Raw genomic sequence first — 72,089 nt, 5'->3', positions numbered from 1 at the left:
TCGACCTGTTCATTGGCCTCAGAGCTACACCGCTCCACTGCAGGGCAATCAGGCACCACACCACCTGAACCTCCAGCAGGGACTGTGCCATCTGTCAGCCGTGACTTCAACTCCACTTTCGCATACTTCACCTGACACACAGGGGCAGCGCACAAGCCATATCTGGTAGAGGTCGACTTTCCCTCATTTTTATCTCTTAATGCGGGACAATCCTGTTTCCAGTGTCCCATCTCCATGCAATATCTGCATTGATTGACATTAAATCGTTTTGGATCCTGTTTACCCTCATACCGAGCATTTGCATTAGAGCAGTGTGATCGAGGTTCTTCTCGAGTACGGTTACGAAAATAGTCACTGACTCTACTTTTATGCGTTAATTCAAACTCATCAGCGAGCACTGCAGCCTCAGAAACTGTTGAAACGGTGTGCTCAGTGATAAACGTAGTCAGCCGCTCAGGGATGATATTCTTAAATTGTTCCAGTGTGATTAATTCGCACAATCCCTCAAAAGTAGTCACATTGACTGAGTGAAGCCAGCGCGTAAAAAACGCAACAAGATCCCTACCAAGTTCAGCATAAGTTTGCCGTTCACCTCTCTTCCAGTTTCTGAACCGCTGTCTGTAATACTCTGGCACTTGTTCATATGTTCTCAGAACCGCCTCTTTGACGCGACTATACTGTTTGCGCTCTGTAGATGACAACGCCACAAATGCATCTTGGGCTCTCCCCGTAAAGACAGTTTGCAGTAATAACGTGCGCTGAGTGTCATTCCAACTGTGCTCATCAGCAATACCCTCAAAAAGCGAAAAGAAGATATCGGGGTCACGTTCATTAAATTTAGGTAGAAATCTAATCATCCTCGACAGATCGCCGTGCGTGTCCGACGACACAGGAGAATCCTCCCCACCCCGCATCTTTCCTTCATCTATCAATCTCAGCCTCTCTGTTTGGATATGTTGTTGTATTCTTATTTTTTCCAGCTCGAATAGGCGCTCTTTCTCTCTTTCTTCCCTTTCATCCACTCGCTTATTTTCCTCGGCCTCTAACCGTTTTAGGTCTATTTCTCGCCGATTTTCTCTTTCCGAGGCTTCACGCTCCCTCTCATACTCTCGCTTCTTTTGTTCCGCTTCCAAGCGTTTGAGTTCAAACTCACGCTGAAACGCCCGACCCTTCTCTTGCTCCGTGGCTTCTAAGCGCTTGTACTCAAGCTGAAGCTTTAAGACCTCGGCCGAGTTTCCCAGACTAACCATCTTTTCGCCTGCATTTGGCGTTGACGTCGCTGTCGGTGGACCAGATGAATCGACGGTACCTATAGATATTATCGACAGATCTACCAATTTTGATTTTATACTTTCTTTGAGTTTTTGTTTATTAAAACCCTTTGGAAGATTTATATCCAATTGGTAGTGTGCAGCTACCTGACACAACTGATCTTTCGTTAACCTGTCGAATAAAGGTTCGGATGGAAACTCAAAAAAGTCATCCAACTCAACGTTAGGCATTTCTTATTTTGTCGGATACTACCACTCAGGCCTAGACACTGCAAAACGAATCAACTTCTCTGTACGCAGCAGTCGCCTACCACGTCAGCAAACCAGGCACAGGCGAACCAACCCCTTTTCCCACACAAGAAAAGAGCTTCCCCGTATCTAACTTTCACCAACAAAAAAAACCCTAAATAATTCTAAACTCACGTCTTCAGTGCATCCACATGCAATTGAGTTGCTTTAACCGCAACCCCAGCGCGTTCGATGCACCAAAAACAAAAAAAAAATACAATAAGCAGGAAAACAATAAACAACGGTAAGCGGTCTACTAGCACGGGGTTCAATTAGCTCAGATAGGCTCTAACCTATCGTCACCCTCCCACTTACTATCTACACCTGTGCCCAATTTGCCAACCTACCCAAGGTATAGCTCCTGAAACCAGATAATGCTGGCTGCAGGATCGCAAATGCAACTCCCTCCTCCACGGCAAATCAAAAAAATTACACGAAACCAAACAAAACCAAACTCTTAACCAAATTACTATCCAAATATACCATCTATTCGTGGTACTCCCCCAATCTGAAGTTTACTGCAACAGGTGCTTTACACCTGTGCAAAACTATATTCCAACAATTTTACGGCTTTCCTGCCACCAGGCTACAAGTGGCAATATCCATTTACTCACCAGAATACAGGCTTAAATCCCGGACGAGCCCCCACATGTAACGTACTGGCTCTAGGTACGCCACATAATAAGGGGAGACCACGCAAACTTCAATCATAATAAGGACATTTATTAAACAACTAGACAACAACGGCTGCCAACGGCTGCCAGATCATTAACCCTATATAAGTGTGGTGTAAGTCAGTGTAATGGAAGAACTCAAGATGTGGTGTGGATCAGTATAGGAGCATTCTATTAAGCACAACGGAAGCCAAAACCCGCCAGGAGGAGAGAGAGACCCCCCATGTTGTATCCGTATCGCCTTTTATCCTCCAGCCAATCAAACGCACCTGAGCAGAGACAAGGAGAACACCAATAATCCAATCTGCCGGGCAGAAACAGACATCCTTTGTGAGAAGCTTAGGCTGATAATTTGCTGTTGGACCATGGGGATGCAGAAACTCCACTTTCACATCGTGATGCTCAGTATCCACAGCAATGGTCTTGGCTAGCCACCAGTGGCCATCATATACTACTGCTAGCCAGTCTCCATTATTAAGGCTGCTAACAGTCGTAACTGTCACAGTACCCTCGGGACCTTTCAGAAGCTCCTCATCCAACTCCTCCATCACATCTTCTATTTCCAGATCCTCTTCCATCTCCCCTTCCATCTCTTTTTCCATTTCCTCCAACAACATGGCCAAAGGTCTTTTCTTCGCTGCCCTCCTTGTATCACTGTGCTGTTTCTCTGGGTAGCCATGGAAATAGAAGGTAGCTGGGCAGAAGCACTGGCAAACCAACGTCTTGCTGCAAAAGCAGGATAGTTGTCTGTGGTGGATCCTGTTATCATGTGGGATGACCTGATGTATTTGTCTTGTTGAGGGAACCTGTTTGAGAGGATGCATGAGAAGTGTATCGTATCTTTGCATGTCTTCTTCTGCAACGTGGTACAGCTGAACGCTCTTCAGACTGTTTGAGACCTTTTCAAAGAATGTGTGTCCATCTGTCATATCATTTCCTCTCAGGACCAGGTTGTCAGCTGTTCTTTTCACTGTACCGCCAATGCCGTCTGGTGCCCCCTTACCATGGGAAGTGGGGAAGAAGTTCCATGTTGCTCTTTCAAACCCCAGTGTAGGGGGGATACAAGACAGAAGGAAAAAATTCTTCTTGTTCTTATACTGTTTACTTGGACCATCAGACCAAAAGTGCACGGTGGTAACCTGCGGATATCTCGTTTTGATATCTTTTAGGACTGGATCCATGTGTGTCCAGATTGCTGCAGCATCCTGTCTCTTTGACTCTGAAAGTGTGCAAAACCCTGCCTTTCCACCCTTAATGTAATACATTCCGGTATGTAGCGTTATCTGTGGCAGATTTTGTCCAAAATGGCAGGCCTGTACTTCAGATTGATACTTGCATCTCCAGGATTCTGAAAAGTCAACGTGAACAATTGCTGTACTTTCTTCACAAGTCTCAATTGTGTTTCTGTATGCTTTTGACTGGTTTTGCACTAAACACACATGTGTTGTGGTTTCATTTCTGAGTATTTGCTCATAGAGTTTGATGAGCTCTGAAAGACTGCCACTGTGTTGGACGAGTTTAGTGTTGATGTGGATTCCATTGACTGTGTCTTCTTGAACTCTCTCCCACTGCTTCCACTGAACATGGATTTTGTCTTGCTCTTGGGTTGTAACTGTACCTTTGTTTAGACATCGTGAGCAGGTGCGAAGAAGGCAGGCCTCACTTGCTGGAGAGCAACAAACTAATTGAAAACTGTCATCCAGTTTGTTTGACTTCACAACACCAGACATTCTAAGGACCTCGAGCATTAAGTATGCATTTTCATGCTTTTGACACAGACATGTCTTTCGATCAGATGCTTTTGGTGCTGTAATATAGAATGGCTTCAGAGTACAGAAAGAAGAATAGCTCAGCTTCACAGTGGGGTTCCTAATGAGGAAATCAGTGTGGAGGTTGATCATGGAGTCTGTCAGGATCATTCTCTGCTGCTTCATCTTATTCCTAGTGATGGTGTCAGTCTTATCAGTGGTCACATGTGCAGAGTTCAGGAAGAAATCCTTAACAGTCTCTGTTATACCCTTTAGGAATGTTGGCTTTTTCTTTGTCTGTTTCTTTCCTCTCATTAACTTGTAGGTTATCCCAAACTGGTGGATTTGGTGAAGGAGACGATACTTTTTTAGAATCTTGCCTGATGACACACTTAGTGCTGGTTCCTGACGCCGTGGCCCAGGAGTTTGTTTGTTTTTCTTCAGCTCTCTTCTTAGGATGTTGTGGAATAGAAGGGCTTTCTTGATTTTTGGATTCCTAATTTTGCTTCCTGATAGCATCTTCTTTGTTTCTGTTCCTGGGGAGTCAAGTGGTGTTTTAATTGTAGCCTTTCTTCCTCGACATATTCTTTTTCTCAGTTTGTTTCGTTGCTTTGTTACCTTCTTAAGCTTCTCTTTCAAAGTTTTTATTTCTCTTGAATGCCTTTTTCTCGTTTTACTTCTCTCCCTTTCCTGTCTGAGAGACTGTCTGCTGTGTCTGGCATTGTATTCTTGAATATTCTGATCTTGCGGACTATCTGGAGGGGTGTGAGCCTCCAGCACTGCATCTTCATTGGATCTTTTCTGTCTGGACCTTTTCTGTGCCTCTCTCCAATACTTTCTCCAATTCCTCTTTGCCCTGTCTCCCATGTCGTCTATTTGTATTACTTTTTTGTCTGTAACTCTCTTCTTCCACCTTTGTCTTTCCTTCTCTTGCATAGCATGTTTGCTCTCTTGGTCACTGTTCAATTTTTCCCTTCTCTTTCGTTGGTACTCTCTATTTCTTCTCCTTTGCTCCTCAACTGACAATTTCTGTCTAGCCATGCTTTCCTACAATACAAATTTAAATAATAACAATTTTACTTAAATAAGACTATAGAATCAGATTTCTATTTACTTGACATGATTGATTGATGGATGGATGGATGTAAAATCCTCAAGGTGCGGGATGTAGTTTTCATAACCAGATATTATGAAAATCTACACACTGGCTTCTCATCTCTCTCTCTCTATCTCTGTCTCTACATATATATGTAGAGACAGAGATATATGTGCTGGGAAAGTTACACGTTATACAATAATAAGTAGACCACTGCCTGCCCATTCTCTACAAGTCAGATGCGTATGGTTAAATAATGTAATGCATGCTATGCTATGTATGTACATTTATGTGTAAATAAAACCCTGAAATAACATTTTAACCCTTTACTATATTCAAAAATGATATTATATTAGCACATTAAGAGGTTTTGGGGGATTTGTCAACTCTGTCAGCTTATAGGTCAACTCCGTCAGACATAAAACCTGACGGATTTGACGTCTGACGGAGTTGACGTAAGGGCATGTATTTTCCCGCCAAAACGTGTATTGTACACGGCAGCTAGCTAGTTTTTCCTCAGTTGCTAAGTGTCCCAATAACCACACTAAAATGCTTAAATTCAATCCTCTATGGTTTAAAAAAAGTATCTTAACAGAAAGATGGTATTGACATGGTCCAGCTGTGACCAAAGGAATATTGACATTGATTGTCTAAAATATCAAAAAATGTAAAACGTACCAGAGCATGTGTGGTAGTGTTGCATTCACCACAGGCAGGGAGATGAAAAGGGGTCCTCAGGGATATAGCTGACCATGCTATTTCCTGATTTATTGTGGCTTATGAGAAAATCTGACGGAGTTGACAGAAACTGAGGACACAACTTTGATAGGCAGATTTTTATGGAAAATATTGTTTGACGTTCACTTCATGCATTTTTTTTATATTTATACCCCTTTTTTATTTGATATATATGTTTTCACAATTGTAGAGCTTTTTTAAAAGTTTTTTGGGATGGTCAACATTTTGACCTCTTGCTGAGGACAAGTGCAATAACATTGACCTTCTAACCACAGACCATACATTTAAACAAATTTTCCCCAAAAAGATAAAAAAATATATTCTAAAAATCACATAGGTATATACAATTCCTTTAGATTTAAATTTGTAAGTATGTCAATCATGATGAATTTCTTCATTTTTGATATAAAGTAGACTTTTCTATGTAGGACATGTTTTGTCCCGACTCTCAAGAATCAGAGATTAAGTGAAGCTGAAAGGGTGGTACGGTGGCAGCAGAACAAAGCAATACTGCTTGAAGCTGGATCAAAAAGACAACATATACTGTAGGAATACACAAAACATTTAACTTCAACTTCTGTTGGGCATATCTGCTCCTCAAAGGCACACACGTTTAGCCTTGTTGACATTAAGTTCTAGTTATTGAGGGTTTCTTTCATCAGTCTATCTGTAGAAATCAAACTTTCTTTCTGGTGTTTACTACATCCTTTCTAAGATAAAAGCAGTTGTATTACATTTGAAGACTTCATGATTTTAAAAAGGCAAACCACATTTAATTTTTTAGCATTCATGAAACTACAGCTTCCATGGAGATTTACCACCACTGCCCTTCAAGTTAGATTCGGCTTGTCTAACTATTATTTAAAAAAATTAAGTTAATTTGCAGAAACATTTTTAGTAGTTTTAATTGAATATGTACTTTTTGCTGTAATGTAGTACTACTGCTTTTTACGTCTCAGCTTGATGCAATGACATATCAGAATCAGCTTTATTTGCCAGGTGTTAGTACATACAACAGAAATTTGGCTCCAAATATTTTGCTCTCATTGTACACCAAAAGTACTACAGAGTGCAACACCAAGGCTGCCATCCAAGGAGCCATCATGGCTTTTCTTGTGTAGAAATGTATGGTGTCAGTACACTGGGACATCTATGTTGGGTGTATAAGTGCAATGCTTCTAACCAGAGCTAACCACAACTGTTAGCTTCATAGTGCAGTAAGGTATTTTGTAAATTGAAGATTACATCTTGAAACATCAGCTCTATCAACACAGGTGAAGTCCTCCATTGGGCTGTGAGCTTTACCGTGTTCCCTATGAAAGAGACAAACTGATCTTGGAGCTTCAAGATGACCAGATTCAGTCTATTTCACTGGTAGCGAGAAGAACCCTGCTGCTACCTGACAAGTAAGGCAAGAAGGACACTGACTCACTGAGTTGAGCTACAGGCAGGGTTCTTTATAGACTATGGTTTTGTTGTCACTAAGGTTACATGGATGCAGCGCTGTATTCTGAAATTTGGCAAAATATTTAGCTCATTGTGATTCGCTGACAAAGTGTATACTGCGCAAATTCTGTGCAGTGCACGACAGAGGACAGAACCTATTGTAAATAGTCTTTTGGAGCCTGTGTATATCACAACTACAAAGCCAAATATGTTTAGAAAAGCAAAACTTCTAATAATTTGACTCAAATATGAAAAAAAAGACCTGTAAATTGACATACCAACATACTTTTTTAGATGAATATTATGCAGCGGATGGCGAAGGTGTCTTTGTGAAGCATGGATGGTTTGCCAGCAGCACATTTCCTAGACATTGGCTGTCAGTCTGTCAGGTGAACTATTCTTTTTTCGGGTCTGATTAGGTTGACAGTTCTCTCTGTACCGAATGGTCATTTCCTGGAACAATTGCATGGCTTCCTGCAGTGAAAACTTTTATCCCTTTCCTGCCTATCCTTTAAATTGATGTGGTGTGGACAGGAAATGTAGCCTTGGGGCATTGTGGATTATATATGTCAGGTTGAGGCCAATATTTCCTCCTTGCAATTACATGTCAGGTATGAGGTGCACATGAGAAAGAATTCAAGTGAGAAAATGAAAACGATTAAAATTAACTTAAGTGCACCACATGCAGACATTGGCTTCTATGATGCTGATGATGATGATGATGATGATGAATTTGACACTGAGTCTACCCAGTACAGCACTTTTGTGTGTGTGTGTGAGGGTGATATAGGGAGAAAGGTTAGAAGGAACAAGCCAGGCAGAGATAGCGAGTGCGGGTTGCAGATTTTTTCATTTTTGTCTCCATTTGGGAACAGACGATTGGAACCCTGAAGCGAGTCTTAACAAAGCAGACTGGTTTTGCTTTTCCCTCTGAGCTCTCAAAACAACATGAGGAGGAACAAAAGACCTGGGGACTGCTGCAGTCCTTTCAATTCTACAAACTATTTCCTGATAGATACATCAGACAGGCACGCAAACAGAGAGAGAGAGAGAGAGAGAGAGAGAGTCTGACAATAGATAGAAAAATAGATGGAGGGATGGAGAGCCAGAGAGGAAAATGGAGGAAGCCATCATCCCTTATTAGCTGTGTGGCACCATTCGCTTTTATTTAACCTCCTCTGGAGAAGAGAACACTCCAAAAGACATGGTTTTCAGTTATGAATAAAAGGTTTTTTTTTAATAAATGGTGTGAACTTAATGTTCTTTTAGCAACCAAACTAAGCTGCTTCTGTAACTTTATTGACCAAAATGATGTTTATTTGTGACCAAAATGCCTCTTTAGAACAGAAATAATAGAGAATCTCCGGCAGCAATTTTGACTGACCGTCTAGCGAGTAAACGTTTAAACTAGCACTGCGAATAATACATTACCAAGCTTCCGGACCTTTTTTTTCCATAAACGAGCAAATGTCATTGTGTGGTCTGACTGTTGTTTTATGGTAGTAAATAATAAAGTAAAGCTTGTCCCGTCAGATGCACTAATGTGATAACATTAGCTAGGTAGCAAAAGTGATCTGAGATCATTTAAGATGATATCCAATGCCTTCAGTTTCATCAGAATTTACTTATCAAATGTTAGTTTATATTATGGTATATCAGACATCTACATAGCATACACCTCTAAATATAATTCTACTTTTGAATTCAATGAGTGGAATAATAAAAATAAACTTTAGGCAAATCGCTTATCATCACTAAATGTGAGATGCTGGCCGGGCTTGGCCTGGATACATATAAAGATACAGATTTCAGTAATTTGTACTATTAGATAGAAATTAAGAACAATTTCTTATTTGGTCATATTTGGGGAGGATGACTGTTACTTATGAGTGATGGGGAAGTGGAGGTGTCAGTAAAAAATGAGTTCTCCAAACTCAAATATAAAAGTCAGATATTACCTCAATTGTGAACCATGCTGATTGTGCACATTTGTCATTCCTTTTGACAAAGCCTAAATAAAATATACCTAACCAGCTTTCAGACAAATTTGACCCAAAACCAAACTGACTAAGATTGTGTTTATATGTCAAAATATAGACTGATTCATTAAGGCTATACTCCCCCCTCCAAAGTCAAACACTGTGATGCAAAGATTCCTAAACTGCACTGCTCTCCGTGAGATTTTTAGCCGCATCCCTCAGAGCTCTGCCAGTGCGTGTCTGGAGGTTTGGCTGAGAAAAAGCTGTCTCCAGATGGATAGGGATGATATAGTCACTTCTCCTAGGCCCCCAGTACTCTAATCGGATTTGAGAAGAGAGACTGATAGAGGACATCATTGTCTGTTGCTTGGTGTTTCAGCCCTGAAGGCCTCCACTCCTGTGTACCAAGGCCAAGCATCTCACTGGCCTCACGCAATCCTGCCTTGTGTGAGGCGCGATCCGTTTTGTGCCCCAGGGAGCGAGCCACTGCTGGAGCTCACCGAAGTTTGTGAAGTCATCCCAGACTCACTTCTTTCATGTGTAGATGTGTCAGCATCTCTGCAGGATCCAAGTTTAGCCATCTGTTGAGGGAACCCTTCTTAAGGCAGTTGTCTTTGTTCACAACAAAAGGTTAGCATTTATTTTTTTTCTCTGACTTTACCTGTCTGTGCTAAGATGGAGCCATTGTATTAATGCACCATTCCTCCACCGTAGAAGGTCTGTTCTTTTTATTGAATCTTCCGAAATGCCCACGCTGCTCAAATTAAGTGTCTCATAAAGCTTCCACTTAAATTGTCCTCTAAAGTGTATGCAAAGGTATTGCAGATTCTGCCATTAAAATCTGTATCAACAATTCCCCCGGCTTATAAAATTTGCACTGGCTTTTAGAAATACACGATCCCACTATAATGAGGAAGTGAAATTACAAAGTCAAAGTCCCATTTCACCACCAGAAACAAAAGTCTGCATCCATTATTAATTTGCAATTTTACTGCATTTTGCTCACCATATTTTCTGTTATGTCACCTTGTATTTAGCATTACCACCCTAAATTGTTCCAATGTGATGTTTGCACTTTCCCCAGATTGTCTAAATGTGTGTTGTTATTTTAATAATGCATGCTTTGCCAGCTCAGCAATGCGTCATGCTAGGAGAAGTTATTTTCACTGATGATTTTTTATCATATCCAACCTTGCCTGTGAAGGACCCATAGCACTGTCTGATTATGAATAAGATGTAGTTGCATTAGTTTCACTTTGGCACCTGGGAGACTCGATAGATTCAACTCACCTCATGTTTTGGCCCAAAGTAATGGGAGGGATGCATTTGATCAATAATGCATCATCAAGATAAACGCAGAGCACTCCTGTTGTTTATTTCAATGAATAAAAAGGCTTCCACTTTAAATTGCAATATTAGGTTTGGTACAATTATCATTCTGAATCTGTATAAATTTCACCAAGGGCAACAAAAAAATAAAATCCCTTATTTAAATTACTTGAATAAAGATGGTCATGTTATCTATCAAACTTAAAGGTATTTTACAGGAGTCTGTAGTTAACAGAGACCTGACAAAGTGATTTTTATATTTATGTTGTCATATAAATATGCAGATGTTTGATGCTAAAGTAATACTTCACCCTTAAAAAGGATAATTTGTATATCAATTACTCAGTTAATTTTACTTCCTCAATAATTCGTTTTTTCTCACATGCCAACACGGTAAATGGAAATTCCCAAAACTGAGAAAATGCTTGATGAATAAAAGAAAATGGAAGCCAGGTTTAACAACAGAAAAACTATATCTATATATATAGGTGGTAGACCTAAACTCAGGAATAGCCTGGTGTTGTTCACAGAAGTAGGGTGTGCGAACACTACTTAAGTGTGAGGACAAGACTCCAGGGTCCAGAAGTATAAAACATTAGTATGTATGTATAGAAACCATGCATGCGCCTTTTCACCACAAATTAACTGTTATCTATAAAGGAAGAATGTGTGACAACACCTTACGCATATTTAGAGATAGCTGCAGATGATATGATAAGGTGGACATGGAATTTAATTTGTTTGCCAAATTTGCATATTATTTTGCATGATACCCAGCCTTCCGTTAAATGTCAAAGGCACATTTATAAACTTAATTTTAAGCTTTGAGTGAAGGAATTTCATCATTCTTTTTATTTACATTTAAGCGATGATTTCCCCTGATTGTTTTATTTTATCCTAAATTGCGAGGTCCTTTGTAAAGTCTGTTTCAACATGAGTGCTATGAATGAATCATTGATCATCTTTCTGATGTTTAATAAATATGATGATTGAGATTTTACCACAGTGATGGTTCGCAGAAACATGTAATAAATTAACAGTATGGCCTACAAATAGCCACAGCATTGCGTAATGCCAACTGCTCTGTCACGATTAGAGAACCATATCGTTGCGATACAGTCTGCAAAAAATGCAAATTTCCTTTGCTTTTTCTTTTCATTGACGGGGTAACAATATCCAAACAGATGTTTAAGGGTAATTCTACATCCATTTATGGCTACCTGTTGGAGTGGAGATGAGGCTCAGACGAAAAAAAGCAATTAGTCATGAATTTACACTGACTTTTATGCATCTGGCCCCTGAAGTGCCGTGGGTGTTTTTGTGGCTATGCTGCTACTTTGCATGGTGACTCAATTCCAAGGCTGTGGCTGAGCACAGGGCTGTCCTTGGCTGTCACTTCTCATCATTTGCCGGTCAGCGAGACAGCTGAGCAGAGGGCAGCATATGAGCAGTGAGGAGATGGAGGGAGTGCTGAGTGACAGACTCTAGCAGTGAGTGACTGCGCCCTGTTAGGACCCCCGTTGTCTTCATAGGGAGTCTGACCCTCAAGGGGTATATAAAGGATGAAGAATAATGCTGCAGGTCTACAGTGCGCTTCGACGCACCGACAATCACATATGCAGACAGACTTACGGGTCTGGTATTCCAAACCATACATTAAAATGGGTTTGCATACCTGCAGAGACTTACAAACCACACGTGCACAGGCATAGAAATAAATGACTGTAGCTCACTATGCAACAACCAATATGAGGACACACACACACACATACCTACAATTACACTCACACAGACAAACAATCACACTGTTGTAACCCCTGATATTGATATTCCTCACAGCTGTGGCCTTCATGCATTTAAAAGTCATCATAGGCTGCCTTCAACCACCACATATAATGAAACTCAGTAGCACTTCACTCCTTTCTTTTCTCTTTTTCCTCTTGGGAAGAAATGTGAATGCATGCAATAGTCCATATATATGCGCACATGCATGCACTTGCAAATTCAGTGATACAGGAACATATAGCTTCATTTTAAAAATGCAAAACAAATCCAAGAAATACAGACAGAAATACACGCCCATGCATTTAGCACCTCAGCAATACAATAAACCATCTTTAAACCGAGAGGACCTTCAGCCAGAGAGGTCTGTGATTAATGCAAAGCATACATAAAATGCACAGGGCGCTGTAATAAATGGTCCCTCCTTGGGATTATTAGACATAAGAAAAAATGGTTTTACCCTGTGTATCAGCAAGATTCCCATATAGCTCAAACTCTCTCCACAGCAAAACCATCAACACCATCAGTGAGCAAGATGTAATACACAGAGGACTGTGAACAGGAAAGGAAGCAGTGGCTGTCAAAGATTCATCTGTTAGTTGAGAAGACCGACAACAAAGTAACAGCAAGAACATTCAGGCTTTTCACATTCACTGCATGATCCAGTTTTGGATAGGTAAGCAAAATGTCAATGAGGCAAGGCGATGGATATTCCAGATATGTGAAAAAAGAGGTCAGTGAATATAGTACTACAAAAAAAGGATATCCACACTTTGCTTCAATATTTATTTTGCAGTAATCTCATAACACTGGAAGACAGGAGAGTGAAACATTCTGCACAGCCCTGAGCCCATCGTACCTACATACACATCAGAGGAAACTAATGCATCCACTGTGACAATGAGAGCACCCACTGAAAGGCAAGGTAATGCTGCAATGCACTCATGTGAAAAAGTGCGTATTGACTTGTGTGTGAGAAAGTGGCTATTGCCATACATTCTTTGTGTTGCAAGATTCAATTGTTGGAGGCTGTGACAGTGTTGGTGAGCTTTGCAAAAACATCTTAATAAGTAATTTAATTTTATACTCCGCTTTGAAATATGATTTATGATTAAGTAAGTCGTTGTCAGTGGGATGAGGTAATGTCACCTTCCCCAATGCCAGTTGCCTCGAGAGTTTTTCCAAGAAAATCTGCCTTTAAAATAAGTCAAGGCTACAAGATTAATTTCGAGCAGAACACCGATAAGGGTTTCTTGAGTGTTTTATAATGCTGTCATTGTGCAAGTGGCGTTGATTATTATTTTATTTTTTTCTGGCTGAAGTCTCTCCTTCCCTCATTTCTCTAAACCCTATCCCTATATCTTTGTGACAATCTCCGCTGTAGGCACAGATTAATCAAAATGTGATATATTTTACTCTATCGAAAAGACTTTACTTAAAGTCAAGACGAAATGAAAAATGCTTTTTTACCCTTTTAAATCGTATCCCTGGTCATATTGTGCACCTCTTTCAGAAAAACACATGCATAAAAAAATCTAAATCCAATCATCTTTTTATCGTGTAAAATAAACATGACCTGTGTGCTTATGTGTATCAACCAAATTTCAACCAATAATATAAGAGTGAGGAGTGTGTGGAGCCACAGTACACCATTGAAATATTATGTTTCACTGGTGTTTACTCACAATACAGACATTATGTCATCACTTTGCCCACCTCACAGCAGAAAAGTAGAGGCCTTTTGACTACAGGGTAACTAACTTTTACCACTTTACCAACCTTTTTAAGCAAAACTGAATTGAAAACATGTACAGAAATCTACGCAAAATTCAGATATTCCCTGCTCTGGCATGCTCGTTGCAAATTACTTGACAATGTTTAAGGGTTTGGCGGTGGTTCCACATTTGCTTGTCATTAAAAAAGATATAGTTCTGGATCAGTTTTGGGCGATAAAGCCCGGAGTGGCTGCTTGACTACAGATTCAGGAGCTAATAAAACTCATTAAATATGTGTCTAGAATTAGGATAAGTAAATCCAATGTTTCTTGAAAAGTCTCTAATCTACTTCTGGCTTAACCAGCGCCATTCTTTGGCATGAAGAGTGCCGTTCAGCAGATTTTCCGCAGCCACAAGCTCCAATGTCCTATGCTCTTTTTCACCGTCCATGTTATTCGCGCTCTCATTAGCACTGTGGATCGAGGCATTAATGTCTGTCTCATGCATTTAGACTTTTTACATCTCAAATCCCAAAAGACAACACACAGTGGGTACTAATGTTTTTGTCGTTTTTTCGCTCCGGTTACCTGCTGAGATGTTGTGTGGGAGCTTTGTATGTGTGTGACAGCGAGAGAGAGACGTTGCATCAGAGTAAGCGGGTAGCGCATGGCGTGAGAGCTCTTTGTTTTCCAAAACTGCCAGCTGCGAGTTTCCCCAACATGAGTTAAGTATTAAAGATAAGTACTTTCGGCTCAGATTTAACCTGCTGCTGAGTTAGATAAATGTCCAAATCTGAGGTATCGCTGTTGCCTCATTGTACCTGGAATAACCTCATAAAGTTAAGTCTGTTTTGTATTCATAGCTTGTAAAAAATAATCTATTATGCAGTAATAACAGTAAATATTGTTGGTGTAGATATACAAAGATATACTATACAATACATGTATACACACATATATGTTATACATGTATATATATATATATATATATATATATATATATATATATATATATATATATATATATATAGTCACTGAAGGCACTTGTGCCCATGTGTACTTCTATAAGCTTGGTGCGTCTGTTCTTTTATATTAAAGAAGCCCAACATCATGGCAGCATGTGGCTCAGGATGACAAATCTCCTCTCACTATCTACAGCCACGCAGCTCTCCACCGCGTGGCCGGGGCCATGTTTCCCTGCCTCTCTGACACACAGGCAAGCGGCCTGCTTGCTAAACTACCCCGGCTCCTCAAATGGAGTTCTCATTTTCAAGGGGAACGGCTGCATGGCATAACGCACTTTGTCTTGGGAATTACTTTTTCTCTGCCTGTGTGGCTCTCCGGGATGGACATGGCTGGCTGGCTCTTCGGGGGAGACAGATGGAGGCCGCTGGCTAGCCTGACACGTGTTGAGAGGCTGTGATGAGTCAGTGACGAGGGGTGGGCGGGATAGGGGGGGCACAGCACTCTGTCTGTGTGATGTGTTGATGAGAGCGGGGAGAATCAGAGGGCGGAGGCCTCGCTTGGCCTGAAATCTGCTGTACCAGAGCTCTACATTGGAGTTGCACTAACCTGTATAGTGAACGTGATTTGGATAAGAACAAGGAAATGTTTCATCACTATTTGGGAGATTAACGGCACAAATAACATGAATTTATATTAAAGTGTTGATAATATGTAAATAACAGTTGTATTTTGTTTTTTTATATAGCCTATTTTCTGTCCAAAATTCTAAATCATAAAGCACACCAAAAATATCTGTAATTGTCTTTTTATTTGTACGTAAATAAAAGTCCACAGGCATGCTAGCGGCTGTGAGGCTGTTCTTTGGTACAGCAATGAGTGAACTAACTATTTGCCATGTTCACTATTTTGGTTTGGAGTTATTTATGCTAATATTAGCTACTCAGCGCCAAACAAGATAGTATGAAGTATATATATATAATATATATATATATATATATATATATATATATATAAGAAGTATTGAACAATTTGAAATTATAGTTAAAGTCTGACAATCACGAATGTCTGTCCCAAATCTATTGGCAATCCATCAAATATATGTTGAAACATTTTAACTCAAACCCAGAAATGTGAACCTCATGGGGGCATTACAGGAAAAGCAAAGTTTGTATTGCAGACCAATTCATAATTATTCAGAAGTGGACAGTTTGCATCATCTTCAGTAAATTTGATTAAACAGATCTTTCAATGGGCGGCAAGGCAGAGCATTTACTTTGATGAAGTGAGTTTGAGATCACAGCGAACAGTTTCATTGCTGTATTTGTAGCTGCCTGCATCCTTACACAAGATCTTGACTGCTACTCTACAAACGCTTACACAAGGATAGCTATCTTCCTCTAGTGTCTTCTGCTAGATTCCAGACCATGGCAATGACAGAGGAACTTGGTCTGCCTTAGGCAATGAAACAAGAGTGGCAGTAGGCATCAGGGTCGAGCTGAATAATTCAGCCCCTGGATCACAGTACATTTTCATATTCATATTTTCACTGGCACATTTATCTTAGCAATCCTCGCCTCCTCTGCCTGAATGCATCTTCCTCTTCAGACCCCATAAATACCCAAATCAACTAATGACTCCTCTTGAGGAATTAAAAAGGCATCATTAGAGAGCACCTGAAGGTTGGGTCTGATGTACTGTGAGGACTTTGTCGATGCTGATTAGGAAAACAGTCTCAAGAGTTTATCTGTATTACAGTAAAGTCATATGTAATGAGGAACGAGGCGTACATTAAATGTGCAGTATTTCCCTTTTCATTATTGTCAACACAAGGATTAAAGATGAATTACAGTATTTCTTGCAAAGTTATGGTGGAATACGATTTAGAACGCTTCACAATGCACAGCAGTTTTTGGCGTCAAGACCAAATAATACATGGCAGAGGCCCACTTATTTCCATGTCTTTTTTTATAGAGTGACAGCTTTTATACTCTCGGCACAGAAAAAGTCCATCAGCTGACCAGTGACTGACATTTATATTACAGGAGCTGTATGGCCACTCTACAAAGGTATAAATAATAATACATTTTATAAGACCATTAAATGAAATAACCTAATCAATTAGAAAAAATGACACATAGTAAATATATATTTCTTTCTTTTTTTCCATGTCAGCTATTTTGATGTCACAACAGTAGTGCATTTTCTTTCTAGAGGTAATATCTGAATCCCCAGAGGACACAGAAGATTCAGAATGTTGCACAACAAATCAAACAGTTTTCACTCAAGAAAAATGCTTTCTTTTGAAATTTTCCCCCCAGAATCTCATACTTTGAGTGCTCTCTTTTAATTAAGCTCTTTCTTGTACAGGTGACAAGCCCATTAGAGATGATTTTACTTTCCCTTTGAGTGCGGTAGACTTGCAGGAGAGTACATTTTAAACACTCTAGCACAGCTGAGACAAATAATGCTGGTCGAACGGGCAACAGGTGTGCATTAAAAAAAAAAAGTAGGGAGAAGAGGAGAAGGAGGAGCAGCGAGGAAAACGTGGAGGCAGAAGAGATGACCCACATTGGTGTTACTCGTTATGAATTCGCAATGATGCTGCTGGGCTTGTTAGCACACGGGGGAGCTAGGGGTGATGGGAGATGCACAGTCGGCTATCTCGGCTAACCCCTCTGCAATTCTATTACACTTGTTTATAGCTCTTGGCAAACAGCACACCAAAGATACTTTAGCTTCTGAGGAAAGGGCAGGGTTAAAGGGGGATGACTACTTAGCATTTCACAAGGAGACAAAGAGGGCATCCTGAGCAAAGTGAGCATGCAGGGTAAGTGTGGAAAGAACAGATTGAAAGATACAGATACAACTAGGCTGGCTGTTAGTGATGCATAGTAATAGGACCAAACAGGACAAAAACACTATGGGATTAAATGTTATTATGGATTATGTTTTTTTTTTGTCTAATCTTTCTGTGAATTTGAACTTGTATGGCCTATCCCTAGCACAATTTGAGGGGATTTATAAAAATCTCTGTGATCTGCATGAATATTGAGATCATTTCGGAGTGACTTTCCCTCAGCCAGTTTCAAGTGTTGTGCCAGTTTAAGAGGTGCCAACTGTCACAGCTAATGTAAATGCAGAGTCGGCTACACTATGCTTTTTGTTGAGCAGAGTGATGATGATAGTTGCAACTGCAAATTAGCAACTCTTTTCACACACACAAACAACCAGGAAAATGGCCCTATTTCACTCTCTTATCCACATGGCTACTGACCGAGAGGAGCTTACAAGGTTTCCATAAGATATAAGTGATGATATTGTCTGTAAATTATCTAAACTTCATGTGCAAAATGGTGAACAAATACTCAATTGAACCAAGTAATCACTTTACCACAGTATAAATATAGTGCTTCCATGAACCATTTACAAAGGTTGAACATGTACTTTTGAACTCAACTGCTAAATAATTTCAACACTTAGAGGTAGCTTAACCTTATATTGAAGATGTTTTGTTTAAACTGCAGCTCTGAATTTCTCTGCTATTCATTCCCCTTTATCTATCTGATCAAAGGCTGGCTTTTGCTTTGACATGATGCACATCTTATGATGTACATTTTCTACAACCTTCCATAGGGCAAGAAAAAGCCGTTTTCTACTCTTGCTTTGAATCACAAATTTCTTATCAGCTCTTGCAGAAGAAGGGGGGGCATATTTGGGTAAATGTAACGGCAACATGGATTTCCAGTACAACAATAAATAAATTAACAACCGATACATCAACCAGTGGCAGTTATTGATGGAGCAAGGTTGATGCATTCAGGTTTCTCACTGCATATTGCTTTCTGTCCTTAAGGCAATGGAAGCATATATTATAACGGAAGCAGCAGCATGTCTAAAGCTTGCTGTTAAATTGGTGTTAATGTGTAAAGTGTAAAATGGTGAGAAACTTCAACCTGTTATTAATTAACCTCTTGTCTACATCTTGTTTGGGTCATTTCTTTCAGTGGTATATAGGTTTTGATATTAAGGAATGAATGGTGGAAAAGATAAACATCAAGGCAAAATGAAGAGATGAAATCAAGAGGTCGTCTGAGTGACCCTTAAAGGGGAAGTCCATGAATTGTACACATCAGAGTATGTTTACAGGTCTTGGGGAGTATTACTGCATATGTAAAGGAAGTTACATCACAAATATACAAGCGAACAATTGGCAGTCTTGTTGTATGATGGGTAATATAGGTGCCTGGTTATGACTAGGAATAAGAAAAAATATCTGTAATTCTGATGCATCGTGGTCAAAACATGGTTATAGGTGCAATTCTAAATCAGTAGAGTACTCTTTTTAATGCTAACCTTGTACTCTACCACTATCACCAAGTAGTGGCCTGGAAAATAGAGGTATGTTCAAGATGCAAAATTGTTACCAATTGGTGGTGCATCATAAACAATGGCTGCTCATAGTGATGATGGGCTTGTTGCTAAATATTTTAATGGGTCCATCCTTGCCTTGACATATACAGGGTTTAATTTGATAACCCTGGTTACCAAGTCACATCAACCCAACGAACAACTTCACATTTTAGACATTCATATAAATTGCCTCTACTTCAGACCCAATGCTGTATTGGTGCAGAATCATGAAATACTATCTGAAACTCAATATACTTTATAATATCTTTTTTATCTTTCACATGCTGTGATATCCTCTCAGAAGACAACATTGGTCAGCCAATTTAGACTGTCCTGAGCCCTGCTGTACGCAACACAAATCATTTTTGATTAGACTTGACTGAGCATTCTACTGCAGTAAATTTCCAGTTTTAGTGTTGGTTTTGCAAAGCCAACTGCACGAAAGCATCTCTAACTGAACAAAGTCCAGATCAACTTACTTGCTCACATGTATGCAGTTTCATTGGCTTCATGAATTGGGCTAAAACACCTTTGCCACAGTGACATGCAGCATTTATATTTTTCATCAGTTTTGATTTCCTTTATATAAGAACAAAACCGTAGCTTAAGCTGTGTTCCAACACATACAGGCTACCCCATCACATCATACTCTAATTTTAAGAGGCTAGCATTGATCCACACTAAGGAGACTGAGGACTGTTGAGTAATTTCCACTAAAAAATATGTCTTGAATATGACACAGGACCACTCTTGGCAATGAGCCCACAGGCCCTCTGTGACCAGCGGCTCCAGTACAGCCGTATGCACGGACCATATTTCCACCACTGGTGAGGAAAATAAATGAGAAATCTATCAAACACTTAAGCTTCATTTCATTGTGTAAGAGCACTGATCCATCACAGGGTGTTAATGTCTGAGACAGCCTTTGCTCCTCTGCATGACTGCTGAAAAAAAAAAAAAAAAAAAAAACCACACAGACAAATGCACGTACAGGACTGAAATATCAAAAGGTCAGCAGACAGGCAAGAGGAGAGACTGGTGTCGTTGTAAGACAGGCCGGGCCTCTGAGCTCTCTGTCCCTTAGTGTTTGTGTGATACCAAGCACAACTGGGAATCACAAACAGGTCAAGATGTAGGTTTGGCCATGCATATTCCAGATGCCAGATGCGCCTTCCAATTCCTTTGGTTCATAAATCATCATTCAGTCTAAGTCATCATAAAAAAAAATCCAACCACGGAATTATGATGGTAGAGATTATATGTAAAAAATAATTAAGCCTTTCAGTGAGAGTGCATTTTATCACTGGAAATGATTTCACAACACATACTTATAAATACGTGATGCCAGACATGCACTGACATGCCAAGGATCTCTTAATTTATTCATGAATATGTGCGGAATGTGCACTTAAAAAAACTGCAATTAATCTCTCTTTGGTTCTGCATCATGTTAAAGTTTGATTTCTTCACACGATAGTCTTGTCATCTAACAATTAATATTTCAGTGCATCATACGTATAAAAAAGAACATGCAACTTCTCTCTGTCTGTCCACCATTTTAGTCCTCAGTCATAGCAGAGAGGAAGCAACACGTCATAACTACACCACAGTGCCACACAATGGCCAGGAGAGGAGAAGCATAACTGTTGTAGATTAATTAAAGGGATCATTATCTAACTGTAATTTATCTCTTAACAAAGAGGGGGAAAATGTTGTGCTTCCTCCCTTGTCAGTTTGATCGCAAAATATCAAGAAAATATTACAAACACTTATTGCTGAAATTCACAGGAGAGACCATCCTTGGCCGGTGGATAAGATGATTAGATTTAGATCATTTCTACCATTAGGTAGTGTTTATGTGCTGCTGGGAAACTAAACCACATTGGGCACTAAACAACACAGCATTATGCTTGTTTGTTTGAAAATTAAACCCCTAAGCTTTGATTCTCAAACAAGTGTGATATTTCTTATTGCATTGGTGGACTTTTGCACTGTGATTTTTAGCTGCAAAAGCTGCATCTAGTGCATCCCATTATTCTCAAAATTTCGTTTCCATCTAAGTCACATTCAAATTAGGACAGTTATTTACCTTTTGTCTGTTGGGAAGGGACATTTATAGGTCAGAAAAGGATTTAGATAGATTTATATCAATTATGCAAATTAAGAGAATGTGTGTCATACATTTATGAAAATGAATTCCACCTTGAGTTTGAAGAGAAAGAGAAGGATTAGGAATGTTGGTCAGCTGATGAACATGGTTTTGTTTTGAGAGCAGAATCCCTCAGGAGAAACTGTGTGTTTGCAGCTTTTTGAGCAGTGAAGGGAATCGAGGGTATTGAGAGCTGAATGAGAGCTAATTAGTGGAGGGGTGAGGGTGATGTATTGCTGGTGGAGGGATGGTTTGTACTCTTCAGGGTGGAGGGAATATGGGCCTACACAGATTCTTCACAACGAAATGAAAACTTACTTTCAATGCTGTTATATCATTTTCAAAGTGAATACCTACAGTTTACCTGCAGGTGGAAATACAACTTCCAGCCAAACAACTGTTCAAATAGTTCCTGCTTCCAAACTTCAATATTGAAAACTACATTTTCTCCATAGATATTTCATTGTTATTAACATTAAGCCTCTACCAGTTATGTTAGCTCAAAGACTGTAAACACGGTAAAACAGCTAGCCTAGCTCCATCCTTCATAGGACAAACTTCAGGAGCTCTTAAAGTCTGTATTACTGAGCACAAAACAGCCTTCAGAATAGGACATCTGGACTGAGCAAAGGCCAGGCATTACATAAAGGCCAAACATGGCCCACCATCCGGTCTCAACAGTAAGTTTCACTAAAGGAGGTGATCTTCAAAGACGTCTTTCCCATTGAGAGATGATATGTCACCCTATTTCTACTCTTTGACTGATTTGTACTTTAAAGGTTGAATAAACAATTGGAAATGCATACTTGCTGCCTTTTTAAAAATGTTGCTGATTTTCTCTTTTGTATGAGACATAACGTATCTTATTTCAGCTAGTTATTTTCTATTATATATCCAATTGACTGAGTGTGACTGTTAATAAATAAGTCAGAATACTGCTATATATATTTTACCATTCGCGTTATCATACATGTGTTTGGTTTGAGGAAAGGGGAGGGTATTGAGAATCTGTATTAATTGCTGCTATTGGCTCACTTTATTATAGTAAAAAATGTATTGTGTGTGACGGTGAACCTGGAAACTGTGGGGAAGGTTGCCAAAATGATACAAATATTAATAAAGACTGTAGAGCCCTGCTGCTTCAAGTAAATATGAGTATGATGGCTTATTGTGAGGTAGGTACACAATGCAAGTCAAATAAAATCTCTCCTGGGCTTTATTCTTATGGTACCAAATTACCAATGTAGTTTCCTCTGGATAGGAATGTCCAGCCTGGTGTTTATGTGTGTGTATTTCATGTGTGCTTAAGTGTGTATTAGTTTGTTTATGCTCGTTTGTGAGCCTGTGCCCAACTAGAAAAATAAACATGTTCAATAAAACGTCTCTATAAAACAGCATGGCACAATAAATCCAAGGCAGAAATATTAAGTGGAACCAATATTTAGCTGGACCCACTCCAGATTCCTAGTAAAACTCACGAGTCGGGATGACCTTAGCATTAAAAATATATATATATTTGAGAGGGGGAAATAAACCAATTCCCTTCCAATGAAGGCATCACTGACAAGGAGCTATCTGTGCTGTGCACCTGGGCCTTTCCACTGAGAGGTCATTTAGTATACATTCCCTTTTTTAGGTACAACTCTATTAAAATACACCATGAATATCCAAGCAAAAAAGGTATTTTGCAATGTCAAGAAAAAAGAAAACAATGGCAAGAACAAAATGTGCTGGAAACTGTTGCTGTGTTCTAAGAAGGAAGCCTCCCATATGTGCAGAGAGACTAAGCAGTGGAGCTACAAAGGAAACTCTGCTCAAGGACACCTGTTTCTTGCAGGGAGCGGTTTGTGAGAAGCATCTAGTCTGTGCAAACTGCAGCAGCCACGTGTAAAGATTCCATTGCAGTCCGGCAAGTCCACATAGAGATGCGACGTGCTTATGAATCTGACAACATATTGAAAATTTGATGAAATCCTAAAATGACACAGTGACTGTGGAAAAGGATAACATTGAAAATGAAGCATTTATTTCAAATACTTATAAAGAGCCAAATGTTTATTTATCAATCAAACAAGACATGCATAGGAGAATTTAAAAAACTGCAGTATATTCACTCAAATAGCATCAGCAAAATGTCAGTGATGCTAGTAGTAGAAACCACAGAGGCCCCCAGAACAAATTAATCTGCATGGAGGATCCACATCACCCGAATCCACTCTGCATTTTTTGCTGCAATTAGGTTAAGGAATGCATTGAGCCTCTGGCTGTTTCGGTACAGTTATCTGCCGAAACCCTGCATTGCTCAGGAAGTTGCTATAATGAATTCACTTTACTGTTACATTATTTTCTTTGGAAAACTAATTTCATATTAGGGTAACTGCCTCTGGTTTGGGTTATGCAGGGCTTTTGTGTTGAAAAAAAAAAAAAATGCTGATGAAGAGGACTGAGAAAAGAAAAAGTCACGCTGGTCCTCCCTCCCTATTTTCTGTCTCTCAGTAAGATGAGGTCATCAAACACCAACCTGCCTTGTATATTAATGATATAACAGGCAGACTTTTTTTCTTTTTTGTTGGACACCTCGTCCCCTGAGACTGCTTGGCTGGAGGCAGAGGAAGACTTCATCTTGATTTAAGAGAGATATAACACCCTCGATAGAACTGTGACAAAGGCTAGATAGACAGCGTGAGAGCAGATAGTGGGGGGGGAGTGTAGACGAGCCAGCAGGAGCGGAGCGGTGCTGAGGAGAGCCGGGGGGAGGGGGAGGGGGGACGACGACGACTGGGTGATACACTGTGCCTTTAAAGCACCCAAGCTCCTCCTCCACAGAGCCGAGCAGAACAGCCGAGTGGTGCTGGCAGGAGCCTGAGCCCCACGATAAACTCTGGCATCAGCTTCCCTTCATCCGACAGTCAGCGAGGACACAGTGAGGGCGCAGGGGCAGAGAGACGGGGACGGAGAAAGGGAAAGAGTGACAGAAAGGTGGGGGAGACAGAGAGAGAGAGAGAGAGAGAGAGGAGAGAGAGAGAGAGAGGGAGAGAGAGAGAGAGAGAGAGAGAAAGAGAGAGAGACAAAAACAGCCAGATAGGCATAGAGGGAGAGGCTGTCATCACACAGCTCCTCTTTTTTCCACAGCAGCAGCTTCAGCCGTTCTGTCTGCTGCCTCCCGGTGCAGGCGAACGCTGACGGGGGATGACGGGTGGCGTGTTTTTTTCAGGCAGCAGTTGTTTGAGTGATGGTAGCGGCCGCGGCGGCATCACAAACGGAAGCAGGAGCTCTCCTCGCCGCTCTGTCTCTTAGTCATCTTCAGCCTCCTCTCCTCCTTCTCAGAGTGCTATCAGGGCCATTAATCGTTCCCATCTCATGCCTCCTGCCTCCTCCTCCTCCTCCTCCTCCTCCTCCACAGCTTCATCCTCCACTTCTACTCCTCCTCTGATGAGCCACAGCTTTAGAGTGAAATAACCCTGCTGATAGAAGCTTCTCTCTCTGTCAAGACAGTAAGTAGGAGAGAGAGAGAGAGAGGGAGAGAACTGTGTGTGAGTGTGTATGAGAGAGAGAGAGAGAGAGAGAGAGAGAGAGAGTGAGACAAAGAGAGAAAAAGAGGAAGAGAGAACAGCGAAGATGTTAGTATGTGCGACAGAGGGACTGCTAAAGAACCAGCAGGTTGTGTGTGGCTTGAATGATCCTGCTGTGCGTGGACAGTGAGCTCTGGGCATAGCAACAGCAAAGTGATGCACAGGAAAGGTGAGTAGGTGTGTGTTCTGGTGTGTGTGTGTGTGTGTGTGTGTGTGTGTGTGTGTGTGTGTGTGTGTGTGTGTGTGTGTGTGTGTGTGTGTGTGTGTGTGTGTGTGTGTGGAGGTGAGGCAAGTGCTGCTGAAGCAAGAGATGCATTTTGACAGCAGCTAAAAATCCTCAACGCAGTTTATTCCCTTCCATCTCTGAGTCTCCTTTATGCTGCTGTGACTTAGAGAAAGAGCAAGGAATAAAGAGAAAGGGAGGATGAGGCATGAGAGAATAAGTGATTGTTTTTCGTTTTTTTCTTCCCCCGTCTGTCCAGGTGCCATGTGTGATTGGCCAGCGCACCCCGTGGCAGTGGCATCGCCCTGGATTTGGCGAGGAGCTCTCCCCGCTGCTTGTTCTCCAGGGCTCCTCCGGGAAGCATTCATGGGATTTATCTCTTCCTGCTGGATGGCACTGAGCTCTCTGCCTCTCTGAGAAGAAGTCCACAGAGAAAAAAAAAAAAAAAAAATACACTACACGGATAAGAAGTAAAATAATTATCCAATCACAGCACAAGGAGGCAGACCGGGTTCCCTTAGCAACAACTGAAGGAGAGAAGAGAATCCTTTTCTGTTTCTGCTCCCTTGGTTTTTGGGCACACCCCTGTGGACTGCTGTGGGTCAGTGTTTTCTGAGAGGACTTGGAGAGCGCTGTTGCATAAGACAAGCTGCCACCCCAAAATTCCAGGGGAAGGTGCTTATTCGCATTCTGCCCCCCCACCCCAACCCCGTCTTGTAACTGTGTCTCATCGACACCATGATGTTTTTGTTATCCCTCCACAAATTCTCATCACAAGTCACGTTCCGGGGGCTTGGAAATCAATTCATTCTGATCCCAAGCCACCTGGAATAAGCCCTGCTTTGGGGGGAGATTGGACGCTCTGTGAAAAGAGACCCACACCTGCCTTCCTCCCTTTCATGGACTAGAAAAAAATCAAGGTCAACGTGATTAAGTCATCATCTGCAAAGAAAATGGATGTGAAGCAAAGTTTATGTTGATGTGAGTTTCTACTGAAATTCTTGTTATTTTTTTCTTGGAGGGGGAACCGCCACACAGCACAGAGGAATATCCCCTTTTTTTCAAAACAGGATCGGTCCTTTCTCTCTTAAAAGACCCTCACTGAAGGACTATATTTAGAAAGAAAATCTGGTCCCCGCTGGCCAACAATAATGTAGAACACGGTCATTTTGAAAATCGAGCCACTCCTTGGAGTTCTATTTTTCTATCTATGTTGGATAGCTTTCTCTATAAAAAAAAAAAGGGTTAATATGGACCCCTTTTTCTGCTTTCACTTTTGTATCTTAGCCTGCCATTATGTCACTGTGTTTCCCAAGTAAAAACCGTTGTATAGGACAAGTGGAAGAGGGCAAAAGTCTATTCCCTGTATAGACGGGCGTTTTAAATAGCATCTCCTCAGGAACAATTTCAAACGTACACACTGACACATGAGAGGAGTTGGCTCAACACGATTATGTAAGAGTTTCATACCAGCTTGAGCCCATGTATTTTGCTTCTTCCTTTTCCATGGATTTACAGTGTTTGACTTTTCCCATTTTCTCTCCGTTTCTGGAAGCATCTACCAGAGGGCATGGATGTCAGAGTGTGACCCTGTGCCGAGTGAGCGAGCGAGGCAAGGTGTTTTTGCTGCCCAGGTGCTTTTAAGATGTTGAGGTCTCCCTGCGTGGCCGGGGCCCCTGTTCGGATCAGTAGCACTGAGGCTCCTCGTAGCCAAAGACATGGACCCCGACTCGGCTCCCCCACGCCCTCAGCCTGTTGGCCACTGGCCCCACGTCGCCCTGTAAAGGATGTCCCTCAGCAGAGCTCCGGCCCGGGACACCTCTGAGACCCCCAGCCCGAGAGAACGCATCCGCAGCCACATGAAGATGGTGATCGACCAGCTGGACGGCATACTCAAAGAGCTCAAGGATGTGGCCAAGGAACTCCGGGAGGTGAGGTTGTCTAGAGCTTACACATATCAGGCTTCTGGGGGGGGGGGACTGAGACTGAGACTGAGGCGAGGAGAGAATGTGGGTGCCAGGTGGGTGTGCTTTTCAAGTAGGCTGCATTTAATGAGTGTAAAATATTTTTTTCGCAGCATGGAGATTTTGATTAAGATTTGAAAGTGATGAGATCTCACTTTCTTGTTTGGTAGCAGGAAAAAAAAAAATGTTTTTTGATTGCAACCACAGCAAGGCTGTCTTCCTTTTCAAATCGAACAATTGCTTATCGCCAATTACAAATGTGGTGTCTTGTGGGAGGTACGGCAGATGTGACGAGCTGTTGAAAAGCAGCAAAGCCGAGCTGAAAAGAAACACAGAGGCAGGCTTTGATAAGATACAAGACTTAGCGCCGCAATAGTTATATAACCATTTTGTTAAGGATCAGCTGGAATCCTACTGTATTTTTGCAACTGCCATGGTAACACAGGGAGATTTGTGTGCGTGTGTGTGTGTGTGTGTGTGTATGTGCATTGAACAAGGATCAGCATAGAGAGATACCATACGTGTGCATGTGCTCCATCATGCCTCTCAAACATATGGACTGAACAAAGTTGTGATGGCTGATGATCAGACTACATATGTTCATGTGTGTGAGGATATAAAATGGCCCTCATCATCTTTTTAGGATCTTTCCCCTGCAGTGTCCTCAACGCTGTGAGCTCTTCCTGCAAAGCTCCTCCAAAAGAGAGAGATAAAGGCAGATAGAGAGACAGCGACAAATTAAAACCTGAGCAAACAGTTGTGTCTGACCCATCCCACATCCTCCGAGCACATCCCATGATTAACCTCCCACCTGCAACCGATCAGGCATGCAGAGGGTGTGTATGTGTGTGCGTGTGTTTTCCCAAATGTGTTGAAGAAGCGAAAATGGTGGATGTTAGCCAGTGTAATGACCTGAAGGAGGAGGAAGAGGGTTTTGAACAGCCGTGGGTGAAGTTGCCATAACTCACTCCATCACCGCACAGATCCCCCTCCCCACAAGCTCGGTCCCACTCACCACGCTCTACTTTATGTACTCGCACAGTTGGAGGTGCAAGGGCACAGCTTACAGTGCACCTTCTCTCTGGTGAGTAGAATCCCGGCCCGCGCTCGAGAGTGATTGATGATTATGGGACAACAGCGAGTGGAATAATGCTGGCTGGAGCTATTTATAAACAAAAACACGGCCCGAGCCTCTGCCAGCATACTACCATTCTTATCCCAGACCCCATTAGGCAGGGCTGTGCACAGTGGCACAAATGCCATTTTTTATTATTATTATTATAGAGCACAATCCCACATATTGAAATGGCTAAGGAATCATATTAGCTGCAGTGGCAGTCATAATGCTAGTATCAATATCCTGCAATTAACTGACCTATGAGATTGCAGACGGAATCAAAGAGGGATGAATAAACAGAATCAGTGTAGCGCCATCAGATGCATGGAAGCCTAATGTTCCATAAAATCTCTCATTCTTGGCCACATGAAAGGGACACCATAATAGATGACAACTGTCATAATAAATAAATGATGAACTGCAGTGTGACTGTAGTGAAATAAATACCTCAGTGGAGGAGTAGTAATGACTGATTATCACCCACAAGGTCTTTGGGGAACTGGAGATACTGCAGTGCTCTGAGGAGTTAAAGCTGACACTCCAAAACATGGAGCTGCCCTCAATTCAGGAACTTACTGGTCTTTTATTTGACTTACTTCCCGGTACCCAGTTCATACCGCAGGATCACACACCTACTATTCAAAAAGTGGTAAAAACATCTAATTGCAACGTGTCATTAGTAACACTGCAGTAGCATCTGACTTGATTCAATTTTCTGATTATCCATTGCCTCAAATGTGCGTGCATCTTATATCGCATTCTTAATTTAGTCCATAGCTCCATATTTATTAAAATGACAAATTAAGGGAGGTTTTTAAAGTCAAGTTTCAGCCATATGGTCTTCATGGACTCATGAATTATCGATTTTTTTACTCTTTACAATTTGAATTGTTAACAAAGAATACCAGTTCATATTGAATAAATATTCAAGCCTTAAGGGAATTTGGACATGGCCTGAGGGGAATCTCTCATCCACAAAAGCAGGTAACACAGAAGATTGTTAACTTTTGTAAATTGATTTAAATAGCCTGGTTTGTCTGAAGTCCGGAGAAGGGCAACAAGAGTGTCGTTGCAAATTTTGATCTGTCAAACGTGAGATTGATCCATCCCAAATTACTTGTAGTTTCTTCAGCCCAATGTAGTATTGGATAACTGATATTAACAAGCAGCAATAACCAAAGTGATTAGATACTTAACACAGTAAACAGTATGGCATAAACTATGAAAAAAATACCCAGAAATGTTCTTTTAGAAAGACTTTCACCTTCACTGATTCTACCCCAAAGAGGTTTGCTTTCCTCAAAAAGCCACAGACGTCTTAAAAAAGGGTCACTAATTGGTCTTTCTTGTTGGCAAAAATGTATCATTCTGAGTTTGGATTACTTCAAGCAAAACTTTAAATGCAGTGTAATGAAACCCAGTGATGAACCTACCATAAAACCTTTCTGTGTGGCATTTTGAAATTTAGACAGTTTAATAGCAAAAACTTGCCTTGAATAATCTCATATTCTGCATGCTTATTTGTATTGAAATTGCTCAGCAAAAAGCCATTTTGAGGGAGCCTGAAAATGATAAATCATGAATGTTAAATTAAAAAGCAATACCAAGGAAATTTCGATTTAAGTACTGTTTGTGAGGTCTGTGCTTTTTTCCGTCAAATACTGCTGTACTATATGGAGTACAGCAGTTTTATCCCTCCTAGTACTTTGGTCCCTGAGCACATTATTGCTGTTTTTTTATTTTACCAGGTAAAGAGGTAACATCTGATACAACAGGATCAACATAGCAGCCAATTACCAAACAAAGTAGTCCCTGATTGGCTCTCAAAAAGACCAGTTTGAAAACCACAAATGTGCAATACAATATATTAATTTTAAATTAATTTTGTTAAGTGGCCCTTTGGCTGAAGGAGTTTTAAAATCTACAGACGTTTAGCGACCCATGTCATGTGGTTACCTATCCCTAAGCTATCAGATAAAAACATAAAAATATAGTCTGTCTCCACAACTATGCATTTACTGTATTACACTGCTCAAATTCATATGAAATGTGTATAAAGTCGTTTTATTAGAGATATCATTTAATTTAAACATGTAAAGCGCCACAGTTGCTTGCCGATGCTACAGTACAGCCTTAATTAATTTTAAAAATGATACGCAGTGCACACATAGTTTTCCAAGACTGCTCTCCTCAAAAAGCCTGTTAAAGTCAAATGCAGCCTGTCTTACTTGTGAATCCCATTACAGGCTTCATGACAGGTTAAATGACAAGGATCTACCGGAAAGACATAGGAAGATAATATACTGATAAACTACTCCACTTGTAATAATAAAACTGGCAGGAATGGCAAAGAATAATTCATTTAGGTATCATTTCAACCTTGGACTTTTAGGTCTGAGGATAAACAAGGGAAAAGATTGGCACAAAAGAGAATACAAAGTAACCTCTGAAATCTCAGATTTTGAGTTTTGCGTAAATTGAATTTCAATCAAAAAAGGGCAACTGAAGGAAATGTAGGAGTGCACTCATGTTGGTTATAAGAGCGATACAGACTGGTAAATTGAAAGAATTTAACGAAGCGCACAAAAAAAAAGGGGTGGAAAAAAGATTCAGTGGCGTCGACTGGGGGGGGGATTGGCAGTGAGCTTAACGTCTTTATATGCAACCATACAGGAATGATGGACTGTTATTATGTGGATGTAGATATTATGGAGAATCATACCACGAACAGACCTGCAGATGCTGCACGTCTGTGAACGGCTAAAGACAAATGAACACAGGAAGGCAATCAGGACTCGTTGAATTAAAGCTCCAAATGAGAGGAATGAATATAAGCTGGACAAAGAGCAATTATCAGTAGCAGAGTACAGCATGTCCGGGACACTGGCCTCTATCAGTCAGCCTTGCGGTAGTTGTCTGCACATGCTCATCACAATGCTGGACACTGGCTTACTGTTTTGACTCTGCTACAGACAGAGAAGCGAGGCTGCAGGAAAACCCTACTGTCAGGTGAAAACTGCGTCCTCCAAATGTCAGCTTTTTAGGAATGAAGTCCTGAGTAACAGCTTTATAATGCGACTGGCCACCATGCAGTTTTAGAACTATATAATGGATTTTTGAAAGTGTTTGATGAATGTGTCTGATCTACCGAAAATCACCTGTGAGTAGCAGCAGCTGCAGGACTATAAGCCTCTCAGGTTTTGCTCGTTTCTTGAGCAAACACTGAACTTTGTGCTCGACTAGCTGAGCCCACCACTAAATCTGCAAGAGCACATCTCATTTAAATTTGCATTCAGGAAATTAGTTGTTATATTCAATATCTATTCATCACCCAATGCCAGCCGCATGATCCTATAGGCCAGGCTTTCAAATTAAGGTGTTTTTTGCTAAAAACAGAGTGCGTCAAAAGAACTGCTATGTGAATTATTTGATCAGAAAGTGTACAGTGAGAAACTCTTTCATGTCAAAGGCATGCTTAAATGCTTGATTGTTAAAGCTTGGTGTGGTATCCAAACAGCTGGCCCCAGATCAGCCAGCCAGCCAGCCAGAGGTGTCTCATTATTGAGACTGAAACCGGTTATGACACGGTCCCCTCTCTGCAGAAGCTGCCGCGCTTAGCACTGAACTAAATCTGTTCCAAACCCAGAGGCAGCCCAAGGGAGACCGAAACCAAAATCAAAAGGACCATTTTTTTTCTGCGGGGGCCATATCCTCTCCTCACTCTGTGTTTCCCCCTGCTGATGCTGCTGCTGAGCGGGGCAGGGAGCAGAAAACTTCCTTGCAAGAATTCTTCAACATTTAAGCATGAGGGGGGGACTCCAGTAATCACTAGCACTTTCACCCAGGGAGTAGAACAATACAAAGGATGCTGTGAACACACTCTCTATTCCATGAAATAGTTGATCCTACTACTAGGGAATATTTGGGGGAATGTTTGGCAAAGATATTGAAAAGGATTTGGATGAGTCCCGTGGGGGAAATGGGTCACTGCAGAGGCTAGAAATACAATAGAAAACAATATTTCAAAAGTATCATAGCAAGAAATGAGTAAGTAAGTAAGTAAATATATTGTCTTTATAGCCACTGACTTGGGGGGAAAAAAATTGGTCACAAGTCAATTTCACTAAGAAGTGCTTCTACTCTGTCTGTGCATGCAAAAGTAATTATATTGTAAACAAAAACCCATTTTAATTCAACAATTATTGATGAGTCGATGTGGCTGAATATCACACAATCTTGGCAGGAGATTGTGGTTCATTCTGTTCGTCCAAATGGATGCCTTCAATCAGAATTTACAATCAGTCACAAAGCTGTGTCGTGGTGGATCATTTCCCACAAAGCAACCGTTTCAATTGGCCACCAGTGATGTGGGATTACTGCCCAGTTGACCACAGCCCAGAGAACACCATTAAGGATGGCCCAGTCTGTTCTCCACCAGAGGGTCCATTTGCTTCAGATTGAGGCAGGCTTTGGCCCGGTCTCCGACCTGTGAACATGTCGACCAGCAGGCCGACAACACTCGGTGGGCAATGCTAATAACTTTACCACTCACAGAGGAAAGTACTCTTCAACCTGACATACCTGGGCCAAAGGGTTTCTTTTCATTAAAAGCTATTTGGAAGAAATGACAAGTACCTGACTGCTGTGTCTATCAATTTGTTCCTCCTTGTCTGACCTCTTTTGTGTGTGGAAATTAATTTCCTAAATTAAACTTGGTGACGTGCCTCCAGCGGAGTTCTCTTTGCTCAGGAAAACAACAAGAACAAAATACCTCGAGCCCTATCTATTCTTCGCTGAACATGAAACACCCTGCCATCTGCACACCTGTGTTGCTGCCTTGAGCTGAGCTCCACATAAATTTGTCCATTCTTAGAATGAATCAGAGGCTCAATTATTCTCAGGACTGATGCAATACTGCTTCGGGATTTGAAGTGAAAATGTCAGATCATCTCTTTGTTCGAACTCATTTTAAATTGACCCGGACATGGGCGTGGGCATGTTTGCTAGTACGAAACCATCGTCGTGGTGACCCCCACTGATTTGCAGATAATCTCGTACAAATATAGCCCATTACTGCTTTAACGAAAGGAGTGTATTAAACATATTGTGCATTTAGCTGACGCTTTTACCAACACAAGCTTGCAATGGCAGCAATATCTGAATTTAATTCCTATAACCCATATTAAAAATAAGCAGAGTAGAGGACTGAAAGGTGAGTGAAATCAAAAGAAGGAAGGGGGGTAGAAGCAAACAATGAGTTAAGACTTTAGCGGCATCTAACCTTGAGAGCTGTGACGAGAATAAAGCTGCATCATGCAAAGCATTCCCCTGAGCCTCTTTTACCTGGCTCTGCTGTGGAGCTCCAGCTTCCTTAGGATGCAGGGCCAGCATATTGACTAGCCCATCATGCCTGTAAGACCCACTGGATTAGCTGGCCCTTTGAGCTCTGCCTCCCTGTGCGAACTCTGCACTCAGCATTGACTTTAATGAGGGCTTTAGGTTAGAACTCTGCTGAGGTAAACACTCGAAAATTGCGCTCATCTTGCCCATTGATTTTTATCAACTGACCTGCCTACAGTGGGCTAGCTACAGATAAAGCAGTATAAATGTTTGCCATGCATGTTTGTACTTTGAGGATTCAGCCACAAACCCTTTTACTTGTCCCAAGGCAAGAATTGAGCTGAAAAGGATGAAAAAGGCAGTTAAAGGAAGGGAAAAAGGGAAAGCCAGAAAAAAGAGAGTCAGTGAGAGATGAAGGCTGGATGGAGATAATAGTTTTTCCTGCTGCACAGAATTGCGACAGACTGGGTGGAACAGCTTAGATCAATTGTTGCAATTGTGCTCATTCGTGGGCGTGTTTAGGATTGTTTTGGCCCATCTCTGTGCTGTGAATAAAACCAGTAGGCTGTAGTTAATGGTGTGAAAAATGGCATCCATCGAAGTGCAGAAGCAGCCTCCGAGAATAGCTACATCATTCCATTGTGTCAAAGCATACTGTACGCAGAGGGACAGCTTGCTCTCCATTAGTAAGTCTCTTTTACCAGGTGTGGATACAAATGTTTACCAAGTGTACGGATGCACGTACAGAATAATGAGATACAAATTCATGTGAAGAGATGCTATATTATCCTCCGTTTCCAAAGCCTGTGAAATTGCTCAGGTCAGCGTGGGCCAACCCACTAACCGGTACACCAGCTTAATTCAGCTACGATCTTCGGAACTGTGTTATAGTGAAGGATCATCAAGAGGCTTTTTTTGTCCTCCCTTTTATTTTTAGCCGTAGTCTGTGATGCATCATAAATCAACCCAGTTTCCAATGAGATTGTTCAGTTTTAACCAGCAGAAGTAGCTGAACTGAGCTGGTACATAACAAAGCCTCTGTATCCTCTGGCATTACAAAAACTTCAAAAAAGTTCTGACATTTAACTCACAAGTGGTTTCTTAGTGCTATTATTCAAATCATTCAACATTCATGATATTTAAACCATGGATAACTGATATTGTAACTGATTGTTTTGCGTTTTGATGAAAGTTGCAACAGTAAAATTATGTAGTGATTTGTCACTTTATTGTGGCAGTACAATTAATTGTATTAAAAGGAGAAAAACATTTGTCAATAATTTGTCATAATTAAAACAAATAAGCCACTTCACAAAGAAACTATCTTGGGATAAATACACTCATATGGAGTAACATTTAGCCTTACTTGTAGCATGGGTGTTTTGTAGTTGGACACAGTAAAAGTGTTTCATTCATTAAGAGGGAGGTAAAAAAATAATAATTGAAACATTCCAATTTTATGATGTATGTTAGAAAGAGTTATATGGGATTATCATAAAGCATGAAGCTCAGCCTCCTGTTTACCTTGTTATAAAATAATGTTCCAATCAAAACATGATCGCCAATGATTCTATAAGGAGTTCTACATTAGCATAGACTTTGGTCGTTTATTACTAAATACAATTCAACAAGCATAATTTCCAGAAAACAACACACACACACACACACACACACACACACACACACACACACACACACACACACACACACACACACACACACACACACACACACACACACACACACACACACACACAATCAGAAGACTAAATAAGGACATTGGCATGGAAAACTTATTTTAAGGTCTATAATTTTTGGCACAACATCTGCTAGGCTGTCCTGTCTTCATTTTTGTTTTATTGGTTGTGTTGCAGTCCTGACAGCAAATACGCAAATTAAAAATATTTACTACCTTCAAAGTTTATTTTAATTTAATCAAATTCTGAGGAGAAATCACAGAAGAACTAGCATCCTGCATGTTGTTCAACAAACTAGTTTAATACATAAAAAACAATTGACTTTAGAATAATTACATTACTCCTTTGTGTTTATTTTACTGGCACAAATCAGAGCAGCTGTGGTGTTCTTTACACAGTCACAAGGTACCAATTTGCAACAGGTGTTGAGAAATAATTACTATACATAAAAACAGTTTGAAAAAGTCTGGTGTCTGATCAGCAACAAAATTGAATCTGATCTGATCTGACTGAAAAAAACCATATGCTTTCTGTTTCAAAAACACAACTTAATTAGTTTTCTTCCAAGTCAGTGGTTGTAAAGGCCAAAAGTTCTTAAAGTTAGCTTTTCCAGAGGATAGCCAAAAAGTTGACTGTGTTTGAGGCATACTTTTGCCCAAAATTAGACTAGTTCTTACTCCAAACTGGGTGTCAGTACTCAATACCTTTAAGCACTGTATGGTTTCTGTCTGGCTGTGTCATTTTCGGCAGATGGCCGTCTCTCGCACTCACTATACATATTTGTGAATACATGTTTCGCAGTTTAAATAATGAAACTGCTGGTCATGAGTAAGCTTTTAAAATACATTTTAGTGACAGATGCAAGTGACAAATAATTATTTTAAAGACCTTCCGGAATTTTACAATGGAGGCTTTCAGGGGGTCAGGACCCGTATTTGACATACTGCCTTTAAGGTATCATCCAAAATAGCCCATTACCTTTATTTTGTGCCCAGATTAAAAAAAAAAAAAAACTTTGCTGGCAGCCAATTACCACAAGCGTTTAATGTGATGTGTAATTGACACACTACAGCAGCAGCTACAACAAATAAAGCCACACAAAGAGTTGGACACAATGATGTCTGTGTCGGCGGCTAGAAGCTAACTGGGCTAACAGCGCAAAAAAACTGTAACATCGCTGACAGAGTTTACAGCTTTATTGCAAAAGTTAGACTCAACTCAAATAATGCACGCATTGGTTAAGTTTGCAATAGTTTCTCTGATTGTGAGATCACACAGTACTGGAGGGAATAAAAGGCTAATACAGAGGTAACAAACTTTGCAACAGGACTTCAGAAATGCCAAAACATTAGAGTCCCTGACTGGGATTTATTTCTAATCTACCTAATTAATGCCAACTAGACAGAAATCCATTTAACATTTAAATGTCATTAATTACTTCACTTTTGTGAGGAGCCTGTCTGTCTGAATATCAAAGCAGGTTGTCTGAATATGGCCCAGGGTGTCATTGTTAATCTGCATCATGGACCTGTCTTATTGAATTAATCAGATAATTTTGTTTTCACTTACTATGCATTTGAACATTTGAATTCTACAACGGATGATACTGGTACAGTCTAATAAATCGAATAAATCGACCAACCTTTAATAATGTAAGGTTTTGCTATGGAAGCCTCTTTGCATGCTTGGAGCTGTTTCCACAAACAAATAATAGGAGACTGTGACCAAATGACTGTAGTTTCCTTAATTTCCGAGCTTCTGTGCACCATTTCTTCAATTGTTTTCCTCGATGGCTAATTGTTGGCTTGGAAATTGGACTGGTGGTGTTGGATTTCATCGGGGTTGGCCATCTATACAGTATGGAGCAAGGTTTATCTCAGTAGGTGGCGGTGGAGTAGGTGTTAAGGTTGCAGGTGAGTAGGTTGGCCATGTCAATGAGTTCTCCTTCCAGTAAGAATTCAGCGCTGGTTGTATTTCTGCTTTATCATAATGTTTGTACATGTTTCACCACAGTCGCTGTGATTCCCTGTAAAGGGCAGCACCTCCAAAATCTCTGAGTCTAAGATGTAAAATCACAAAATGAATTCCTGCTAAGCGTCTTCTAAGGCAGCACTCCATGTTTCTGGAATCGCCCCTTTCTTTCTCACATTGCCTTGCACTGGCAGCTCACACTCTTGCCAGTGGCGCGGCATGGATGGCTGCCACCACTGTCAATGTCAATAGCATGACAACGCACCGTCTAATGAAGGGCATGGCTAGATGAAAGAGGCACAGCAGAGAGGACAGGCTAATTATTCAGACTCACAGCGAAGAGCAGACGGGGACATGGAACAAGTCAACAAACTGTTTGGGTGATTAATATTTTTCGTCAACCACGCAGTCACCTGTGCAGTTGGCAGTTTATTGCCATGATGATGAAGCCCAACATTTCTGACTTTTATGCAAAGTAGATGATGCAGCAGGGTACAAGGGTGAAAATTATAATTAGACTTTTTGGTCTGCTGTTATTCTCAAGGATATTAACTCGGGATGGGATTGCAGGTTGATGTGGGCCGCAGCGGACGCTGTGTTGCAGGTTCTGATTAGAGAGGGAAAATCCTAATTATGATTATGCAAAAAGCAGATTGGAAAGAAATGAATTTACTGATGAATTTACTGATGAACGTGCATTAGCAAATTCCCAAGGTTAATAACCTTCTGGACTGACTTTTGTTTCACAGCAATGCTTCAAACATTGTGACACTATATTTCTAAAATGAAGATATTTCTAAAACTATCCAGATTTTTTATATAACATACAGATATTTAGATACCTTTAGGAGATTCTGGACTGTTGTTCCGGAAAAAAAAGACATATGATGACATCATTTTGAGCTGAAGAAAATAGAGGTGGGTATTGTTTTACTGCGTTTTAATGTTGTATGGACCAGATAAAAAACTGAATAATCAAAACAATTTCTGTTCTTGTTTAGGGCCATTGACATGGATTTAAAGGAGGAGGTAGGGAAATACGAAGCAGAGGTTGAGCTGCAATGATGACCTCCACGGTGGTTATAAAGGTCATAGCTGGAATTATAACTCTAAGAATCAGCTGTTCATGTTGGCAAAGAGGGCAGCTTGATCGAGTGGTTTGCACTCAGTCAGGACTTTCAGAGTCAGGTGAGGGTGAAGACACTCAGGTCATCCATTGTTGGGTTTTTGTGGAGGCTTTTGTCAGCGAAAAACAAATAGGACAAGGCAATGGCACAACAGCAGGGCATCCGGTGTCCGACTCAGTCTATACAGGTGTCTCTGTGTGTTTGTGTGTCTGTGTGTGTGTGTGTGTGGGGGGGGGGGTATTTAGAGGCAGAGAGATGATGTGGAGAAGGAGGCAGGGTGAAAGGAGTGGGCGAGGAGGAGCCAAGGAGGGAGAGAGAAAAAGAATAAAGAAAGAGAGAGAGAAGGCTTATCTCTTGGCCTGCAGACAACAGTTTTTCAGAGCTGTAGCCGTGTACAGAGGGAAGTGTGTTCCTCTCCGGAGTGCGTGAGCCAGAGGGTCAGCAGCTCATCCCATATTTCTATGGCTGCAAGTCATTCTCAGATGCACGACAAAAAAAACAAAACGGATCTAGCTATTTAACCCTTGTCATGTCTGCGTCTGCACTTGGAGCTGACGAGAACGGCTGTTATCTGTTCTTTGTATCATTATTTTTTGAACTCCCTTATTTTGAACTGATGCTGGAATTTCACAAGTCCTTTGCCACTAAGAAGCATCCGATCCATCTGTCTTGCATCACTATTGCTTTGCGGAGTCATTTGTAACGACCGAAAATAGCTTTGCTCTACATTTAGTCAATGACATCTGCTATGACCTAAATGGAGGCGATATTAAATTGGCTGCGAGTAGCTAAAATTGTTGTGGCACACATAAAGAACTTTACTCTCAGTACATCTTTAGATCTAAATCATGAAGAACTGCCAGCATCAAACAACTACAAATGCCTTTCAAGTAACAATACACCAGCTCGAGAGCCTCTTGTATCGTTAAAATTGATATATTGTAATTTAATTTGATCCAAAATGAATCCAAATCAGGGCAGTTCGTCATTATGAACTATAATCTAATGTTATATCAGTTAGGAACACAAACAAATATTGTTTGGGTATTTTACAAGGCACTTGGCTTTATAAAGTACACCCACTGAGAGAGAGAGAGAGAGAGAGAGAGAGAATCATTTAGAATGGTACCTAAACATTATTTTGGGGACGTTTTCTTAATAGCATTCATCAATACATAATTATAGTTGTACATAATAACTGTCTGTTATTCATTTATTCTGTGTAAATGTAACACAAATCCGAAACCTATGTCCTCAACAAAAGGGTTGTCCTACCAACAAAGATCAAAATGACTGACTGGAACCTGCTATCATTCTAAAATGTATTGAAATGGTTTTATTACAATAAGGAGTAGCATTAGACAAACAACAAAATCTACTTTGCTTATTTAAAACTGGCCAATTATTATAACTGAGGGATCTTTAAGAATAGACTAAATCTAAAGTAAAGCCAAACTCTTAAAACTAAAACAACAAGTTGTCAAAAACATGGACTGCCGCTTTAAAGATCAGAACACAACATGAACACAGAAGACTAGGTAGGCGACATGTTAACTCCTTGTGGTGATGTATGTGCTGAGAGACACAATGAAATACCTAAATCAATTAAGGAAACTCTTGGCAAGCCTGGGAGCGATATTTCCGCACATTTTCTATGTAAATGAAAACTTAATTTCCCTACTTATCACACCATTTTGCTTGGATCAATGTACGCTCTCCTTCTGCTTGGGAGCAAGTCCCACACTGCTTTGTATCCACAGCTTAGTTGCCATTACGATGCCCCACTTTGATTCTTCAAAAAAAAAAGGGATCTCATCCTCGCAGAGCTTCATTTCTTAGTTAGCGCTGTTCCTACTTATTGTTTCAGAACATCAGACAGAGCGTTGAAAAGAAACTTAATAACTCCAGATAAACCTTTTTTGACATTATTTGCTACTTTCTTCATTGAAGTTCAGAAAGATAGCATGCTTATCACGGGAGTCGTGTGTCTCTCGAGGAATGAAGTAAAACAATGAGACACGCGAGGGATTCTAGTTTCAAAACTTTTCATTAGTACTCTACTTTGACATTAGCAAGGGAAAGCGTGACCTTTGCTCAAAACATTACGGTGAATGTAAATCTCACACAAAGTTCTCCAGCTCGATTAATTGATGCTTGCAGCATAAAAGACAAAATATCTGCTGGTTTGACCCGTTCCATGTGAAGGCTTAGTGGCACTCCTGGATCAGCACTCCTCTGGAAACTTGCACTCTCTTCTGACCAGATGCGGCCCATCCGGACACCTGGAGGAGGGTGACACCATTACCGCTCCCTCAGTCTAATTGCATGGACATAAAATTGGCAGTTGGGAAAACTGATCTAAGGCCAAATTTCTGCAGGGGAGGTAGTGGGGGCCTGATGCTCTGAAACAGTCCCTGCCTGATTGACAGATTGATAAAGGTTGACTATGGTCTACGCTCTCCGCAGGTAGACGCGCCTTTTGCTCCGCCTCCACGGGGCTCCAGCGAGGGTTGGCTTTAGGGTCGGGGAAGTGGAAAAACAGCTCTGGAAACACCAGTGTTGGATTGAATCTGCCTATAACTGTTGGTGGTCAGGCAATTAGATATACACAGTGCAAAACACAGCATCATGCTGTTCTCAGTCCACTGCTGCCTGCCCGCCTCAGCACCATACATATGTATGAGTGGAAGCTCAGGGAGAGAGGAGTAACAAACCCATAAGCCATAGCTATATTCATTTTTGAATAAAAAAGTTGTCTTAATGGGTTATAATGTAAAGTTAATGTTTACCATTACTGAGATGCTTTGACTATTGTTTAACCAGTATATGTCATATTAATAGTAATTGTTAAAGTTTTATTGCCTTAATTCTGTAGCCAAATGTCTCAGTTCTTTTTTCATCTCTTTGCGCATACAAACTTATAGTGCCAAAGCCATGTGAGCTGCCATGCTGTTGACCGCCATGGTTGCCGTCTGAGTCATACATTTAAACCTGCTATTACGCACTTAAACATATAAAAAGGGCCTTACAAAGATGAATATTTGTTTTTTTCACTTTATAAATATATATTATTTCATAAGTGATATATTATTGATTATTGATTCTTAGACACCAGTAAATATACTTGAGGAAAAAAATTATAATTTTGTTGCTTAAACAAATCAAAACATAGCCGTATCTGGGATTCTGCACACCAAGATTTGGTGCAACCAACGTCTATAATTTTGCACTCTAATGAGGTGTGTAGTGTGTAGATCTGCATACCACCGTATCATCTTAGAACGACTGGCTTCGAATGCTCTGGGTTATTAAACTTCTGATCCACGCAATTCATGAGTTAAATTTCTATTCATGAACATGCTTATCCTTTATCTTGGACTGACAAATAAAAAAGTGACAGATAAATTCAACCTGATATTTCTTTTTTCCAAAATAATAAAAATGAAAAACAAGAAAGAGACAGCAAACAATTGGAGTTTGCTTTGGCTATCATCTCTTTGAGGGCCATTGAGACATTAAAGGCGACAACGAGCTTTAAGGAAGGAAAGAAAAAGCAGCGCTGGCACCGCTAACAACATCGCCACTCAGCCCACACACCCACTTCTTACCCTCCCTTTGAACCGCATTGTCAAAATAACTGTCAGAAATGTTTCATGCCTCTGAATTACTGGAGAAAATGTTGGACTTTGTGGGAAGCTGTTGTGTGCTCACAATTTTGAGGGCCATAAGGAAAGAAACAATCTAGCATAGCAGTTCAATTTAGAAATATAATTTATTTGAAGAAAGTTGCAGCACAGAAAGCCTTAGCAACTCGTAACAGTGAGACTCCATTTTGAAGCAGTAGAGAAATTTTAGTGACGACAAACCTGCTGTAAACTTTTGCGACAGCCGGTGGCTGTATTTTCCATCCATTTTATACTTTATTGGATTTCCTTCCTTTATCTGCTATTGCTGTATTTAGTGTTGATGATTTCCAATGGGAGAGGAAAAATAGGCCATCGGATTCTCTTAATTCACCGCACACATGCCCCTGTCATTTAATTGATAGATGCATGCCCTTTCTTTTTCCACTCTCTCCCGCTCCCCACAAAGCTATCCATTTATTGCCACTTTCATTACTCAGAGCAGAACGGGGAGTTTTTGAGATCAGTGCTGGGTATCTGGAGGCTAATGAATTGGATGGACTGCCGTGATTGCAGGAGCATCAGCCTTAGACATCGGAGGACACTTAGTAACATGTTCAGAGTGACAATGTAGAGACAAGGAACTAAAAGCTACCGCTGCCTGACATGTTACATTACATTTTTTGTATCTATCCCCATATATACCTTCATTAGTGGCCATCTGGTGATTGTATAGCTACAGATGGAGGCATTTTAATATATAAATGCTCTTGAGATACAGGCTCGTTCCTATCAAATATGTGTAGTCATACTTCAAACCACTGATTAAAATGCCTCCCCTAGCTAAGCAACTTGAGAGAGCGGTTATCATTGATGTTCCATCTCTGAGCTGGATCCCAGTAGTACAGTAACCCCTTAGCAGAATTGTGGCCAGAGGCAAACAAAAACACAAGCATTGGTCCTCCAGCAGGCATTGGGGCAGTACAGGTCTGGTCATTTGAGTCCAGTTACTTATTCTTTATTGGTTAAACTTATCCTACACTGCAGATAGAATACTAATCAGGCAAATACAGATCCAAAGAGAGAGCAGCAAGAGACTCTACTTCTGTATTCCCCCTCCATTTCTACTGCATTAAAGCTTTCAGGCTTTTAGGACAGTGTACTACTGAAGTAGCCATAAGTTTAGTAGTAGTCCAGCGATATATTGACTTCTTCTCACACAATTATGAGCAGCATTTGAAACACCCAAGCTGCTTTTAGTGACACAATAAAGTCACTTAATGGGATGCCAATTTTCACTACCGGACTATCCAAATACTGTCTGACCCATTAAAATGGATATTTCATATGCATTTTGATGTGTCTATCAGAGATGCTGCGAACACTACCTAATATTTGATGCCCTGCTCACATACTCTGATTTGCTCCCGTTTTGCATTAGAGAGTGAATACTTTTGAGGCCCGATCAGTCATTTTTATAAATTATTAAGTAGGTACAGTATATTCACATACATAATTTATGAGTTTGAGTTGTAGATGGAAAATCAGCACTTTGTGCATTTCTCAATCGATCATATTTCAGAATATACGCTGCTTTATTACAATATTTACAAACCTTGCTGATGTAGACATACTTTTTACCCAGAGTAGACTTCAGCTGTGATGCCTGGTAAATGGACCTGCATTTGTGAAGCACCTTTCTAGTCTTCGGACCACTCAAAGCCCTTTACATTCACACACTGATTGCAGGGGCTACCATGCAGGGTTCCACCTGTCCATTCATACACTGATGGCACAACATACAGGAGCAATTTGGGGTTCTGTGTGTTGCCCAAGGAAACTAGGGCTTGGACTGGAGGAACCGTCAATCTTCTGATTGGAAGACGACCCGCTCTACCTCTGAGCCACAGCCACTCCCTGATCTAATAAGTCTTATATTAAAAGACTTGTCAATCAAATATAAAATGTTTTTTTTTTTTTTAAACATACATGAACACATGGCTAATTCATGCTCCCTTAAGTGCTTGCATGGAAGCTTGCTACTTATGAGCGAGCATGTCCGTTTTTCTCCTGCTAGTTTCTGACCAACATTTCTGTTCAACATTGCTAACACAGCTCTACTGCAGAGATTACAGAGAAAGTTACAGTAACATTTGTGGCTGACCGAGCACACCAACCCCCATCTTGCTCCCTCGCCTCTTTTTCTGATTCTGGAAATGAGAGCAGATGCCAAATGAAACCACTAAGCAGCGCAGCACTGAATTAAGAAATAGCTGTAACCGGGACACACTGGAGGAATATTTAGAGCAATGTACATATTTTAGCATGCCGTTTCAGGTCTTTCCAGGTCAAAGCCTGTGGCTGCACTGATTTAAATTCAGGTTTGCGGGCACGTGTCATTAAGTGTACAGTAGGGTAGCGCAATGTAAGTACTGTTGATAACATGTGGGGTTTTTCTTAGATGGAGTACAGGTTATCAAAGGGCATGGTCTCTGGCTTCTGCTGTTTTTCTCCCTGTCTCCGTCTATTTTTTTTATAATGCTCTCTTAGTCCTTGAACTCCCCTGAGTCAATAGAAACACTCCACTCTTGGGTCTAAACTCAGGGGGCAAGGGAGACAATACCCACGTGTCAGCACTACATTTGCTATGGCCTTAAAGACAGACGAAGAATGTGCAGGAAGGTTAGAATAAGGGCGAGACGAGGGTGCTAAAGACAGAAAAGGAGGAAGATTCATGGTGCTTCATCATCTCCTGTGACAACTGCACACAAGGGGAAGCAAAGTACATGTCCACTTACAATCTGCAACCTTATCCAGCAGGCTGCCAGCTAGCGGTCACCTCGCAGACGTCTGGCCAAGCCCATCTATTAACCCAGAACAGCTGGCCACTTTCCAGCTTGAACGACTGCGATTTTTAATTGTGCCTGTGTTGTGAGGGAGCGGGCTTTGCTACGATAACATTAAAATTTTGATCATAACCGATGAGTCTCACCTCAGAGGATCACTGCTCAAGAGACACAGTATGACAACTATCAGACAGGCCCCCTGCCATCGTTAAAATGTCATTTTTTTTGTAAAAAAAACAATATTAAAAAGTTGTCTTTTTTTATTTTAATAACCTTGACCCCACCCACCCTCAAACACATATAATAATAATAATAATAATAATCAATCCTTTATTAGTCCCACAATGGGGAAATTATTTCTCTGCATTTAACCCATCCCGGAGGAGCAGTGGGCTGCAACGAAGCGCCCGGGGAGCAACTTGGGGTTAGGTGTCTTGCTCAAGGACACCTCGGCATGTTGCCGGTAGAGGGGTTTGAACCACCAACCTTGTGGTTATGGGACAAGCGCTCTACCTCATGTGCCACAGCCGCCCCTCAACTGCTGAATCCTGTCGATGCTGCAGAATAGACCAGCATCTACATAATACGGCAAAACTAATTTCCCTGTCTCCTGCTGTTGTTGAGTCCTGAGAAGATGAAAATATTCATTGCTGTTGTCCTGAACACAGCATAATCATCTAGGATTTATGCTTCTAGCTTGTATCAAATTAATTGTGCATGGAGTGAGGAGGGTCGAGAGACTCATCAAAATGGATTTCACCATGTCGTCACACAATTGCACAAAGTAAAACTATATTCCATTTTCATCTTTTTTTTTTTCATCCCAGCAAAGTCCAAACGGCCGCTGCCTTCACTAGAGTACTGAATGCAGAGCACAGATACGGTGCAGCATTACACGTTAGCTAATTTCCAGGCTTGTCAGCTTGGTGTGGAGAGGGATGGTATGCTCTGCATTTACATGGAAATGGTTATGCGAGCCAACATGAAGAGACTACTGCTTTAGGATTATCCCACAGCCTTGAAGTCTTTTGGTGCAGTGGTTATGCCTAAACACTTAAGTCACAAGGTGAAACTTGACAGGAATAAATAATGGATTTCTTCCTCTTTTAAGGGTTGGACAGTGACAACTCGACAGTGGAAACTCTAAGAAATTGGATCACAGTCAAAGACTAAAACAAAAATTTGGACACATCAGTGATCAAAGGATTCAGAAAGGTTGTAATGAAGCCTCGAGTGTGGTTTATCATGAAAAAAATTCTAAATGTGACGCGCTCCTGAGGTGTGATGAGCAAGTTGGGGTTTTCTTATCGTCTTGGATGCCCTCTCATTTGGTTTGGAGGCAGCACCTTCAGAATAAAAGAACTTCATCCTAAGGGGCTCGAACAATGGTTTCAACGTTCAGTTATGGTGCTGACCGCTTGACCAAATACTTTTTTGATACCATGAATTACAGATTACTTTTAGTTGCATTCATTTATCTTCATATAGATATAACTCATGTCTCCATTAAAAGACTGGCTTTCAGTGTGAAGGAGCCAATGGTGATTCAAATCCTCTCTGGAGCACTATAACTAAAGCTGATGATGTCTTAACACAGTTCATAAGTCATAAGTTTGAATATGCGAGTCAAATAACTCATTGCTTTGGCATGATAATAGCTTTATAACCTTAATCGTAGGGATGAGAAAGGTTTCATAAGCATTCAAGATCTTCACATTGGAGCTGTTCTGTAGAATTATAGTTTTCTATTGTTGGCCAAGAATAGATCTACATTTGAGGAGCTGTAGTTTCAGTAGGTTCCTTAAAGGTATTAGATAAGAAAAGGTGTATAAGGCATAACCTAGTCATAACAATAGTCATTGCTGAAAATCAACAAGCCTCCGATTAAAAATGGCCATTTTACCACCTCAGATTAGAAATATTAATTCATTCGCACTGGTGATATCAGGCAACAATAGTTAGCTTTGTTGTTGCTTTACATCTTCCTCCCTTTCTGACACATTTGTGAAACTGTTAAAATAAGTAAATCAATACAATGATTACCAAAGCTTTAGTTAAGGTTAAAAAAGTACTCTGTTAATTTTAGAACAACATCAAGGTTTGGGTTTAAGTGATTACTCTGTTAAGGTTAGGGACCCTTGTCGTTATGGTTACAGAAAAAGTATGGTTGGAAAAATAGCATTTTAGTTGGGACACAAACAGCACTCTCCCATGTTAGTCCAACATTTTTTTGACCCATTCATCCAACCTACCTCTTCCCACCAAGGACTTTGTCTCTATATAATAACTTCATCTGACTTCCATCACTACAATCAATTTCTCATTTGAACATACAGTATATTGTTTTGGGGTATTTACTGAAATGCCTTATTCTGTAGTTTTTCTTAAATGAGCAGTTCTGCATCTCGGGCTAACTGAAAAAGCAGTGGTAGATGGACTTGCATTTATATAGCTCCTTTCCAGTCTTCCGAGCACTCAGTGAGGGTTAAAGGTTCAAACTATTCGGATTTGCTGTTCGTCTTTGAAATTGTCATGACTTGCACTATATTTAGCTTAGAGATATTATGATGTCATGTGAAAGTCATGCATAGACAAAGTTGAGCCAGTGCAACAACAGCAGCAAGAAGAATGACCAAGTCTTCATAAAGGATTGGATAGTTCAGAAATAAAAGAGTGGAAATAGAAGACTGTGTCACATTCCCAAGCCCTGAAAAAGGGAGGGGTTGACAGTAAACCCTGTAAATCCATTTGGTTTTTCAGACATGGAAGGAGAACGGAACTGACAATAGCTTGAGGGGCCAGTGCTCCACGGAGTGAATACCAGAGCGGAGGAGAGGAAAAATAAATAAAGAATGTGTCACCTAGTGGGAGGAGGCACCGAGGCAGGATCTGTCAGAACTCTGCTGCTGTCTGCAGATTAGATCTGGGGCTATTTAAAGAGGGAGCGCACGCCAAAGCCCCCGACGCCAGTGTCCACACTACTCGCCGCCGCCTCTCTGACATCATTGGCAGCTATCACCTTGTGACAAAAAAATAAATAATCCTGAAGCACAAATGATGGCTACAAAGTGGGTGGGGGTGGGGGTGGGAGTGACTGACCTGATCACGTTCTCTGCATCCGTGTAGATTCACCGCATAAAAAGCCAAGGTCACACGAAGAAGGAATATGTCTGATGAAGGCAGAGATGCAGTCAGAGCTGCGGTACACATTTTTAAGTGTTATTGGTAACCTATAAATAAAACTGTCTAACCCTGAGGTTAGACCGACAAGCTGCCATCAGAATAATCACTGTTTCCCATCAGGATCAAAGTAGTATGAGCCAGCCTTGCAGTCAACCTGATTTGGCGTGTGCTGTGTACGTATTTGTTACGTGTGAATGACAGTGTGTTTTTATTTTAGAGAGGGGGAAAAAAAGCTAGTGATTGATGCATGTTTGCGTGGGAGCATGAGTTTCTGCCAGAAGATGAGATTGGCTATGTGTACAGGAGCGCGTGTGTGTATATTTACTGTAGGTTTGTGGGTGCCTAGTGTGGGTGTGTATTCTAGCGTGAATGCACGTCACAAGCGTGTTTTTCTGTCCTCCCACAGTAGATTGATTAGATAGAATGCTGTTGGCGTGGCCCCACTGTGTGTTTGATCACATCACTCTGACTGTCGATGATGTTTCTCTTCACAAGTAAAGCGAGATTAGCCCAGTCATGTTTGCCTTCTCAAACATGAGCCAAGGATGATGAAGCGCTGTGCACAACCGAACTGCAAGGCCCCATTTACCCCGTGATACCTTCTCCCTTCCCTGCTCCCCTTGCGCTCTTGCACTCGTGTCTCGCTCTCTCCCTCCAGGCTGCAGCAGACGATTCTCTGCAACAGACTGAGTCATTCTCAGCCAGTCAGTTATCTCTCCATCCAGCCCTCAGATTTCACCACCCCTTTTGTTGTCATCAATCAAAGCTCAGTTGCCAAAGAGAGAGGGAGAAACCCTGAAAGGTGTCAAAACAGCGGCCAACTAAGGACTTTCACTTGTACGTTGCCGCTACATTTACGCACGGACACAGAGTGCATGGATTATTAATGCGGCCTCTTTTTCAAATGTTTCCAGGAACCGTGTAGAATGGTGTGTGAAGAAGCGGTGGAGTTTGCGTCAGAAGGTGCCTTGGCAAACATCAGTTATTGCATCACGTAGACCTGCAAACAGACACTACGTTAGGTTTGGAGGAAGCGATTTGCTGGCAGGCTGAGCATATAGGGGAGAGGGGTCACGGAGAAAACGCAGGTGAAGACAAAGAAGCGAGGGAAGCTCAGTCGCACGGATCCGCACAAATGTTCCCCACAGATGGCTCCACGAAGCATCCGTACCATACCGCTACCTGCTAATTACATGCTGTGCCTTACTTCACACTTTCTCTTCCCTACAAATGCCAACTTTATTGAAAAGATAAATATGCTTTACATGGAACAATGCATCTCTATTCTTCACTCCTTCTAATTTGTGTCAACAGCACAGTACAATGGGCCCACTGTTTACGGACTGGCAATTTAAAGCGTGAAAGCAAGAGATGAAGTGAGAGGGGGGAAAAAAGGATGGGAAATTGCCTCTCCTGTCCTTCACCTTCACTGTACATTGCTTATTTGTCTGCGGTAATTGGCCCTTTTAATGTTTTTGGAGGATGCAGGTAGAGATCCCCACTGTGTTATGCATTTTCTAACAAGACAGCAGAGTAGAATGTAGCAGACGGGAGTGAATCTGATGGATGGATGATTCATGTTACAATGGACTACATTCTCGGTCAGCCACCATGGACTTTCCATTTACATCCAGATTCATCCATTCTGGAGTTGCACATATTTTCCTGTCACTTGGCAGACATTTGACAACTGGCTTTAGTTAAATGCAAATGAACTGAGTCAACCTTGACATTTTTTTTAGGATTATGCATACTGAAGAAGTGGCTATCTTTGGGTATGCCTTCGCCTGGACAACCACAACCTGATAGAGTGGGGACAAGAACTATCAGAAACTATAAAGGTGCACTCAGTAGAGTGCAGATCTCTGCCAGATTTGTCTGCAATTAACACTGCTCTCTTCTGGGATTAAATAAACACCACCCACTATTGGCTAACCCCCACTGGCCTGTAAGGTGACGTAAAACAAACTTTGTTCGAACGGAAAAAAAGTGATGATGAATGCAGGCAATCAGCTCGATGTTGTGATACAAGACTCATCATAAAATCTTGCCAAAAAAAAAAGAAACTTACCAAGGTGCCGGCCTGCTTAGCAGCGATTGAGTCAGGGAGAGGTACAGCAGTGTTTGTACTGGTAGTTTTGTAAGCTGTTAGCCAAACACACCTCAAACTGTTATCCCCTCATTGTGGGTGCAGAGAAGATGATGGGGGGACAGAAATGCACTCTGCAATGTTTTTTAGCGACCCCGACTGTCCAGGGGCTGGTTAAGGCTACTGAGTCAGGAGTCAGCAGGCAGTCAAGGGCAGTATAAAACAAGCAATGAAAGGTGTTTTGAGAAAGTGTGATTCACTGTAATCACGAGAAGTCCTTGAGCATGCAGCCATAACTGAGTATCCGACCTATTATGCAGTTTGCTGCAGCAGAATGGGAGAATAGCCGTGGACAGACGCAGAGGTGCATACTCACTCACTCGCTAGGAATCTCATGATCTTCCTGGCAAAGATAATGAGTCCAGAAAGTAGCAGAAAAATATTAAGACTGGGCTAAAAATAGATAGACCTAGCTGGCAGAATTTTTTTCTCCCACTTTGGTGAAGTTTGTTTACCAGGCTTCTCCTGCCAGAAGCGCTTATGCGAGTGAGGTAGCGCTTCTCCACACACCACCATGTTTCCCTGCCAACTCTGCAACCTATAATTATGAATACACACACACACACACACACACACACAAATCAAGAGAATTGTTGTGAGGAAAATACGCTGTGGTATTGCTCTGAGGGGCACATATATGTATTCTCTGCAAATTTCAGGCAAGTAATCAATATGTTTTTGAGGTTATGACTTATATTTCAATATGTAATTAAAGGAGCTGATCCATGCACATTGACTAATTGTTCTCACTATGAGATGGCTGATGAAATCCATCCAAAAAAAGAGAGAGAAAAAGAGAGAGCTAGTTGCAGCTTCTTAACATGGAGCCATGCCAGCAGCACATCTGGATTTTGATGACTCATTTCACATTCAAAGGCTATATTTTATTTTGGAATTTTGTTAAAGTTCCCTCTTGCTGTGAGCGGATAAAACCTTGGATTGAGCATAAATGGAGAGAGGATATGTTAAACGAACACATAAAAATGGGAGAATGTGTGTTGCGATGCAGGAGAACATCTATTAGTGAGGCAGTACTTCGTAGTCCCTGCTAGCTTAGGTGTAATTACATGCGACATTTTAGCACTGCAATCAAAAGTAGTTCATTGCTGTGAGGGTTCTTATAGCATTCAAAATACAGTCACTGTGGACCTTATCAAAATGCAGCAAATGCCTGACTCGCTTGCGAGTGCACGTTCTTTGTTAAGGCTCTCAATATCATTCCCTCACTGGGAAATGCTTGTTCAATAACATAATACCAATGATCAGAATTCAGCCTACTCCCCTCAGTGATGAGACACAAATTGCTTTATTGATAAGTCTGATTGCCCACTGGTGGTTGATGACTGACGTCTCAAATGATCACAAATTCTTCTGTTATCACCCTGCAAATACACAAAGATTAGATCACGCCTAGTACCTTCACCACTTGCCCCCATCAGTCACCGCAGGAAGTTTTTACCTCACACTTAAGGAGCTTCTGTTCTATTTAATAGCTCATCTTACTAACACAGTCAGGCTAAAAATAAGCAAAGAGTTCAGATAATGACAAAGAAGGTCATTGCAGTCCTCAATATCTCTGCAAGGTCTGGCAGCGAGCCGGCTGATTGTTCATCCCTATTGTTAGCGACAGCAGACTGTTAGGAAGATGTTATCCACACATTACGGAGGGATGTGTTGGCATCTGTCACCCTGCTGATTGATTGCCTGAAGGAGATTCTTCAGTTTGCTATATTTTGGTTGCAGTTTTACAAGATGCAATGTGTGTGTGGGCGGGTGGACAGGAGAGCATTCTATAAATAGAAAAAGGCTGGTGATGGTGAGGTATGTGTGGCAGCCAGATGGTGCCTTGTGGGGAATGTCTCCCAGTGATTTTGTTTGCAAATAGGTCTCTCTAAAGTCACCGACACCTCTCCTCCAACTTGCCCGCCGTTATAGGTAAAGCTTTAGGAACTGCCATATCTGATAAAGGTGCTGCAGACTCAAAGGTGTCCCGCCGCTTGCTGGAGAGAAAGTGAAAGTGACGCACTGTGACAGGTTTTGTCACTCTCTGAGGCGACCGCCTTACAGATTGTCACAGATAGAATCGGCAGAGCCCTGGAAGCAATGACTAAATTGTTTGGAGGATAAAGAAGGTGGAAAGCGAGTCATGCCAATATTTGTGGCCCACTTTAGCGCGGTGGTGGGGAAGGAGGAGAGTGTGCCGTCACTCAAGATCATTTGTGAAGGTGCCATGACCCCTCACAGACGGAAATAACTGCAGATGGAAAGATGTAAGATGTTTGTTAAATATAAAGAGCTAATCATTAAGCAACCTGCACAACATGCAGAATGTACTCTAAAGTATGTTGCGTGGAATACGGGTTGTAATAGGATTGTATAATGTATAGAATTATTTTCAAAAGCCCCCTTTAATGTGAACGTAAAGATGTGAGCATTTATTACACGTATTCCGTCTAACAATAGCAGAGGTTGGAGAAAATGTATCAAACACAACGTTTAGGTTGTCTGTCATATAAATGGTTAACTGAAATTATTTGTTGTCCAAATGTCTGTAACCAAAAAATAATCTTCCCTTCCTAAGATTCTATCCTAGTGGTGATTTACATTTACTTGGTATAGCATGGTTACGGTACAAGTGTATGATCCCTAAAAAGTCCATGATACAAGTCATTGGTCAAGCAAACCCTGAGTAAATGCGCATTTTTGTATGTAAAGAGCAGTTCAGGAGCAATAGGAGCAAGGTAATTAGTTATTGCTCCTATTGCAAGAACTCCTATTCTTGCGATAGGAGCAAGAATAGGAGTTCTTTTCACTGTGTGTTTTCAACAATCAAATGTCTAATTCAGTGTTAGGGTGTCCTTAGCTCAACCCTCTCGTGTCACTTCTGGTTGTAAAAAAACAAAGTGGTGACGGCTAAAATGCTCAATTCAAAGCTTGAAAACAGTAGTTAACAAACTAATGGATGAAGTCACAGTGACTCCGTCCACTTTCTTATATATAGACTATGATTTTATAAGTGAACTATGACAAGTACACACCCCTTTACTTTCTCTGTATGGACATAAATGATGATGTAAACAATGGCATTAAAATATTGGTCTCACAGGTAAAGAATGAGATTCAGGGAAGGCTGTTATAGGAGTTTAGTCTGGGGTAGTGCGCTGAACTGACACTAACTGGGCAGGGGAGTTGAGTCAATGCATCTTATTTTAATACCGACTCTGAACATCATGATTCCTGAGGACAGCCCTAATGTGCATATAAACACTTCTATTATTAGAAAATATAGAAGTCAAGATTATTTTTTATGTCATCAAGAGAGCAATCCTTGATCTGCTCCACTGAGTGAGTGCTAGTACGACATTGTGAACACTGTAACAGAAGCCAGGGTGATTTCACGGAGATATGGGCTCATTTTCTGGTTCGTAACTGCTAGCACCACACCAGATAAAGCTCATTTGGGTGTAAAAGCTCAAACAAACATTGTTTGTCGTACACAAATTCAATCCAAATTATTTTTAATAGAGCAGCTACAGGTTTATTCTTTTTTTTATCTCTTGATGTCTCAACTACTTAGGATGTTTTGTTTTGTCTCTCCCATCTGTAGCTCAGGAGAAATAGGCTCAGAATTAAATTCGGTGTAAAATCGTAGGATTAATGATTTGTTTTATTTCTTTAAATATCACAAACTTACTGTGGAAGTTTATATTTACTAAAATAATTGTGTCTTAATGAGTAACATTCAGTTCTTTTTTTTTTTTTGTAATTGTTTTTAAATTGTGTGTGACTTAAGAAGTCAACTATTCCTTGGGATAATGCATCACTGTAAATGGGACCCCATCATAGCATATCAGTTACCGTAAGGTAAGATGGACTGCTTATTTTATCCGGCTCACTCCTCCAGACGGTGAGTCATAGTCACAAAGCCCGAGGGTGAAAACGCTTTGTTGATGAGAGGTCAGAGGAGACCTGTTCAAGCTAACAGCGTGATCACGAGTGCTTAGTGCAGCAACAGTGTGAAAAGAGGCATCTAAGAATAAACATTAACCATCAAACCTTTGGGGAGTGCACATGACCTATGACAGAAGTAAACCACACCAGGTACCACTCTTGTTACCTAATTGCAAGAATACGCCTCTCTTGGCTCGTGATCACCACATCATTAAATAGGGGAATTACTGAATGGCAGGGTTTGCTGTGACATAGAGATAACAAGTCAGTGTCACCATTAGTAAAAGATGGAGGTGATGTGCTTACATAAAGTGTTTTTCTTGGTACAAACTGAATAAGTTGCCTTAACAGCTGATAATTAACTGAATGCCGCAATGCATTATGATACCATGCTGCTGAGCAGATGTGACTAAGCGTGTATCATTTCAAGATTGGGGAGGGAGGGGGGGTGCGAAAATATCTGTCCTTAGGAATCTGTTTCTACCTATATATAAGGTGCTTTACATGCAGCATATATTCCTCTGTCGACATGGTATGTTTCACGAGAAATGATGCTACTGCAAAGACTGGGGGAACCTTTTGTCTGAAAGTTCAAAGCAGAAACAAAGATGATGGAGCAGAAATTGAACAGCTCTAGATAAATTCCTGAGGCCTATCGCCGCCGCCCCCATGAGCAGCAAAGAGAAGGTTAAAATAAAAACAAATTGCATGAATAGTTTTTTTTTTTCTCTCTGTGCCTCAATGTTTTCATTTCAGCAGGGTAGATCCAGCTATATTTGGTTGGTAATGATATATGGGTTCACACAATAAAAGAAAATGGGAGCACACTCCCATTAAGATAAGCGCTGCAGGCCAAGGAAACCTAGAAATGCCAGTGGCATATTGATTGCATGCCCTGTATTAATAGTAGGGTTAGCTGCTGCTCCCTCAGCGCGGACATTTCATCCAAAGTCGTGGCCGGACAACAATGAAAACTAACCCCAAGTTCTAACCAAATTAAAAATGGTGCAAGTGCTGTAAAGCTGAAAAGGCAATTAAAGACCATTGAAATGCAGAGTAGGGAAAATTCAATGCTGTTGTTGAGAAACTTTGATGTGACTATTTTAGCTCAATGTTGATTCAAGGCCCAATAGTGTAGATTGATGCCCCAACAGCCGTTATATTCTTTAAAAAATACTTTCCTTCAAGTGTTGGTGGTTACTTGGTTATCATGTATGTTTCATGTGTTGTTTTAATTGATAATAAATGTGTCAGAATAAAACAACAACCATCATTTATCTACAGAGGACAGACTGTTAGCCAGTTTATATTACGGGAGATGTTGTGGTATTATGACACGTCTTCATTGTAACTCACTCTAACAGGCCGGGATTAAAAGGTAGATGTGAGCCTGTGTAACAGCACAGTATTGTAGGGTATCATGAAAATCCACAGGCAGCCATAAATGAGTATCTTGTGGCAGATGCAATGATTAGAAATTAACACTGATTATCAACAAATAATCACATATTTATTTCTAGGTTCCAGCTGATTAGCATCATCAATTATAAGAATGCTAATAGAGAGAGCAACAACAAAACATGCCCCTGAGCTCAATACATGTTGGGTAGCTTTCCTGTCTGGTATAGTCAGGAACAGTTCATTTACATTTTGGTCTAGAATTATTTACTTTCTGTTATTGATGGAAATGTCTTACTTCATGTGGGTATATGTGTTCTGTATGTGAACAAGCACAACAGCTACACTGTAAACCTCTGGAGTTGTAAAAACAGTTACAGCCAGGCACAGCAGATTCATGGCTGAAACGCTCATATAATTCTAAACAGCTTAAAACATTATTGCATATGGAGCAGAGCTGCAGATGTGGCCTGAATGTTCAATAGTTTGGGTAACACATCATGGCGTGTATATGACTATATCTTTGCTTCAGTTCTAACAGCTGCCTCCAAATTATTAGGTAATTCTACGTACTCATTCACTGCACACTACATAGCATGCTTATATACACATGTTCATATATTGGTACATAATGCAGGGACTGTCCTCACTAGGAAGCCAACAGCATTGTTTGTTCAAATGCTTAAAACAAACACTCTCCATGTTTTCCTGACAAGTGACCTTTAGAGGTCTCCATAGACGAGTTAGAAGTAGCTGGAAGTTGTTTTACCTTCACTAAAAGTTTTTGGAAGGAGTTTGGGGAGGATTGTTGATAAAGTACACATTCAGACCACATTTTACATTCAATCTCCTTAGGTTTTCCTTGATATCAAATTCCATTTTCTTTAGTTGGGGAAATTCTATTTTTTATTCTATTTTTAAATAGCATAAAGCTTCAGTCACACGCACAAGGGATTCACAGGAAACTATGCATGAGTTTAACCTCAGTCTTGCTGTTTGCTCTCTACTTATTCTGCATCAGAGCCGTATTATATTGACTACCGTATTTTCCGCACTATAAGGCGCACTTAAAAGCCTTTAATTTTCTCAAAAAACGACAGTGTGCCTTATAATCCGGAGCGCCTTATATATGGATTAATTCTGGTTGTGCTTACTGACCTCGGAGCGATTTTGTGTGGTACACGGCGCTCTGTCAAAATGTTTTAGTACGACTTTGGTACTACAAAGCCGCACCGCAGCAGCATCACGGCCACCGCAGTCAGGAGCGTCGCGGAGTAATACACACTGTGCTTCACCATAATATTACAGTGTGTGTGTATAAGGACCCCAAAATGGCACCTGTCAAGAGACACGCTTACGACGCGGACTTCAAACTCAAGGCTATCAGTCACGCAGGAGAACATGGGAATAGAGCAGCTGCGAGAGAATTCAACATTAATGAATCAATGGTACGGAAGTGGAGGAAGCAAGAAGATGACCTGCGCCAAGTAAAGAAGACCACACAGAGTTTCCGAGGGAACAAAGCGAGATGGCCACAGTTAGAGGACAAAATTGAACAGTGGGTTATTGAACAGAGAGCAGCAGGTAGAAGCATCTCTACCGTCTCTATTCGACTGAAGGCAACAGCGTTAGCACGGGACATGAATATCAATGACTTTCGAGGCGTTCCTTCTTGGTGCTTTCGTTTTATGAAAAGACTCAGACTGTTTTTTTCACGTGTTACAACTGAACAGGGTTGGGAGTTATTGTGAATACGCTCATTAACGTTTGAACAATGTTGAGAGTTATTGTGAACACGTTTAATAAAGTTTGACTGACTGACTGTTTTGTTTCGCTTAATGCGCCTTATAGTCCGGTGCGCCTTATATATGAAAAAAGATCGAAAATAGACCATTCATTGACAGTGCGCCTTATAATCCAGTGCGCCCTATAGTGCGGAAAATACGGTATATATATTTATATTTATAGTATTTTTTTCACTTTTGTTATCCTAAGAGCGTTTACTGTAGTATTGAAACCTGCTTGCCTTTACCACGGAAACTATGGGTCGCTAAATTAAGCAGGGCAGACATCTTAAGGATTTCAACTTTGCCCATGATGTTCAGCCATGGCTTTGACGGATCAAATTGCATTATACATTTTTAAAATGGTCATATTGATCATTATGGAGAGCACTGAAAAAACTATGTCCCATTTTGTTGAAAAAGGAGGACTTTGTTCCATTGATGCCTTTTAAAAACCTAAATTGATTTTATAATTTTACTTTGTATTAACTGACTTAAAGGTTTAACTATTTTAAACACCTTTCAGCTTGCGGCACCCCTGCACTACATAGCCATGGTTGCTTAAGACAAACAGTGACAGTGTGGACAGTTAACAGTGGGAAGCCGACACTGAGCTCCACACAAATTATGCCAATAAAGAAAGCGTTTGTAATGCGATGAACACAAAAGAGCAAAAGAACACCCTCTTCAATTCCTTCCTTAGAACTGGTGTGTCTAAGTGTGACTTGTTGACATAGGTGATCGTAATCACAGAAACTGTAAAGAGTCTGGCAGCTTTCATGGATGAAACCTGAGTGATTAACACTATGCTACATTACACAGTTGTCGAGTTGTACACATCCACACATCTGATTCGCAAGCAACACACTGTACATTCACATCTCCTTTTTTCTTCTCCACCAACAGAGCTGATAGATCTAACTGCAAGATCTTGTAGGGAGAAAGGTACTATGATAAAAAAAGGTGTAAGCCTTCCGGATATTTTTTTTATCTATGTGTATTATACTAGGTTTTTTTGGGGAGGTGTAAATCCATTTACACCTTTGGAATTGTGAAATAACACAGATTGCTGCAGCATGGAAACTGTCATTAGGCAATATCATCTGTCCCCAGCCTGAGAAGACAGACTGTGCCAGGAGCCATAACAGGAATTTGGAAAGAAGATTTTTAATTACTAAAGGGGTGCAAGTGATAGCTTTTGCATGGTAATACTAGACAGACAATTTCTCACGAAACCTTAATGGAGCACTGTCTTTCAGGCTGAAGAGAGTGGATACTGCAAAATATTTCAGCTCAGCGGGGTGGTTTGCAGTTCCATCCTCACTTATGATAAAGGCATTGATGACGGGACTGTGTGTGAATGTATGAGTGATAATGTGACTATGTGAGCGAGGTGCAAATCAACTCTGATGTTGAAAATAAGTTTTATTGTCGGCTATATTTTACAATGATATGAAGAAGTTACTCAAATATACAAAAGTGGAACAAAGCTGACAATGCGATCTTAAAAAGCTGCACAAGTGAAATGTGAAAATAAATTTGGATAAAGATTATTTTCCTGCCATTCAGTCTTTTGCCTGCTTCCTGGCTGTTTCCCTCTGTCCCTACTGCCATCCTTCCTCTTTTTTGTGTTCCTTCTTTGAATAATGTATTATGACTGTAAGAAGTCATAACCATAGGTGGATGCCTGTTTGTTTGAAGTAGACCAACATATGGACATAAATAAACGTACATAAATATTTGAGTGTCTTTTTACAGTTACATGGGCCAGAGACCCATTTCTTGCCAGTGTTTGGGACATATAAAAGAACTCACTGTAGACTAAAAGGTGGACTTTACGTTGGCATTTCCTAACCAAATCTATAGAAGCTGTTCACTGAGAGTGATTAACAACTGAAACAAAAATGCTTTCTCTTCAGTGTTTCATATTATCTTTCCATACCGACCAAAATCTAGCCAATTGAAGTTGATTGACTATTTGAACTACCACCACTGCTTTTATCGGTCTTCATCCTCAAAAAAATTAGATGATGGACTTGCATTTATGTAGTACCTTCCGACCATTCAGAGCGCTCAGAATCACCACCTTTTCATCAGGACATAATCTAAAATGCTCCTTCACACACTTACCCTGGGACACTTTGGCATAAGGACTGAAGGAGCCGGGGATCGAACCACTGATCTTCTAATAAGTGGATGACCTGCTCTCCCTCCTCAGCCACAGGCACCACACAATAGCCATGTAGCTATGTAACTGTACTATCAATGTATCTTTTTTTTTTTTCTCCCTCAGTGTAGACTTGCAGCTTATCTGCTTACTGATTTGGCCTGTAGACAAGCTGGCAGTGTGAAATGTCAGGGTGAGGGATTTACTGCTGGATTGGGCTGAGCCCGGTTCCTGTGGCGTAGCATTCTCCCCTGCTGGAGAGATTCTCCTCTTTCTTCTGGTATGGGTCGACTACGTTTACCCTCCAACCCACCACACACATAAAACCACACGCACACATTATGCCGCGCTCTGACAACCTGTAATCACTTTAGACTTTCACTGGCCTTCTACAGAAAGACACCATGTTGTTAAGGAAAACTCTACTGAGTCATTGAAATGGGTCAGTGTGGCCTGGCTGCGCTCACATGCACAACTTTTTTTCCCCTCGCATGTGACCAGCGTGACCTGACAGTACTCTGGCCTAATCTGAGCGCTATCTCGGGGAAGCAGACATACTGAGGAGCCCCGTAGCGTGGCACTAGCATCTTTCTCTGGTCATTACCAGCGCTAGGGCTCTCAACACGGATAGAAGCAACGAAGGAGAACCTCAATAAATGATCAGTGTGCTCTGCCAGGAATCGACGCATTCTGCATCTGCTGCCTCCCTGTTGCTGGAAGACAGAAGAGTTCCCATCTTGCTCCCTCACTGATTTTACAACCCATAACCTCTCCTGCATAATAGTATAAAACCTACAAAATTGTCATACAGCAGGTGGATGAGTTTGCCCAGTCTAATGACCTAAATTTGGCTAAGGAAGTGGTTGATTCTCCAGACCTCAAGCACTGCAGAAGCCCACCTCTCATAAAGCCCCAAAGGGATGAACGAAGCCCATTACGCAGTAGAGTTTGTAATGATGCTTTTGATTAGAGAGTTGTCAGGAGGTATCGGCCCTGTGCTCATCACAGCGTTGTTTAGCACTTTAAGGCCTCCATAAAGATGAGGGTTTTATTTTTTCTTTCTGAGAAAAGATGAAAAAGCAGGGGGCATGTGCCTAATGAAGTCTCAGGCTTATAGCCCCTCTCATGACAGGATAATTACACCAAATGCTTCCAGCGAACACTTCAAAGGACACTTCATCCCTGTGCCAACACCATGCAACACAACTCACCAATCAAGATGGCCTGACCTAAATCAGGTCCCCGTGGCTTGTCTGTAATATCTGCCGCCCACAGACCCACTGGACCTTTGCAGACTCAACTGCAGCACAATCACAACCACACTCAAAGTAATTGAGGAGTACGATTTGCATACAGGAATTTGTCTTCCTGACGCTGCTAATGAAACATTGACAAATGGGATTTTGAAGCAAAGCGGTAGAAATGTGCAGGTTTATTAAAGTAATAACCCAAAAAAATTATTTTAACGTGGCTATGAAACACTTCTTCTTGTTTTTTCTTAAAGACTCCTGAAACTTAATGAATTACTTTGCTGTCCATCAATATGCTCAGTATGGTTCTAAACAAAAAAGTCTTAATGCTTTGCATCCGTCACAATCTTTGTACATGACCTTGTAAGCAGGGATGTTCATCGGTCAGTGCGAGCCATACAGAGCACCCTCCTCCTGCTACACAAAGCTGCCCTGAACTTCCATGTAATGTGGCCTCAGCTTTCCAGCCAACGCCGCTTTGCACATATTGCACCGCTCTGCGTGTTGTTCACAACCTGCTGGGTAATATTAAGTATGTAACGAGAAATTCAAAATGCTCCCAAAGTGCTGTTTCATCCAATAGCGTATAAGATGTCTCGAAGAGATTGCACACGTTTACGAGTCACTGGACAATTTTTTTCTAGTGAATCCAGTAAATACTTTCTTTCAGAGCAGGTCGGGATGATAAATTAGCTTCTGGGGGATAAGATAAACCATATCGCCACATTGTGAGTGGCTTGGATAGTCCCCTCTTTAAGTCTTGAGGGGAATTAAATTGAGAGAAAGTAAGCATGGGGTAAGGAGTGAGGAGAAACTGCATAACTGCAGGAGCTGACTGCATTAAAACAATGTTTGCGAACGTGTTTACTTAAGAAGCCAGCATGCAAGGCTATTCTGATAATTGCTGAGACTTCCTAACTGGCATAAACCGCTTCCAGCGCTGGAAGTGCTGCACAGGGGCAGGCTGGAAATCTATTGTGACATGTTGAGAGAGAATTAACACTAAGATGTGTTTGAATAGCTCCACTGAACACGTTCTTTTTTTTTTACTTTCCCGTGAAAAAAGCAAATCCATGCTAGACATTGGATTCTGCATAATTAACAAACAAGCACTGCAAACTTCTCTCAGTCTACTCTGGAAAATGACTCCCAGTAGAAAGGGTGGCACAGGAACAGATGGAGAGAGGCCACTTGAACACAGCGTAATGAAGCGATCCACAGAAAATTCACTCATACAGCGTGCATTTCAAATGAACCCAGTGAGGGTGTTATGTCTCATTTATTTTGGTGTCCCACACCTGATGTATTTTTTACATATGTACAAACTGCATTGCTACAGATGCCATATTTCACGTTTTTTTTAATTTTATTTTTGCTGATAAATACTAGAATATGTAAGATGGTAAAAACTTGGAAAACATGATATCATGATCATTAGAAATATGTTAAAGATGCACTTTTTCATAATTTACGTATAAAAGGCTTGATTGATGGCAATCTTCCATCTGTTTACTAGACAGCTAACAAAAATATTTTCAAACAGAAAGCCATCAATGCACATCAAAACAAGCTATTCCCATCAAACATATGTTTAAAGATCAATGGAGTGATAAGAACATGTGGTAAGTATTCTCCTCCTCATCAGATGCAATTTTACACCTACATTTTTTCATCTTCTGATTTTGACCTCAGCCTGTAAACATTAAATGTTCGTACCATGTTCCAGTTAATTTTCAATTAGCAGTGAGGACAGGCTCACTTAGATAAACAGGTAGCCACTCACAATAAATAAATCATTTACCAGGTGGAGCTGAATATTAGCGAGAAGGACTCTTGTAATGATAGTGGACAGTATGGAATCTATTTCCCAAATCATCCCTCCGCCTGAGAAAAAGGATCTTCTGAGATTTGTTTTAACATCACTGACCATATCACTCCGTGTAAGATTATCCCTGCCTGTCTTTCCCATCACTGTTCCTTTCTGTAACAGTCAAGGGTCCATGTGCCCTCTTTCACTCTGACCCTCAAATTACCGGCCCAATCATCTCAGACAGGTGTTGAGGTACAGTAATAAACCCTCGCCTGATGCTGCCGAGACTGCCTCTCTTAAAGCACCTCAGAGAGCTCTGAAATTACTTGCTGTTGATCAGGTGCAGTGAGCAAAGTTGACTCGCGGCTGCAGGTTGATAGTGTGCAGTGAAGAAAGAAAAAAACACTGTACCAGTACCCCTTATTGCTCTGTATGGACAGCATAAACAAGATCAGAAATGCTTGGTGTTGGCTGAGGAATCCAGCTTATATCGTGGATGAAACCGGATTCTAAAACATTATTGAAAAAAAAAAAAAGTGCTTATTGCTATAATTTTACGAGCTTATAACTCACACACAGTATAATAGATATTGCTATATTCATCACCATAGTTTTTAGTAGCTGCCACTAAACACCACTTACAGTAAAGAAAGTTAGTTAAGTTGTCAGTGGATGAATTGAGAGAAAATTAAAGACTAGAGATAAACTCAAATCCCCAGCACTTATATCCACTGTTATGCTATACACTTCTGCTTAACTGTGTTGCAAATGGAGTCTTTTCAGTCACAAGGATGTGCCATCACTGCATCATAAACTTTGCAGAGTGGTGGAGCCATAAAGTCCACGGGGGATACACAGCCCAACTCCAGAGGTTTATCACAGCTCCAAGCTGCATGTCCTGAATTTTAAGGAAACAAAATAAGTCAAATATACTTTCCTATGTCTACCATTATCTAGTATTTATCCAATAGGCCTACATAGCAGGCATTGTAAGAAGCTATAGTAACTGTCGGGAGGATGTCAGTCAGTTTAAACATGGAAAATGTTTGATGTCGCAGAGGTGTTTTCAATTACTTTGGCCAATTAGACTCATGTGCACAGGATTGATACAGTAAACATGAGCTGGTTATTGCATAGGAAATGAGCATTGGACTAATTATGTTTACTCGTGAAATGTTTGGTTAATTGTCTACTCTTAAATGGCCTGTTACTTCATAGTTGCACTGTAGGACCGACCATAGGATCATTTAGGAATAATATCAAAGCTTACTTCGCTGATGTACAGGTATGATTTAAAGTGTACCTGTGTTCCTCTGTAAAAACATTTAAACAGGCCCTATTGTGCTATTTTCCGGGTGCATATTTTTATCTCAAGTTACAGTTACGACATGTTTACATGCGTTAATGCTCATAATCCTCCTTGTATTTCTCATCCCGGCTGTCCTGCAGCCAGCACCTCTTCTCACCCAAAAGAAGGGTAACTCCATTAGGCGTGGACTTCAGGTTTTACACACTTTTTACATGAACAAAAAAATATATAAAACACTAAAGAAGAAGGAAAAAGTGGAAAAGCACAATAGGACCACTTTAAATGTTAAGTCACATAATTACTTTGCCGTCTATTTTTGACTCTTGTAGATTCATAACATTCATAACACGTTTTCTATTTTAAACATATTGTGCGCATTATTAATGGATGCTTCCTGATGTGTTCATTCATCCTTTGTGCTAAAGCAATCTGCTCCTCCAATTCACTCCGTAGCTCCTTCATCACGCAATCTCTGACTCTGAAAGAACAAGCAAAGACTAGTGTTCATTGTTGCTGCATAGAGCATGTGCTGCATTGTGACCTAGAAAGACTCGGCAGGACCCTTCATGCAGAGACACTGATCAAGCTAAATTAGCCTACATACCGCAGCTCGGGGTCAGGCTAACCAGTGGTGGAAGCTGACGCAGCTTACCGTTAACACTAGAGTTGTTAAAACAGGGTCATGATCCATTGTAGGGAAACAATAGCGATTTACATTAGTCTTAGTATCCCTTTTACCATTTATTTAAAAGTCACAATACAGTGATTTGAAATTGTTCTAAATAGAAATATAAATTTGTTTTATTTAAAACAACTTTCTGCTCATTGCAATGTGAGCTTACCAACAAACTAAATTGAAACTAAATCTGAATTGGTGTCATAGCAAGCTTGTGAAATACATTTGGCAGAATTCTTTTTTAACTATTCAGCAACTCTGGGGCCTGAGAAACATCTTACATAAACAACTCCATGAGGAAAAAGAAGTAAGAAGTAATTCAAGGATAAGAGGATTCATACAGCCCAAGTCCCTTCGGGCAGTCTGCCAGTAGAGAAGCACGGTCCAGGTACTCATGACGTTTACGATGCCCCTACACATCTGCAGAGAAGCTCATTGACAGATGAGCGAATGCAATTCATGTAGACGTATACAGCCAGATATGAATGCATGTGGTGTGACTTAAAAGCATAAAAATCACAAGAAAAAGGATTCAGGAGCTGTGTAAAATGCAGTAGTGAAGATAATGTCAGCAGCTAGTCATCCTTCACAGTTTCTATCACCTAAATTTGCAGCTGGTAATGTAAGTGAGTGTTTTATTTTTAATTCAAGGATTCAATGAGCAAATTTAATATCGCAATTTAAATCGTCTTGAGATATTTGCTCAAGATCATCAAACTCATGGATGTCAGTTTCCATGTTTGCAGTGGAGATCTTCTGAGATTTTTGTGAGCACATTATCAGTGTGTCTTTGCTTTAACACTCTGAGACTCTTATTTTGCCTTGAACAGTTGTGCATAGAATGATTTAGGTTTTTATTTCTAGACACAGAGATACGACTTTGTGCTTTCGATAGAACTTTACTTATTCGTAGTCATAAGAGCCAGGAAGGCGCAAACACTGCAAATAATTACAGTGGCACAAACAAAAAACAAAAAAAGTATGTACCACAAATCTCAAAAGTAAAACTAATATTCTCTCTGCTGTTCAACTGTAATTATGGTGCAAACTCATATGTGTAGGTTTCTAAAATACATTTTTGGGGAGTTTAAAGCACTGGGCTTGATTGCTGAATGGTTTGGGGAAAACGTATGATTTACAAGCAGCTTGGACGATGAGTGATTTTATTTTACAATAGATTGTTGTGGAGAGCACAACATGCTGATTAAAGGTGCTTAAATGTCAAGTTTAGAGGGCCTGGGTTTTTGGTGTTGTCAGCAAACCAGTGTGATTTCAGCTGAAGTGCTTTCTATTCATCAAACACTCACCGCTGTGGCTGCTGATGGCAGAAGCATTGAGGTTAATTTTGACTTAACAATGAATTAAAGGCTTTTACGGGATGCATTTCCATGCAGTTGGTGACATTTTGAGTTTATTTTGTTTGACATGGAGATTACAATAGCATTGGAATCAAAAATACACATCAATGTACCAGCATGAAAAGCACTGGGTTAAGTGTTTGTGCTGTATAGCTATAAGGGCCTGTTCATCTTATTCATCCTGGTAGCTGCAGTGCAATATCAAGGCAAAATGAATCATCCACTGGACTGAGGATGTGCTGCTTTCACCGCTCTTCTAAGAGGCTTCTTCAGTTCTTCTCTTCTCTTCTCTCAGAGATGAAGAAGCCTCTTTGATGAGTAGTGACACGTCTTCCACCAACCTCATTCCAGTGGATATCTAATTTTGTCCTGATGTAGCATAAAGTTAATTTACAACACCTGTCCACAGGAGGCCTTGGCGGAAATAAAAACAATTTTAAAAAGCCATGAACAAACAAATTAAGGATTTAAGGATGAAAAGAGCTGTAATGGCAAGCTGTAAAAGCAAACACAGATATATTAGCAGCTGTGAATAAATCTTTGCTTTTGTTAAACCTGCCTGTTGGGGGGGGATCAGTGGGATATCTAGCATCTGGAAATTGATTTATATTAAAGTGAATTTCACAGAAATACTTTTGGTTTCTTTTACACTTTTGGCACCCTTTCTCATCAGTCTGCATTTTACATTTTTTAATGGTTCTGAAAGAATTAAATATGAGCAATATTGAACCCTGTGTGAACATTAGAGGGGCCTTGTGGAGTTTTTTTTGTGAACAAACCAAAACAGATTGTGTGTATTCTTGAGGTCTAACGAACGTGTTGAGTCGATTTCCTTCCTCATAAAACATTTGCAAAGCTTTTTTTTCCAAAAGTATCTTAAATCCTGAATGGTATCCAGTTTGCAGTCGTCTTTTTTCAAACCTTTGCAGGAGCATTGCTGCATTTCTTGCAGTGTGACTGCCACCTGTTGATCAGTGAAATAGTGTAACACCATTGTGAGGGATGCATATCACATCACTTTTGTGCACGCACAAATCAAAAACAGGGAACTTTTAGGCAAAAGCAGTAGTGGTGCAAAGGGCTACACACCTGAAAGATAAATGCCCATACAAAATGTCATGGCAGTCCATCCAGTCGTTATTTAGATATTTCAGTCTAGACCAAAGTGGTGGACCGCCTCACCAACTGACCGACAATGCCATCTGTAGAGACATGGCTCTAAAAAAAAAAAAAAAAAAAAAAAAACTATATATGGAAATATCTGGATCTGAAATGAAATCTCTGTCTGGCATAAAATGTGTTTCTCTACGATTTCTCATCAGTTCCCTCCTTCATGCTCTCCCTTTTCTATTGCAGGTGGTGGGTCAGATCGATAAACTAACGTCCGACTTTGACTTTGACCTGGAGCCAGATGACTGGACGGTGGCCACCGCCAGCAGCACGTCCAGCAGTGAGCGAGGTTTGGGAGAGGCCTTCAGGCTGGACTTCCTCAATGCAGATGTGCTCTCTGATAGTTGGGAGTTCTGCAGCTACCTGGAGGCTTCCGGCGCCTCCGCCCGCATACCTGGTGAGCAACCGAGAGATCTGCGGGCAGAGCTGGGACGCGGGACCATCCCCACCCAGACGCAGACCCCACCCCGCCCCCTCCACTGCCTCGGTGTACTCCCAGATGAACGGCGGGCTGCCCATCCCCAATGGGCCGCGCATTATTACTCCGGATTCATCCAGCGAGGAGGCCAGCAGCTCCACGCACAGCCACAAGACTTCTCGTACCTCCGGCACAAGAGAGAGGGTCCGCTTCAGTGACAAAATTCTTTACCACGCATTGTGCTGTGATGATGACGAGGATGAAGAGGAGGAGGAGCAAGAGGAATTACAGGAAGACAAGAGTGGCTGTGCTACGCCGGATAGCGATAGTGACGCCGGTCTGCCGACGAGCTCGGTAGCCCCCAAACGTTCTTCCTCCGAGCACTCACTCCTCCATAACTGTCTGGACCCTTCCTATGTCTCCTCGCCGATGAAGGGAATGAAGGGAGCTCACACACTACCCAGGAGAGGTCTCTTAAACCCCGGCTGCCGCAAAAAACTGTTACGAAATAGCAGCACACAAACTGTCTCTGACAAGAGCACCCAAACTGTACTGCCCTATATTCCAACCAAACAGAAAACAAAGGACCACTGAGAAAGCTCTACGTTTATCATAAATCTCATGAAGAGGACTGTGCATTATTTAATATTAAATACATAGCTCATAGATTAATACACAAATAAATTAATTACTAAATAAATAAATGATATATGGGAAATCACTCGACTACCTAAAGTTATTCTGAGGCTCAGGGAAAACACGTAGAAAATGAAGCAAAGCAGATCATTAAGATGAAACTTTCTGGCGGACCAAAAGGTTAGTGCCTGTTCTAATGTTAAAAAGATACACTGCATAGATTCCCTCTGTGTTATCATTTGAAACAATGACAGAGATTACAAAGGCAATCGTTTTTACAAGAACATTTTAAGTGTTCGAAATTGGAAGTGAAGTATGAAGAGGTCCTTTCCCCTCCTCGTACAATAGTAGAAGTCACACAAAAAAAAAAAGAAAAAATGCTTGTTCCTATAATGTGGATACAAAACGCTGCACATTCTGTACTCTGAATCTGTATAAACATTGTCTTTTTCATGTTCCAGTTATTTCGAATGTCAAAGGGGTTTGTTGCTTTCAGAGGGATAATGTATCTAGACGCACATGTCAAGCTTCTTCCTCTCTTTGATGTCAACAAACAAGATTGAGCGAAGAGCCACAAAACAACACTATTTTCCCGCCCTTGATTTAAGAAATCAACACAATGTGATCTTTTCTCGGTCTGCTGCAGAGAAACATAAGAGTGGCAGGCGGAAAAAATACACATATAGAAAGTCATTTGTGCGGTTCACAGAAGTGACATTTCCATTTTTGTTTTCTTTTCAAGCCTGTCTGGCGGTGACGTCATTAGACCTGGGATACTGGGCTTAATGGCAGTGTACAAAAAAAAAAAGTGCTAAAGGTTTTGTCTCTCCATTCAGTTGCCCAGTGGGGAATTGAACTCAGCAGAGCAGCATTTTATTCACAGGGCTGACGCCAATAGCCATTCCTGATCAATATGTTAGAGGGAGGTTGCAGTGAGAGGTCTCTCTGCTGAGCATGCATGCCACTCTCCTGGGATCTATGAACAAAAACTCACAGTCAGACCTATTTACGAACACTGAGGGAAACAAAAATTAGTACTGTGGCCCTAAAGAACTGACATTTCGAAAGAAAAATGTGTCCAGGAGTGAGAGCTTATGGTGGACAGTGAGAGTGTTCTTGTTCAAAAGGTTGTTTTTTCCACAGAGCAATAATCTACCCTGGGGAACGGCTTTGTGAGGCTGCTCCGCATCACTTAACTAATGTTTTGTTATCAAGTTTGAAAAGGAAAAAAGTGTTAAAATGTCAGTCATAAAGAGGAAACTCCATGCTGCTCCTGTGAAGCTGACCTTTGTGCCTCTGAACACCGACCAGGGTTCCGAACTAACTTTTCCAGTAGTAGCATATGATTTGGTCGCACCCTTTTTTCTTACAGCACGGTACTAATCAGTGACAGAACTTAACTAAATACACTTACTCAAGTACTGTTCTTAAGCACAAGTTTTGCACAACTACTTTCTACTCCACTACAATACAGATGGAAATATTGAAGATTTTACCTCATTACATTTATTTATATCTGAAATACAATGCATTGTTATACAGTGAATTAAACAAGCCAACAGTATAAAACAAATATAAAATGATCTCTATTGCAGCCAGTTACATCAGAATGCATCGTACATGTTACTGCAGCGATAATAATAATCTAATTTCAAAATATATAATAATGTATCAACATTATCAACAAAAGAGCAAAATGAGTACTTTTAGTTTTATACTTTTTAATTCTTGCTTATATACTCTCATGCTTTTACTTTTAAATTTTTTCTTGAATGCATGACTTTTATTTAAATGTGGTATTAGTACTATTACTTTAGTAAAATATCTTAGTATATCTTCCACCACTGGTGTTGATCAATGACACTGGCTCATTTTAAATCATCAGTGGCGTCTGAGTCAGAACCCCTGGGAGCTGTCTCTTCCTCCCCACCAGCCTTCTCCTCCTCCTCCTCCTCGCTCTCCTCATTTTGCTTTTTAAAATAATAATCTATAGATTGCATTACGCGCTGTGCACAGCCACGTACACAGATATGGCGTTTATATTCAGCTGTGCACATAAAAGGACTAGAAATGGCTACTGTCTCTGCTACAATGATAAACATCATCATGTTCTTGCATGATTGGGACCACGTCACAGGAAGTGCTGAGTATGCGACCATTCTTGTAACTGTCTGGAGCCCTGCCTATTGTGGACTTAACCTTTCGTAATAGGCAGAAAATACTTAATATTTAAATACTTAAATATGATATTTAATGCTTCCATATGTTGTAAGGGAGTCTGTGAATTGGTTTTCACAGAGATGCAGGTAGTTTAACACAGATAGATTTTGTTGCAAAGCAAATAGTAGTATAGATTTTTAAATGTTGGCAAACTGTAATAAGGGCAATAATTGGGGAGAATGTGGGTCGAAATAATCTAAGTTAATATTAAACACATTTACAACCAAGTGACTGATCCAGTTCACCAGTGCTGGTATTTATGTATCCCTCTGCTTCCATCATGGTTTGGGATGTGCCCAGTCTTATACAACTGGCAACTGCAACACTGTAGATTATTAGGTGCTCTGGAGAACACATCCATAACAGCCCACCTCTTTGTTTATGTTTGTGTGTTCCTGTATTACAGTTATTGCATAGTGCACTACTTAGGGGAATTACAGCTATGCTGTTTAGGCAGCATCATGCCTCAAGAGTCCCATATCTGGGAAGCAGAGTGAGCACTTTTACACCGGGCAGCTTGGTAGAAGCCTCACAAGCATCTACTGACCTGGAGCTGATGTGATATACGTGCATATACCAGAAGTATTTTGGTGATTTATTTTTATTTTTTGTCGTTCTTTTGTAACGTTTTTCTTTTGTCTTGCTCTGGCTCAGTTAATCCCAAGTACCTGTGAAGAAAGAGGCACTGAAGAGAGATCAATGGCTCACTCCCCAAAGCATTGGCTGCCATTTCCCTGCTAGATTGGAGACCACCAGGTCATCACAGCCATTAGCATAAACAAACAAAGCTATGCCGCCACACAGGGAATGCATCAATTACAGGAAAACAAACTAAGCCCATATTGTGATGCCTATACACCCGCCAGACATAACAATGTGAGGGGGATTACATTTTTTCCCCCTTTTCCAATCTAAAGATTGTATAAATCATAGGAGCGATTAAATCACCTCTTCCAATATAGAGATGTTTGGCACCGCCGCAGAATACATTATCATTGGGGACAGATTTGAGATATTTGGACAAAACATTAGCAACGTCTCTTTTGCCAACAGGCCCATTATTCATCTCTAATAGGGCAGAGCTTTGTCCTCGGCTCTCTATAGGACAAGGATGGGAGGCATCCAAAGGTTATGAAAACCTGAGCACGGTGATGCCAAATCATCTGACCATCCGGAAGATCATTTTGTGATGCCACTGCATACAAAACAGATGTGTGTTTTGTGTACGCGTGAACTCATGCGTGTCTCTTATCTAAACGTCCACTGCCTCCGTGCCGCCGCATTATGTCAGAGGATAAGTGATGTTTCCTGAATTACACATCGCCTCATGTTTCATATTTCTATGTCACAGCAATTAATGGAGATCAATACAAATAGCTGCCGCACGTCCTGGCCAAAATCATTTGGCCAGACATTTCCATAAGACAACATTTAACAAAATCTCCCTTGGATGGCTGCAAAATGAGTCATGCCATCTGCGCTTTTGACATCAGCGGTGGGCATGTATTAGTTCACATCCGTGATCAATCCCCTAATCACT

General features: G+C 40.8%; 1 protein-coding gene across 1 annotated transcript; it reads left to right on the top strand.

Moving 5' to 3' along the window:
- The first annotated feature begins 27,172 nt into the window (after positions 1–27,172).
- insyn1 (inhibitory synaptic factor 1) lies at positions 27,173–68,287 on the top strand. The gene is given in 3 exon segments (XM_054620470.1): positions 27,173–27,316; positions 67,462–67,739; positions 67,741–68,287. Coding segments are annotated over 3 exon segments (969 nt in total).
- Positions 68,288–72,089: the final 3,802 nt, after the last annotated feature.

This window comes from Anoplopoma fimbria, chromosome 2 (assembly GCF_027596085.1).
Source record: "Anoplopoma fimbria isolate UVic2021 breed Golden Eagle Sablefish chromosome 2, Afim_UVic_2022, whole genome shotgun sequence".
NCBI classification, from domain to species: domain Eukaryota; kingdom Metazoa; phylum Chordata; class Actinopteri; order Perciformes; family Anoplopomatidae; genus Anoplopoma; species Anoplopoma fimbria.
The sequence above is the reverse complement of the archived record's forward strand: the minus strand, read 5'-3'. Positions and strand labels throughout refer to the sequence as shown.